This window comes from Peromyscus maniculatus, chromosome 2 (genome assembly GCF_049852395.1).
Source record: "Peromyscus maniculatus bairdii isolate BWxNUB_F1_BW_parent chromosome 2, HU_Pman_BW_mat_3.1, whole genome shotgun sequence".
NCBI classification, from domain to species: Eukaryota; Metazoa; Chordata; class Mammalia; order Rodentia; family Cricetidae; genus Peromyscus; species Peromyscus maniculatus.
Genome location: NC_134853.1, coordinates 144,979,629 through 145,043,433, shown reverse-complemented (window position 1 = coordinate 145,043,433; position 63,805 = coordinate 144,979,629). Strand labels below are relative to the sequence as shown.

Here is a 63,805-nt window from a genome sequence, read left to right as displayed (position 1 = left end):
AGAGCCTGCCTCTGCCTCCCAAGTGCTGAGACTAAAGGCAAGTGCCACCACCACCTGGCTTCTATATGTGGTATTAGGATTACAGATGCCAGGTGTGGTGGTGTACACTGAGGCAGGAGGATTGTGAATTTGAGGACAATGTGGACTATATGACAAGACTTCATATAAAAATAAAATAGTACAGATTGGGTCAAGTAGGTCTTACTTTAGTCTAAGGCCAAACCGTATTCAAATGGTCTCGGGTGAGCAAAACAGTGAGCAACATCAGCAAACAGAACAGAGGTAAAAACTCAGGCTTTGCTCACACAGGCATAAACTACAAGGGTAGGACCTACTGGTTTGTATTTCATTAAGCCCTATAGTAAGCTAGGCATTGTTGGGTACCTGTGCTATCCCAGCACCTGGGAGGTAGAGAATCAGGATTTCCAGGCTAGCCTGGGCTGTATGAGATCCTGTCTCTAAACACCTAAAAGGAATAAACAAAAGCAAAACCTAAGGGGCTAGAATGCGAACTTACATTTCAGAGTCACAGCTCCCAAGAAAACTCAATCCAGTGGTTTTCTGTCATGACAGAAGGTAAGAACTATTTGGGAAGCTTAAAATTTCCATGTCCAGCCTGGCATGGCGGTGGCGCACGCCTTTAGCCCCACGGCTTGGGAGGCAGAGGCAGGTGGATCTCTTGAGTTCAAGGCTAGCCTAGTCTAGAGCGAGTTAATAGGACAGCCAGCGCTACACAGAGAAACCCTGTCTTGAAAAACCCAAACAACAAAAACCAAGACAAAACAAAACAAAAAACCAAACCGCACAGCAACTTAAAATCTGGAGTTCAGTGCAATCAATTACACCACAAAAGAAAACTCCCTCAGGTTATTCCGACACAAACAGCTTAAGCACCACCACTGTTTGGGGCTGGAGAGATGGCTCAGCAGTTGAGAGCACTGGCTGCTCTTCCCACCACCCATATGGAGGCTCAAAACCATCCTTAACTCCAAGTTCTGATCTGATGGTCTTCTGGTCTCTGGCACACATGTGGTGGAGACGACATACATGCAACCAAAACATCCATACACATAAAATATTAAAAAAAAAAAAAAGCAAGCCTGATGTTTAAAGAACTTCTGAAATAGTCAGTGGTCGAGTGAATGCATGAGTCCCTGGGTTTCATACCTAACACACACACACACACAGAGAGAGAGAGAGAGAGAGAGAGAGAGAGAGAGAGAGAGAGAGAGAGAGAGAGAGAGAGAGAGAGAGAGAGAGAGAGAACCAGTGGTTCAGTTACCCCAAAGGAAAAAAGTACACACACTTGGGGGGACGGGGTCTAGCTATCTGGTTAACCTGTGGTATATCTATTTGAGGGAATATAGTGCAACTGTTCACAAGAATAAGGTAGATTTATATGCATTGGCACAAAACAATTTCTTTTTTTTTTTTTTGGCTTTTCGAGACAGGGTTTCTCTGTGTAGCTTTGCGCCTTTCCTGGAACTCACTTGGTAGCCCAGGCTGGCCTCGAACTCACAGAGATCCACCTGGCTCTGCCTCCCGAGTGCTGGGATTAAAGGCGTGCGCCACCACCGCCCGGCAACAAAACAATTTCTAAGATAGTGTATTATCAAATACATAGAACACCTAAAAATTTTTTTGAGATGAGGTCTTGCTACACACACAAACACACACATGCACGCATGCACACACGCACCCCTGGCTGGCCTGGAACTGACAGAGATCCTCCTGCCTCTGCCTCCAGTGTCCACCACTACATCCAGCCTCATTTTCTTTTTTACATTTATTAGTTTATTTTAGTGTGTGGGTATGGCACACATATGGAGCCATATGGAGGTCAGGGACGACTTTCAGGAGCTGGTTCTTTCCTTCACGTGGATTCTAAGGGTGAACCCAGGTTTAATAGCAGGAGTCTTATCTACTGAGCCATCTTGCTGGCCCCTAAAAAAAGGCTGAGGCAGAAGGCTCATGAGTTTAAGGCCAGCCTGGTCTACACAGCGATTTCCAGAACAGCCTGGACTATGCTACATATGCAATGAATCCTTATCTCAGAAAAAACTTAACTGGGTACCGTGTCACATGCCTTTAGACCTAGCACTCAGGAGGCAGAGATGGATCTTTGTGAGTTGAAGCCTAGCTTGGTCTACAGAGTGAGTTCCACATCAGCCTATGCTACACAGTGAGATCTGTTTAAAAAGAAAGAAAACCCATGGATAGCTCATTAGGTGAAGGTACCTGGTGACCAATGATACAAGCCTGACTACCCAAGTTTGACTCCCAGAACCCACACAAAGGTGGAAGAACCAACTCCATCAAAGTTCCTGTCTGACCGAGACACATATAAACACATTATTATTATTTTAAATAAAAAAACTCCACCTCCTTTAAAAAAACAAAGCAAAACCCTCAGGCAAGAAAAGCCTTTATTTTTGTGTGTGATGCTGCAGATCAAACCCAGAGTCTGATACTCGTTGAGCAGATAGGTACTCTACCTCTGAGCTACCCTATGCATACTTGTATCTTTAAAACCAGGGAAGAAAGCTGGACCTGGGTTTAACTGCCAGGACCACATGACAGCTCAGAACCGTCTGTAAACTCCAGTCCAGGGGAGCCAACACCCTTTTCAGACACTAGTCTCAAAGGTGGCGCACAGCCATACATGCAGGCACACACCCATACATGAAAAATAAATAAAATAAAAAGAACGGAAGCAAGCAAGCTAGCTGGGCCTGATGGTTAAAAACACAGAATCCTAGTACTAGTGAGGCTGAGGCAAGAAGTTCATAAGTTCAAGGCCAGCCTGAGTTACAGAGCTGGTTCAAGGCCAGCTTAGGCATATTAGCAAGACCTTGTCACAAAACAAAAACTAAAAAGAGGACTGAGGACAGAGCTCAGCGGCTGAGCACTTGCCTACCAGTACAAGCGCCTGGGTTCCATCCCTGTATCCTCCTCGCCAACACCCAAAGTAAGAAGGGGCATAGTGAAGCAGGCTGTATCCACGAGTTCTTGGAAAGTGGAGAAAGAAGGATAAAGTATTGAAGGTCATCCTTAGCTACACAGAGTTCAAGACCAGCCTGGGCTACATGAGATCCTGTCTCAAACAAAGAAACATGTAAGAAATTAGTAGCTGAAATGTTATCTGAGAAAGTGATCAGAGATAACAGGAGGAATAATTTCTTGCTGTTTTTCCACTGTTGACGTATTTCCCAAGTACATCAATCAACTGAAAAAGATTTAAGGGCTGGGGACATAGTTCAGCTGGTAATCATAAGTCTGAGTACCCGAGTTTGATCCTCAGAATCCATAAAACCAAACATGGGCATGTTGGTGCGAGGCACACTGGGTTCCCAAGAACAACACCCAAGGTTGTCCTCTGTCCCCTACAATGCATACATGTATTTCAAAACAAAACACACAACAGATTTTTTTTTTTTTTTTTGAGACAAAGTCTCTCTACATAGCCTGGTTGTCTTGGAACTCACTATATAGACCAGGTTGGCCTCAAACTCACAAAGATTCTCCTGCCTCTGACTTCCAAGTGCTGGAACTAATGGCATGCACCACCATGTCTAGCCAACAAAAAAGATTTAAGCTCAAAGACAATGAGATGCAGTGCTTTAGAGAGAACAAGACATAACAAGCAGAGATCGAAAGAGCGAGCTAGAAGAAGCTGGAAGGAAGACAGACAGTGGGCTTCGAGCTGGCAGAGACACTCAGGTCATTAGCAGAAGGAGAGGGACAGGAGGGAGCATCCTGACAAGATGATGACCCTCCTTCTGGTTGGTTCCTTTCTATGCGACGTTAGGTAAACAGACCAAAACCAGAAAGCTCAATTTAGTTATCTTCAGCTTTATTTTGATTAACCATTTATCAAGAGTGCACGTCAAAAGTGTAGAAAAAAAAAATTAAGGAGCCTATCAAAAAAGTCCCCTGATGAGTGGGAGGAAGGACGAGATGTTAGGAGCCCTTCTTAGTAAAGGAGATGTTCTCCAGGTTATGGATGCCATTTTTGTCAATGACCCGAACACTGAAGGTAGGCAGATTCAAGATGAAGCGCTTCTGGAGCTGCAGAGATAAAGGAAATCAGTGAGCAAACATTTACCGAATACTAAGTATGTGGCAGGTTCTGTTCTGAGCTAAAAGGTCGAGTGTAAAACCTCTCCTTCTGTGGAACTGGGCAGCTAGTGCCATGTCACTAAAGAATGTCTATATAGTAGCTGGAGGCTGACTGGAGAGTAGTGACCGTGACCTGCAGCTGGGAGCCTGCCTCCGGTCAAGTCAGCCCGTACACGAGGCAATCCAATGTTTACCCCACAGTCTGCTACCAATCCGTCTATAGGAACAGACCTGCCTCTTAAAAGTCTCCAGGTAGTTAGAGACTCTGACCTGAACAGGACATCCTAGGTTCCAACAGTTTATGCTAGTCATTTATTTACCCGAGTGTTAGTGTATGAGGTGGTGGGGATGATGTCCAGAGAACATTCCTGGAACAAGCCATGGCCCTGTCTCTTGCAGTCCAAGTTAAGGCTGTTCGAGGAACAGTCCACACACATGGGAGCAGACAGTGTCACGAGGTGACTAGTGAGCAGCATGGCTTGGAAGTCGTCACAACTGTGGCTGCCCTTGCTGAAACCTCCCCAACAGAGAAGACCCAGGCTCTCCACCTACTCCCTCAGGTGCTGGGAAATGATCTTCTCAGGCTTCTGACCTCCCTCCTTCCCTCCCGCCTCCTCTCCCTTCATGTTGCCCATGAGGACTGGGTAACAACAGCCCATTCCATTTTCACAGTTCTTTCTGGCTGATTGCTCATGTCAAGATCAAACTTCAAGAAAAGGTGACAATAAGCAAACGTTTTCCTTAAAAAATTTTTTTTGAAGACAAGGTCTCATTTTGTAGCCTTGATTAGCCTGATACTTGCTGTGTGTACTAAGCTGGCCTCTAGCTCACAGGAATTCACCCACTCACCCCTGCTTCCCCAGCACTCAGATGAAAGGCATTACCACCATGCCTGGCCCTGGTTTTTTTAAGATCCTAGGGAAATAAATCTCAACAGCATCGAATAGTACGGTGCCTCCTTCCTGGCCAACCCCCCTTAGAATATTGGTGGGTAACACTGTCTATCAGCTGCCTGGCCAAGAACCCCCGAGCTGATTCTCAGTGGCTCCCGCGCAAAGGAGACTGAGCAGAGGAAGAGGGATGGGGCGCTGTGGTCTAAAGGGACAGGTCATACAAGAGGCAGCACAGAGCGACAGTGCTGCCAAGGAAGGCCCCCACCTACTGTGTCCTCTCTCACTGGACAATTCATTCAAGTTCCTTCTTAGGTCACAAGAAAAACAGAGGAAGGAAGAGGCTAAAGAGGCTAGTTTGGGCCGCCTCATCCTAGAGCCTTACACTCTTACTATGAGTAGAGTTTGCGTTCTTGGACTCCCAAAACAAAGATTTCTTTCCACTTCTGATCCAACACTTCCCAGGTGCTCTCTACGGTCACCTGAATGCACTGTTAAGGAAGTAGACTTTAAAGGTGGCAGAGTAGGTGTGCAGAGTCCAGGGCACTGTCCCTTACCGCAGGGGCCTAATTATCACCTGTATTAAAATCACTTGGTTGCCTAGCCAGGTGTGCTAGCACACATCTTTAATACCAGCACTTGGGAGGCTGAGGCAGGTGGATCTCTCTGAGTTTGAGGCCAGCCTGGTCTACAGAGCAAGTTCCAGGATAGCCAGGGCTGTTACACAGAAAAACCCTGTCTCAAAAAGCCATTAAAAAAATCACTTGGTTGCCAGTTAAAACAAGAGACTCAGTCTCTACCTCCCTATAAATGGTTTAGAAGTGGGTGCTGGGGGATAAGGAAAGTTCCCCCAAGATGATACACAGTGAACTTCCAGAACCACTAGTCTGGATTAACCAGAAAGGAAAATAATTAAATCAGTAAAACTGACACTGATGAGGAGGTGACCCAGGAGAGAAAAACAAGCCCATTACCCACATCAACCTCCATCACTGGGAGCAACTTCACATCTGGTCTGTGGGTATTTATTATACCGTCTGGGAAAGAGCAGGAAAAAGCAACCAGGAACAGGAATGGTACTTCAACCCGAGACTAAACATTCCTTCAGGACCCCCTGGGAGCAACTCACCTCATCCAGACATTTCCTAAGAAGCTCCACTGCCCTCTCACGTGAGATAGCTGAAAGAGAACAGAGGCCAAACACTGAATTCAGGCTGCCCTGCGTCCAGCTCTTAACAGCTTGTGATTAAGTTTCAAACTTCCTCAGGTCTGAGTGCCACGCAATTGGAAAAGTAAACTCACTCAGACTTCTACCAACAAAGTTACTCCATATGCAGAGGAGGGCTCCCACAGGCCTGAGCCATCACAAATTGATTTTCAGCCGCAGAGAGGGGGAAGCATGACGGAATTCTGTCTCCCCTGGCCTGGGCCCGCCTCTGGGAGTCCAGCAGCCTGCCCCTCCTTTTCACAGCTCCCTCTCACCAGTCCCTGTAGTCCGGGGCTTAAATCAATTCCATCTGCCTTGCCAGCTGCAAATCAGGGAAAGGGAGAACAAGGCCAGTGCGCCATCCTCCCGCTCCCAGCTGGGTCTCAGCAGAACAATGGGAAGACAGTTAAGAGGATGGACTGAGACTCTTCTGAACAGGGTCCAAAGGGATTGTTGGTAGGCGTGGCAAACCGGGATGACACATTATGCATTAGGCTTCAAGGGTGGCTGGTGGTTATTTTGGTGGGGGAGTCAGCTGTATTACTGACAGATGCAAAATCAAGAGACAGTCACCAGGAGGCCAGGCTAATTCTTTTCAGGATGTGGCCTGGAGCTCTAGCCTGGCTAAGGTTGAATGAGGGGGCAGGAGCAGAAGGAAAAGAATCTGCCAACTGTTAGGAGGCTGCAGTGAAGAACAGGGTGTGTGGAGACAAGTGCTCAGCTGTGCTGCACCTCTGGCCTGTGAGATTCGCTAGGAATTTCAGGCCCCACTGTCCAGAGTGGTTGGAGCTGGGCCTGGGAGTGGGTCAGAGGTAGACTTAGCACAAGGGCACTGCTTAGCCAAGTCTCACCCAGCTGACAGGAGAGGGAAGAAAGGACTTTCTTCTGCAGGAGGGAGTGGTCTCAAGAGCCTTGATGGTTTTAAAAAGAGTCCCTGGCTATCGTGGTAGGGCCCATCCGTCCGTCCGTCCGTCCGTCCGTCCGTCCGTCCACCCTTGTAAGTTCAGCACGTTACATCAACTGTCGGGTTTACTTGCCCACTGTCTGAGACGTCTGTAATCACCCAGGCAGAGAAAACAACGCCACACAAGTTAAGAACGGAGTAATAACGCTCTATTCATGACGACGCTCCTCCAGCACCCCTTTCACACAAGGCAAAACCCAGCTGAAAGATAGGAGTAGCTTATTTTGGTTGGCAGGAAGACTTCTTAAAATTTTTAATATTTTGCCATGGTAACTGGAGTTACAGAGAGTTGTGAGCTGCCATGTGGGTGCTGGGAATTGAACCTGGGTCCTCTGGAAGAACAGCCAGTGCTCTTAACTGCTGAGCCATCTCTCCAGCCCTGGCAGTCAGACTTCTATCAATAAAGTTTTGGAAGACTGCACTGACCCCCAAGAGAGAGATCAGCTTCCAGAGAGGAGCCAGCCTCTCTAGGACGCAGTCAGCCAACTCCCAGCTTTGGCAAGGCTGGGACGCAGCCGGGGCAGGGCTCTGGGGCCTGCTCCCCCCGGGCTGCTCCCCCCGGGCTGCAGTACTTACTTGGTGTGTAGTATCGGTCAAGGATACTGAGAGTCAGGAAGGCACCGTAGCCATGCGCTGCAAAAGGAGCCTTGGCCAAGGCTGCCAGGTAGTCCATGTAGTACAGTGCCGGCCCTTCGTGCTCATCGTAGCCAGCCAGGAGGAGGTTCACATGGTATGGGGTCTGCAAAGGAGAGACAGCAAAGTGCTGAGCAGAGCAGAGCGCCAACAGCGCACACGGGGAGCGTCTGGCTCCTGACAAATAACGATTAGCAGCAACTGGCTAAATATAGTGGAAGTAACCGTTCACATCCGCCCGGAGAACTTCTAGCACGGTCAGAGGTAAAGGAAGGCTTTCTGGTTTCTATTTAAAGCCTGTGGAAAAGAACCTGACATGGGCCGTCAAGATGGCGCACCAGGTGAGAGGACAGACAGCCCAGCCTGGTGATCTGAGTGTGACCCCTAGAACCTGACTCCCACCAGCTGTACACACACACACACACACACACACACACACACACACACACACACACACACACGCACACACACACTCTCATACACGCACGGGGGATGGGGTGGGGAGTGGTGTTTGTGGCCTGATACAAAAGCATTTCAAAGGCTTAAATGTTCTTGGATCATTCTTTACTGTTGAAACCAAGAACACAGAATAATGGTGCACACCTTAAACCCCAGCACTTGGGAGGCAAAGACAGGCAGCCCTCTGCGAGTTCCAGGTCAGTCAAAGTTACATAATGAGACCCTGTTTCACACATCAACAAAACCCAACAAACACAATTATGCATCAGGTCAGAGAGCTGGGTCCAATTATGTCATTTAAAATAAGGAAACTAGGGCTCGAGAGATGGCTCAGTGGGTGGTGGCACACACCTTTAATCCCAGCAGAGGCAGGCGGATCTCTGTGAGTTCAAGGCCAGCCTGGTCTACAGAGCGAGATCCAGGACAGGAACAAGAAAGCCTGTCTCAAAAAAAAAAAGCACTGGCTGTTTTTCAATTCTCAGCACCCACATGGCAGCTCACACCTGTCTGTAATTTCAGTTCCAGAGGATCCGACACCCTCATACAGACATACATGCAGGTAAAAACAACAATGCACATGAATGAAATGAAAACAAATATTAAAAACAAACAAACAAACAAAACCCCAAAAACAAAATAAGCAAACTAGTGAGCCCTGGAGTTTAGGACAGGGGCCAGCCTGGGCAACACAATGAGTCATATCTCAACAACAACAACAAAAACCCCAAATACCTGACACATCCCAGAAATCCTACCCCAAAACTAGTTCAGGCTAGATATTAGTCTAATATCAAACAATAAACTATATGCTCTATAATTACTGAGAGGGGAGAAAGGAAGGATAGAGGTATAACAAATATTTAAGTTAAAAATCACTACACTTTTCTCTTGGTTTTCCAAGACAGGGTTTCTTTGCAGCCCTGCCTGTCCTGGAACTCGCTCTGTAGACCAGGCTGGCCTCAAATTCACAGAGATCCGCCTGCCTGTTCCTCCCTGCCCCCCCACTCCAGGGCTGGTATTAAAGGCATGTGCCACCACCACCAGGCAATCAGTACTTTTCAACTCAAGAAAAAAAAGTAAGAGCAGACCATGATGACAAAAAGCTGCCCCAGAACTGAAGAGCTAAATGAATTGCTAACGTTTTCTTTTTAAACTACATTTATTTATTGTATTTGTGTATGCATGTCCTACATTTCCCTTTTCTTTTTGGAAAACTCCATTTACTTCTCATGTTTGTGCATCTGTGGAGGTCAGAGGACAGCTCTGGGGGTTGGCTTTCTCCCTCCACCATGTGGGTTCTGGGATTGAACTCAGGTCATCAGGCTTGATGGCACGCAGCTTTTCCCACTGAGCCATCCCACCGGCCCAACCCCTTCCTAATAGAACAAGACTCCTTGAAGATGGAAAAATCACTGGGCCTTCCCTCAAGGAAACATCAGCCCTTGCCTCCATTTGTGAAATGAAAGAAGAAACACTATCAGAGCCGAGCCGGGCAGTGGTGCCTCCAGGACAGGCTCCAGAACTACACAGAGAACCCTGTCTGGAAAAACCAAAGAGATGAGATGGATAAAAACCTACTTGTCATCGATGACACAAATAAAAAGTTGGCTGTAACTTGCATTTTGTAAATATTTGTTCTTATTATCTGAAGTCTAACACCACAAATTACTACAGTGACCCCCGACTCCTCTGCACTGCTGTTCATTTCCAAATGGATAATTACTTTTCCTATAATCGGCGGGGGCGTCTGCCATGTTAAATTGAGTCTGCCTATGCCCCAGGCACCAGTGCTGGGAATCCCATTTGTGGGCTTTTTGTTTATTCTTATGTTTCTTGTATCTGCTTCAGTGGGTAGCACGTAAACCTTGCCCGTGGTTTGCGCCTATCCCTTCACGTACGCTTATGTTCAATTAAATGAGACATCTTACCATGGAATATGAAGTTGGAACAGCCAATGGCTTCAAAAGACACTTACAACAAGAATTCTAATAGGTCTTTTAATAAAAAACCCGGAGCCAGATATCGGGGTAAAGGCTGAGAGGTCAGAGAGACAAAGGAACAAGCCACTGCCACGTCTTACCTCCAGGACTTCTCAGCCTGAAAAGCTCCGGCTGAAAGGGCTTCAGCCGGAAAAAAGCCTTAGTTCCTGTCTCCTCACGCCTTATAGACCTTCTCTGCCCAGCCATCACTTCCTGGGATTAAAGGTGTGTGTGCCACCACTCCCTGGCCCTGTTTTCTCTCCTAGACCGAGTTAATCTCATGTAGTCCAGGGTGGCTTTGAACTCATAGAGATCCAGGAGGATCTCTGCCTCCCGAGTGCAAGGATTAAAGGGGTGTGTCACCATTGCCTGGCCTCTATGTTTAATCTAATGGCTTTTGTTCTCTAATCTTCAGGTAAATTGTATTAAGGTACACAATACATCACCATGGACACTGCATATTCTTTGCATACTAACCAATGCAGGCATTTGGTAGCTTGAAGAAACTCATGTTAGAACACATGAATATACCTATTGGAATCCTACTACCCCAGCTGTGCTACTGAGCAGGAAGAGTTCTAACGTCCCTTCAAAATTATAGGAGCTCCAACCTCCAAACAGGTACCTATCCTTGGAGTAAAACAGTAGACAGCTCACAGGAATAAGAATTAGCCAACAGTAGTCAGGACTTCTGGGAAAATAATGGCTGGCCTATCAATTTCCAATATGTGTGCTGTACTCTGGAACTGTGCTTGGTACTACCTTTTCAGTGAGCCCAACCATAGGCAAGAGGCTTAAATGTTAAATGCTTTGAGTGTCTGTTTTCTTTTATTATGCTTACGTATGTGTGTGCGCGCGCACGTGTGCACGTGTATCTGCCTGCATGCACATGCCATGGCACATACGTGGCTTCAGAGGACAACTCTGTAACAGCGATTCTCTCACCATGTGGGTCATGGGATCGGAGGCTTTTACCAGCTGATCCACCTCAGTGGGCCCTGAGCTCAATTTTCTTTCTTATTTTTTTTTTAAGATTTATTTATTTATTATGTATACAGTGTTCTGTCTGCACATATCCCTGCAAGCCAGAAGAGAGCACCAGATCTCATTACAGATAGTTGTGAGCCACCATGTGGTTGCTGGGAATTGAACTCAGGACCTTTGGAAGAACAAGCAGTGCTCTTAACCTCTGAGCCATCTCTCCAGCCCTGTTTTTTGTTTTTTTTTTTGTTTTTTTTTTTTTTGAGACAAGGTTTCTCTGTATTGTTTTGGTGCCTTTCCTGGAACTCACTCTGTAGACCAGGCTGGCCTTGAACTCACAGAGATCCATTTGGCTCTGTTACCCCTGTCTATCTTCTAAGGCAAGAGAAAAACAATATAGGAAAAGCCCTAGATTATGTATACAGTGTTCTGTCTGCATGTCACACCAGAAAAGGGCATCAGATCTCATTATAGATGGTTGTGAGCCATCATGTGGTTGCTGGGAATTGAACTCAGAACCTCTGGAAGAGCAGTCAATGCTCTCAACCTCTGAGCCATCTCTCCAGCCCCCAGGAAAAGCCCTAGATGATCTAAATTTCTAGTGTGTTAGCTACAGTCTAACATTTTAATAAATCACTCTTTAAACAACCACAAAAGCTCTGCTTAAATTAGCTAAAGATAAATATATATATATAGTTAATAGAATTTTTTAAAGTGTGAAAACAGTACTGCAAAATCTGACAAGACATAGAATATTGTGATGCTTTTGTTTGTTTTTTGAGACAGGGGTTTCTCTGTGTAACCTTGGCTGTCCTGGAACTCCCTCTGTAGACCATGGTGGCCTCAAACTCATAGAGATCCACCTGCCTCTGGCCTCCCACGGTGTGCAACACCATTGCTGGCTAAATCTCATGATGTTCTTATAGTTAAAATCAGGAGGATTAGGGAGGAGGAGAAAAAGACTAGCCTAGTGTCTTTAATGAGCATTCTCCCATAAGAGAATTCATGATACAGTTTTTTACCCATCACAAAGTAAGTTTAATCTTTTTTTCTAAGTCCTCCCAAAACACCCACTGCATGGTTAACCAAAACGATTTTGCCTAGTTGCATGGTGTATTAGGAATCCATCCAGACTCTCAAAGAGGGCTCAAGCAGCAGATTCCAGGTATGTTCAATTTAATGAAGCTCTTCCCATAGTATGAGATTAAATCATGTTTCAGAACAATTCATATCACTCAACAGCCATTATTAGAAGATTACACAATACCCCATGTAAACACAAGTCCAGAAGCAACTGTGGTGCTTACTCTATCTACATAATATAATTTATTTATGCTTAAACATCTCCTATACACTCAGTGAAGTTGGTAGTCAGAAACTACAACTTGTGATATAGAAGATAACTCACAAATATTGTGTGACTTCGAATTACCAACTTTTGCATGTGTGAGATGCTTAAGCATAAATAAGTGGTGTTATCTAGACTAATTAAGTCAATACATCTGTGTAACAACTTGCAGTTTCAGAAATTCTGACAATGTTCCATCAAAGACCTTTGACTTACACTAGGTTTTGTTTGTTTTGTCTTTAAGTTTCACATAAATTTTTGAATGCTGTCATTGTTTGCTGGAATTAGATCAATTCATTTTTTGTGCTATTCTAAGCAGTTCTACAAGGAAAGTTAATAGCATAGGTTCCTACAATTCTGTTCTATTCTAACAGCTTACACAACTGTGACCTCTTGTGCTGTGATTGGGGGAAACAGTATATAGAAGATATAATTCACCTATTCACAAATACTTTATATATTATAAATTCTATGAAGGCAGGAGTATGTCTGTCTTCTTCAATGATGTACCGGTATACACCGTATATTCAATAAACATTTGTTAAATGAGTGAACACTAATAATCATACAAGAGAACATCTCGAACATTTTAACATATATGTGGTTAATGTTTAAAATTACAAGAAAATATTAAGAAAACTACTAAACCAAGGCAAGGATGTGATAGGCCTTACTTCTTTCTTTTAAAGAATATTTATCTTAAGTATATACGTGTGTGCCTGAGTGTACCATGTGTGTATAGGAGTCCCAAGAGGTCAGAGGAGGTATTGAATCTACTGGAACTGGAGTTATGGACAGTGCAAGTTGCCATGTGGTGCTGGGAGTTGAACCAGGCCCTCTGGAAAAACAGTAAGTGCTCTTAACTACTGAGCCATCTCTCTAGCCCCACAGGCCCCATTTCTGAGAAGTGGTTCAAGTTTAAATTAAAAGCCTACATCTCCATAAAAAAGTGGATTTGTTGCTTCTCTTTTCAACCTCCCTCCAGCCACAAGCTGCTAAGGAGAAAACAGTTTAGGACGCAAGTTAGACATTAAGTCCCAAATCAAAAGGGAACTAATACCACAGAGAAACAATTCAGGAAGAAACAGGCCTTGGAACAAAGGGCTGGACCTGAGCTTGAATTCTGATTCTATTAGCATATGTGTCACTTTAGAAAAAGTACTTAACCTGTTTTAATTTTAGAATTCTCAACTGAAATATGGGATAATGCCAAGTACAAAAAGGCTGTAGTGAGGGGGTAGAAATAATGCACATTCACGGTAAATAGCTGAAGTACAATATAGGCTTCATAAGTGATTGTTTTTAAAACAATCTATGAAATAAAAAGTATAAGTAATTGGAAGTCCAACTACTCCTGACACAAGGCAAATTCCTTATAGGTATGTGTCTTTATAAAAGGACACAGAGGGATGTTTATTACAAGTAACTAGCACACTGTCTGGAACATGGGAGCAAGTAGTAAATGACAAGTTTCCTAGTATCAGCTGGGTATAATGCTGCATGCCTTTAATCTCAGTACCCAGGAGGCAGCAGCAAGCGGATCTCTGAGTATGAGGCCAGCCTGGCCTACAGAGTTCTAGGACAGCTAGGCTACACAGAGAAACCCTGTCTCAAAAAACCAAAAAAAAAAAAAACCAAAGAAAAAAAAAAAAAAAAGAGGGCGAGGGGAAGTTTCCTAGTGTCTTCTTCCTAGGATTCTTGACCCATGCCCAAAGATTAACAGACTTGCATGGTTGAAAGCAATCGTATTAGACACTTAAAAGTATTATTTGACTTCAAGGTCAGTCTACTCTAGGCCCTCAGAAAAAAATATAGACCCACATTTGGAAACTAAGTCATCACATATTTAGTATTTTCATACTGCCTCTTGTAGATGTAGCTATCCTAAGCATTAAGCATCACTTTCTGGCCTATGTACTTTTTCATCAGTTCCCATATTTCCTATGCACAGTAACACATACTAAACTAAATGCATACTAAATGCAAGAATCCACCTAACTACTGGATAGTACAAACACCGGATAACAGGACCCCAAATCCTGCCCTTTACAAAGTAACCTCTATTCTAGCAAAGACAAGGTTAGGAGGTCTGCAGTAGAGACTTGTGTTAGATGCCTAGACGTCTTCTACAGCAAAGGCTGAGACTGAATACTATGTGTGTATATGTGTGTGTGTGTGTGTGTGTGTGTGTGTGTGTGTGTGTGTGTGTGTGTTTCAACCAACACAAATATTCGACTGTTCATCTAGGAGAAGAACTCAGCACGTAGTAAGGCACTCACTCCCTAACAACAGCCTGATGATCACCACCAGTGGTTTACGAACACCAACATGCTTAGATTTGTGTATGACATACAAAGAAAAAAATTTCAAATAAACCAACCAGGGACTTAAAAATATTGTAAAATTTTGCCTTTCTCTTTTTGGGAGGCAGGTGGAAACATGGTCTTTATACAGCCCTGGCTAGCCTGGAACTCACTATGTGGATTAAACTGGCCTTGAATTTGCTGTAAACATTCTGTGTCATATCTCTAGTATTGGGATCATAGACATGTGTCCTAATGCCAAGTTAAAAAATTGTCTCGGGCTGGAGAGATGGCTCAGAGGTTAAGAGCACTGGCTGTTCTTCCAGAGGTCCTGAGTTCAATTCCCAGCAACCACATGGTGGCTCACAACCATCCGTAATGAGATCTGGTGCCTTCTTCTGGCCTGCAAGCATGCATGTAGGCAGAACACTGTATACATAATAAAGAAATAAATGTTTTTTTTTAAAAAAAAATTGTCTCTTATCAGTGTGTGAGGGGTCAGACAGATATATTTTCCCTCTCTTAAAAAGTACACATTAGCCGAGTGGTGGTGGCGCACGCCTTTAATCCCAGCACTCAGGAGGCAGAGCCAGGCGGATCTCTGTGAGTTCGAGGCCAGCTTGGACTACCAAGTGAGTTCCAGGAAAAGGCGCAAAGCTACACAGAGAAACCCTGTCTCAAAAAACAAAAAACAAAAGTACACATTAAGCTTATTTACTAAGTGAAGAGTTCCAAGCCACTTAAGATTTCCTTGGGTTTAAATAAATACATGTGAAGGACTCAGTGCAATGCCCGATGCACAGTAATATCAAAACCTAGCTACTTTCACCTACTCATTTTTAGGCTCTAACTGTATTAGCAGATTTGACGAGATAATACAAAGATCAAGGAGAAGCTGTCACAGAGAATAAAATTATCTACCTTTTTATGATTACCAAAGGGATAACATTAACCATAAAGTATATCTCTTATGTACTTCTTCCTGAGAACAAGATGCATTAACTTATCTCTGTGCCCCTGAGAGCCACAGAACTAAGCTCAGTTCTATCTGGGAATGGGGAGCATACAACACACACAGAAACTTTGCTTAAATCTAACTTTTGTACAAACAATTCCTCGACTGTTTCCTTACTATGAAAAAGGAACACTGTGGTGTTTAAGAAGTGCGTGAAATTCCATAAATTTTACAGCTAAAGAGAACAGTTGTTACAAATACACTGAAACAACAAAATCAGCGATGATGAGAGTCTGGGCGGTGACAAGCAGCGGTGTGACATCTGGCGGAAGCCAAAGTCACAGCAAGGGGGAGAGAGGTGGGCGTGAGGAAGCATCCTGCCGAGCGTGGACACAGAAAGGGAAAGGAATTGACAGTCTTCTTTTGGAGTCAGGCCAGCCTTTGCCACCTCTAATTGAATGGGACGACATCACTAGGACTGAGGGGCCTTGAAGAAAAGTGCAGTTTCTTTGGGGCCATGTTGCACCTTGGAATCCTATGCAGTGTGGGAAGCATACTTCCACGCCTGGTGGGTCAGTAATGTGGAAGTAGATACTAAATCACCATGGGATAAATGAGGTGAGCATTTTTATCAATGGATTTCTAAACATATTAAACAGACAATATATCTTGAAAAGAATACTGCGGCCACTTTTGGGGGTGGGTGGGAATCAAACCTGTGCATACTAAACACATGCTTTAGCACTGATCTATTCCTCTGCCCCAAGCCTGTTCCTCTTAGTCCAGCAGACTGCCAAGGTTCTATCTTTTATCCTAAGACATCTCATAAAAATGCAGTTTGTATGTTTGGAGAATCTATGAGCTCAATGAGCTTACCCAGCATTCCCTTTACACATGGGCCCATTGTTCAAAGAGAAGACTGTGATCCACATGGATTCTTAGCATCAGACTCAGGACCAGAATTCAGGCTTCCCAACTACAAGTCTGGTGTGCTTTCTCAGAAAACCATTCTGCCTCCACAAAAATGAAAATTAGTGTAAATGTATGATTCAATAAACAGCTGTGAATTTCACACACAAACATCCCTTACTTTTTTATACTAGTACCTATTGTTCTGTATTTCACTTACCATATCCAATTGTGATCAATAATATTTTAGGCCTTAAGAGAGCAGGTTTAATGTTACAGCTGTAATTCTTCTGTAAGGTCTAAAACTACCAAGTATCTGTAGGAGTTATTCAATAAATAATTGTGACACCAATCCCCTAACTGCTCTGTCAATACCCATTTGCATCTTTATTACTAAGTAAACTGGATCAATTCTTCTCCTACACTAATGCTCTGAATTGACTCAGGAACTTGTTTTCAACAACCAACAGAATTTACTACCTTTGGATGGTTTCAGAGTATAATTTTAGAATTCTAATTCTGCTACTTTAATAACAGATTAAAAAATATTTGTGTGTTCATGAGTGCTAGAGTGTATACATGGACACCTGCAGGAATCTAGTTCTCTCTTACTACCATTTGAGTTCCAGAAACCAAACTCGGGTATGGCAGCAAGTGTCTCTACCTGCTGGCCCTAATTACAGATTTTCACATTTAAAATAAAATTCATCTCAAATATTTTAAAATTAGTAATTTCCAATTATTGTGATTAAATACGTTTACTTGATCTAAAATATTATGGTCTCTATTCCTAAGTGATACAGAATCATTTCCATAAGACAAAGGTCTCACTAAGTAACCCATGTTTGCCTTGAACTCATGGCAATTCTCCTGTCTCAGCCCTCCAAGTACTGAGATTACAGGCATGAGCCACCACACCTAGACAAAAATACTCCTTTTTAAGAAAACCACGTATAGCCAGGAGGTAGTGGCACACACCTTTAATCACAGCGCTTGGGAGGCAGAGGCAGGTGACTATCCAAGTTCAAGGCCAGCCTGGATGAGTTCTAGGACAGCCAGGGTTACACAGAGAAACCCTGTCTCAAAAAAACAAAACAACATGGCCTGCTGGTGGTGGTGCACACCTTTAATCCCAGCACTAGGCAGGCAGAACCAGGTGGATCTCTGTGAGTTCGAGGCCAACCTGGTCTACAGAGTGAGATCCAGGACAGGCACCAAAACTACACAGAGAAACCCTGTCTCAAAACACTAAAAAACAAAAAACAAAACCATGCATAGATTCAATCTCTTCTATTTAAGCATAGAAACAGTTTATAAAAATCTTTAATCAAATCCTGTAAAAGTTCCCTAGAATTACAAGACAGGATAATTAAGAAATTGGCATATACTCAACCAGCCTCACCTGATCACTAGCTCAGGCTAAACCAGGTGTGCGGGCACACGCCTATAATCCCAGCACTTGGGAGATAGAAGCTGGTGGGCGGGCAGGGGTGTGTGTGTGTGTGTGTGTGTGTGTGTGTGTGTGTGTGTGTGTGTGTGTGTGTGTGTGTTGAAATTAAAGGCACCTTCAAAAACATTGCATTTATGGCCAGTCTAAGCTTTGTAAGATCCTTTCTTAAAAGAAAGGAGGAATGTGAGCAGTATGCAAGCAGAGGAGATGGTGAAAACTTACCATTTTAGAACAGTTATTAATATGTGTTAATAGTATGATGAACAGTTCCGATGGAAGACAGTGAAGGTTAAACTGTGGCAGAAGGGGATGGTGTAGGTGTGGAATGTGAGGTATATTTAGAAGGTCAACTGGTGAGACTGAGCAACAAGAGGAACAGAAAATGCAACCAAGAGTTAAGACTTTCCTTAAAGGGGAAAGTAGTGCTGGAAAGAGAAGTCAGGGTACAAAGTCAGTAAGACTGAGAAGAGGCAGCCAGTGAGGAGGGTTTACTCACACCAACACCTACACGTTCGCACATGTGGAAGAGAGTGAAGGAAACAGCCACAACGGGACATGGCAGAAGTATATGTAGGTTGCTATGACAGCACAAAGAAGTTGAGGCTGACATTCATGTGAGGGAACGGGGTAAAGGGTGCAGAGAGAATTTCTCTGATAAATGCTAAACTGAGTTTAGCTAGTGGTGAAGAACCAGCCATGGGACACACAGGCATATTCTGGGGAGAATATTAGCAAAGACTCAGACACAAGAAAGAACTTAGGAAAGTTGAGCTCCCGCTATCAGCTGGCTAAAGGACAGTAGAGAGTTGGAATGTGAAGGCAGTGTCCTTCTTCACCCTTAGTCCTGTGGACAGATAGAAAAACAACAACAACAAAAAAGAAAACTCTACAAGTTTAAACTAGTTAGAATATTAACTCTACGTTTCATAAATAAACTTTTCCACTATAGCATCACTCAGGAGGCCTCTGCAGGAGGATTCCAAATTCCCAGCCTTGACTATACTCTAACTTTATTTCAAAAATTAAAACCAACAGGCTGGGGAGGTGGTGCAGTCAAATTCCATCTCTAGCACTCGTAAAAAAGCCAGGCATGCCGGGCGGTGGTGGCGCACGCCTTTAATCCCAGCACTCGGGAGGCAGAGCCAGGCGGATCTCTGTGAGTTCGAGGCCAGCCTGGGCTACCAAGTGAGTCCCAGGAAAGGCGCAAAGCTACACAGAGAAACCCTGTCTCGAAAAACCAAAAAAAAAAAAAAAAAAAAAAAAAAAAAAAAAAAAAAAAAAAAAAAGGCCAGGCATGGCAGCATGCATCTGTAATCTTGCTGCTAGGGAGGCAGAGACAGGAGGATCTTAGGACTTGATGGCCAGTCAGGTTAGCTGAATCTGCTAAGTTCAAGTGAGTAAGATCCTATCTTTAAAAACAAAACAAGACAAACAGCACTGAGGAAGAAATGCAATGTCTTCAGGCCTCTATCCACATGTACACACATGAGCATATACACACATACATGAAAGAAAACACAGGACTGGAGATATGGCTCAGTGGTTAAGAGTGCATACTGTGTTGGGTGTTGTGGCACATGACGTTTAATCCCAGTAATCCCAGATCTCAGGAGGCAGATACAAAACCAGGGCTACATAGGGACCCTTTCTCAAAAAAAAAAAAAAAAAAAAAAAAAAAAAAAAAAAAAAAAAAAAAAAAGCAGAGGACATGAGGTCAATTCCCAGCACCCATAACTACTTAAAACTGCTTGTAACTCCAGGGGATCCGATATCTCTGGCCTCCAAGGGTACTTGTACTCCCCCCGTACCTGCCCCCATATAACTAAAAATTATGAATTTTGACTGGAGAGATGGCTCAGTGGTTAAGAGTAGTTGTTGCTCTTGCAGAGGGTCTGGGTTTGATTCCCAAAATGCACCTGGTGGCTCACAACTGTCCATAACTTCAGTTCCAGGGGATCCAGGGGAGGCCTCTTCTGACCTCTTCAGGAACCAGGCACACGTGGTGTACAGATACACATGCAGGCAAAACACTCATACACATTACATAAAATAGTAAGTCTAAAAACCATTTAAAATAAAATAAATTTGGGGCTGGAGAGATGACACAGTGGTTAAGAACACTTGTTCTTGCAGAAGACCCACGTTCAATTCTCAGCACCCACACAGCGGTTCACAATCATCTGTAATTCCAGTTACATGGGATCTGACACTCACTTCTGACCTCCACTGGGATCAGGTATGCATGTGGCACACAGACATAATATATATAGATCAAGCACTCACACACATAAAACAAATAATAAAAAAATAACATCTTAAAACTCATCAGCCAGGTGGCAGTGGTGTACGCCTACCTTCAGTCCTAGCACTCAGGAGGCAGAGGCAGGTGGATCTCTGAGTTCAAGGATAGCCTGGTCTATGGAGTGAGTTCCAGGACAGCCAGGGCTATACAGAGAAATCCTGTTTTGAAAGACAAAACAAAACACAAAAGCCTCAAACCAAAAAGACATAATCACTAAATATTTGCTAGGGATGTAGCTCAGTGATTCAAAACTTCCCTAGATGTATGAGGCCCTAGATTTACTCTCTAGTAACAATTAATGTCTATAAATGTTCATGCTATACTGAGAACGAAAGAAATTAAATAACCACTGGACGTTCAGAAACCCTAAATGAGCCATGTTCAACCATCCAACCGGATTTGTGCTATTTCTTCTCACTGCCTGAGGTCATTTTCTTTGAAAGTATATTGCTCCACTTAGAGCCTCAAATGCTCAACCCACTTGTCTAACAGTCGTGATGAATCACAGTGCTTACCTGTGTTAGAGTTCCTAAGAGTAAATAGCAAGTACTAAACCAACTGAATTGTAGGAGCCAAAGGGGAGGGGGGAAAAAAGAAGTAGCATGTCATTTCAATGTCTAAGTCCATCCCACAAAAATGCCAAAATGCTATTAATTTTGTTTCTCTTTCTCTTTTCTTCCCTCCTTCCTTTTTGCCTGTATGAGGGTTTTGTCCATATGAGGGTGCTGGATCCCCTGGAACTGGAGTTATAGACAGTTGTGAGCTGCCATGTGGGTGCTGGAAATTGAACCTGGGTTCTCTGGAAGAACAGTGTTCTTAACCACTGAGCCATCTCCCCAGCCCCTTAACTTTATTTCTCTAAAGCCACTGCTAAGCTCAAGTTTGGTTGATTCTGTTAAAAGCTGTAACCTTACTGTAATTAGAAGTTGAGAAATTTAATGAGTTGAAATGCAACATGGCACAGATGCCTTATTATACCAACTAGTTAACACAGTATTTGTTTTCTACATTAATTTTACTTGCTAATCAAAAATACTGCTTTCTTCCAAATAACATCAAAATAAAATTGCTGACCCTGCAATGGCAAAATCAACACCACATTTGCAACCAGGCCACTTAGATCCTTTCTCTTGAGCTGGTAGTTTCTAAGACAAAGATAGGGTTCCATGTGCATTCAAGTAAGTTCCTAAAACTCATGCAGAAGCCATACTTTGCTATCAACACACATAACTCAGGTTACATATTAAATGTCTACACTGAGCATGTCCATGAATAACTAGGAATGCTGAATACATTAACAGATTCATTTCCAAGTTAATAGACACTATGGTCTTCTGGGAGGGAATATTTAGAATATATACAATTGTAGATGTTTTAGATATCAATAGTGTACATACAGAGTAACAATGAATTCTCAAGGAAAAATAGAATATTTAGGGACCCTTCTGTGAGAACACCGTTCCTTATTAACACCTCATATCCAATGTAAGTTATTCCTACAGCCACAGTGGCTATGTGAGCTCTAAAGTTTCCCCATTCCCTCAATTCTTTCCTCAAATACTCCACCAAAGAGCAGATAATGATCTAACAAAATCTGATCTGATTGTGTAAACCTCCTCTATTTAGCCAAAAGGTTTTCAGAAAGACCACTGATTTTTGGTTTTGTTTTCAGGATTTATTTATTTTTATTTTGTGTGTACAGAATATTCGTCTCCATGGCATGTATGCATGTATACCAGATGCATTCCTGGTGCCCAAGGAGGCCAGAAGAGGGAGTTGAATCCACTGGAACTGGAGTTACAGATGGTTGTGAGCTGTGATATAGGTGCTGAAACCTGTGTCCTCATTAACCATTGAGCCATCCTGCTAGACCTGGCCCACTGCTTTTATGATAACATGGACTATCTCTCATGTTCCAATCTCTTAAGATCCCTCTAGCTTGGCAATGGCGGTGCATGCCTTTAACCTCAGCACTCGGGAGGCAGAGGCAGATCTCCGAGTTCTAGGACAGCCTGGTCTAGAGTGAGTTCCAGGACACCCAGGGCTGTTACACAAAGAAACCCTGTCTTGAAAAAGAACAACAACAAAATCTTTAAAACTCTCAGCCTTATTTACCAAACTACAGATTTTATATACAATAGAATATGTCATCTATTTACGTTTTTAAAAAAATCAATAATACCCTAATTTTTATGCTGTACCCTATCACTCAAAACAGATAAAATGAGGAATAAGTGGATCAGAGAACTATCTGTTGCTGCCCTGAACATCTGTGAACACTAACATGCTCTCACACAAATGGTCTGTTTCCAGTTTTCCCTTTTGTTGCATCTCTCGTCTCTCAAAGCACAGGTTAAGTCTGTTCCCAGACACACCCATGCCCTAGCACTTCCACTCTGCAGTACAACTGACTTTCTACTTCTTCGTTTTCCTATCTGAAAGGACACACTGCACTTGCACCTGCTTCCTTAGCCCCCAAGCCAGTGCAGGTTGGAGAGCTGCAGCGTGAATAACTATCAGTAATTAAAGAACACCTTGGCTCTAAGCCACCCCTATTAAAGGCTTCAGAAAGGGATGGGCATGATTCTCTAGAACATTTCAGTTATTCAGGTTACTATACTTGGGTTGGGATTTAGCTCAGTGGTGAGAATCTGCCTGGCAAGCACAAGGCCCTAAGTTTGGCCCTCAGCTCCCTAACAAATGAAAACACCAGGCAATTAGCACACAGAAATCATAACCTTCCCCTCCCTTTTCTTCTTTCCAGTCCTGTGAATTATATTTATTTACACTGCTTTTTCTCATTTTTAACTTAAAAATATCATGCTTCCTTGCTCTTTTAGCCTTTGTCTTTTTATGAATTAGACCTTTTTATGAATAGCATATGTAAAAATACATAAAACATACATGTGTAGCTTAATGAATATAAGATACACATGTAAGCACTTCCCACGTTATAAAGCGGTCAATTCCTCCTCTACTGCAAAGCCTTCTTCACTGTACACATGCATTTTTGTCAGAGTTTAAAAAGGGTTTGGGGGACCAGTTCTTAAATTTATAACATTGTGTGCTCCTGCAAAGATAAAAGGGGTCACCAAGATGCCTGGGCTTATGTGTGTTTCTGTCTGAGCGTTAGGGCTTGTCCACAGCCATGCCTACCCAAACTGGGGCACTAGTTAAAGCAATTGTAAAGGTAGAGTGCATGGGTCTTTCAAAGTGTGTAAGAAACATAGCAGCATCCTGCTGCTCTAGCCTTGAACCAAACCTTGACAGGAAACCACATAATTTTTAAAGATGTAAGTTTCAAAATAATACAAACTTAAACCAATTACGTATATTATTTCACCTCCATTGTGCTTAGGAAAGACAGTTTAGGTGAAAAGCTAGCATTATGGGATTGTACAATTCCAGCCATCCAATAGGCTTATTCCATACAAGAACAGGGGTTCTCTCTGCTCACAGCAGGCATCCAACAGGGTAGCACATATATGCTCTCTGAGTGAGAAAGCAACACCTTCTCACATACAACCCCCTGGAGAGATGGGGAAGGGGAGGGGGAGGACTTTACACCTGCAGAATCCTAACTCTATCAGCACTGGGGCTGGGAAAAACACCACATAATTTTTTTAAGAAGGGGAAAAAAGGTTTTCAGATAAAGCCAGTAGCTTCAAAGAAGGATCTTCTGAAGCCATTTTCTTTTCCTTAGGAGCCAGTAGGTATAATGATTCAACAACCACTCTTTGTCTTCTTAATGGACTTAGTCAAACCCTAATGACTGAATAAGCAAACTACTTAAAAGGACAGCTGTCAGAATTTTTACCCTGGTGAAAAACAGTATAAGCACAGTGTTGTCATATTAATTAAGGTACCTCAACTTCAAGGCACACCTGTCTCTGGGCCTTTGGATAATCAAAATGGCCGCTAAAAATAGAACAGGAGTATCTCCATTGGGGCAGACATGAGCCATCCCCAATCCTAGGAGACTGATGTGACCTGGGATATACATATGTTTTGCAGTACAAATGAATACCTGTTTAGATGTAGCCTGTTTAGTTTTTAGTCTGTCCTATTGATGCTAGGAGGTAAAGTAACAAACACATAGACCTCTTGGCCCACAGTGAAAATCCACCGACTAGCTGACTGAGACATCTGGGGGGGAGGAAAACTGCTCCCTCCCAGCAGAACACTGCTACTTGCACCCAAAGTCCAGGAATTGATTAACATCTTCAATTTTGTTTGTTCCCCCCATTCCCCCATCACTAAGAGGCAGCCAGCTCTGTCTGTCAAGATGCCCGGGCTGTGTGGCAGTAGTGTCAAAGGCTGCCATTTGCTCCAAGGCACTGCCATCTGCAGCAGCACAACATTTTGTCTCCGGAAAACAAACACATCTGCCTTTGCCAGTGTCCTCCCACTGTGCCGCCCATCTGGAGCAGGTGAGCTGGAAGGCAAGCCTGGGCAAGGGCATGGTGGGGGCGAGCAGGGAGGATGAAGCCTCAAGGGAGATGGCACACAGAGGAGGAAGACAGTGCTTCGTCATGTCACATCCTGCTAACCACATTTGCCAATAAGCATGTGAAATTACCCTTGTTAGTGATAGTTTAATCATATGTAACAAATGGATGGTTGTGTTTAGGGGATAAGACCTGCAAAGTCAAGGTTTCACCTGGCCCATCTGTTCACCAGGTCACATGATCCCAAGGATACCAATAAACAGATGATGGCCTCTGTGCCAACCACGTAAGGCATAAAGAGAATAACTCCAGTGCAGAACAGCAGTCTCACAGCAACAGGATTCTTTGGAATAGCAGCACACTGCACCTACCCCCATTACCCAAAGCAAATACATCAAATCCAGGGCAGAGATAAGCAGTGGTCACTTCTGAAGTGACTAATACCCAAAATCTTTCCCAGGTTTCTTTTTCTTTCATTGAAAAACTATATTCAAGTCTTGACATCAGATCTTTATGGTTCATTTCCTGGAACCAGGACTGAACTAGGGCTGTGCTAAGCTTGTGCTCCGCTGCTGAGCTATCCCCACCCACGACAGCAGACCTTCAGATCATGCTATCGACCCAATCAACTGCACACTCTCAGCATCGTCAACCAGCTCACAGCAGAGGAGGCACTAAACCGACGACGACAACAACAACGACGACGACGACGACGACGACAGGTTTAACTACTAGACTTTAAGACTTAATGATGAAGCCATTTTCTCGGATTAAAATTTTACATGCAATTCCTGCATGTGAAAGATAAAAGTAAAGGTAATTAGAGTGAAACTGAGCTGAGTTTTATCACACTCATCTTTCCTGGTAAATGTTTAAGGGCAGCTTATGGAACAAGGGCTGAAAACCAGTACGCCAGGTTAGATATTCTTCATTATTTCTACTGTTCATTTGCTAAGCAATCACGAGGGGGGGAAAGACTAAAGGTTTATGAAACACTTCAGAAAAAGTTCTATAAAACACTAATCAGTCAGTAGCAGTAGTAAAGCCTAGAAGATCACACACTACAGAGGCCAGCATTCTGCTGAAGCTTCAACACAAAACTCCACATCACTCAAGGACACTAGAATGGGCTGGTTCATACCTCAGCCCACACCAGTGACAAGGAGATGGTGTATAGAACAGATTTTTAGGGAAATCAGATAATCATATAAAAAAAAGCCACAGTGGGGCCAGGCATGAAAAATGACTCAAGGGTTTGCTTACCAAGCCTAAAGGCCCTAAATTCAATCCCTGAGTCCCAAATGATGACAGAACCCGACTCCCGAAGTTTCTTCTGGGCTCCACAGGTGTGCCATGGCATGCACACATGCACAAACATACAGATACAAGAGCTTGAGTGACAGAGCACACACTTAGCCTGCCTAAGCCTCATTCAAAACCCCAAACTAGGAAATACAAGTTTATTTCTCACTCAATAAAAATCCAGGAGATACTTTCCTGGACTTTCTTATCTAATAAAATGAATTAAACTATTTTATCAGGCCCTAGGTTCAAGCCAAGGTGGCAGATGTCATGGAGAGAAGGGGTTAATTAATTGGAACTTAAATAGCCCTTTATAGTTTGTGGCAATCATAAGCACTGGGTAAATCTAGACCAAAGCTTAATATGTAACAGATGCTCAATGTTGGTTTATTTCTATATTCTCCATCAATACTAGAAAATTCCTATTGCCCCCCACTTAGTGACTAATCAATTCAGTTAAAATTCAACAAATAAGCTAGGTGGTGGTGGCACATGCCTTTAACCCAGCACCACAGAGGCAGAGGCAGAGGCAGAGGCAGAGGCAGGTGGATCTCTGAGTTCAAGGCCAGCCTGGTCTATAGAGTGAGTTCCATGACAGCCTGCGCTACACAAAGAAACCTTGTCTCAAAAAACCAAAACCAAAAAAACAAAATCAACAAATAATTCCCTATAAAGATAACTTATAGCCATTAAAATGCTTCCTTAACCAAACAGTAATAAAGGCATAAAAACAAAATCATTTATTAAATCACTGCATGTTCTATATAATGTACAAAGAGCTTTGCATGATTACCTCTTAATCTTTTTAATAATCCCATGAAGTACTATTATTTTGTAAATAGGGAAATTGAGCTTTGAATTAATTCAAAGACATACAACTAGCAATAGTCCAAAGACTATTCAACCACAATTCCAAACTGTCTGCATTTTAATAACCTAGTTTATGTAGGACTCATTATACAGTCTATAGTAAATAAATGTCTTCTAATCTGATACCACTGTCAATGCGCACACGCGTGCGCACACACACAGAGAACATCAAAATATCTAAGCTATAGACATAGACATGAAACTCCATATACATAAAATCTGGCTAATCCAAAATATGTATCACATGCCAAACAATGTCACCATGTAAATATACCAACTATAGTGACTTTATATTAGGAATATACAAAACTATTATCATTTCTCTCTCTAGAATAAAATAAAGTACTGGGGTTAGAGGGGATGGCTCAGCAGTTAAGAGCATTTGCTTCTCTTTCAGAGGACCTGCATTCTCTTCCTAGAACCTATATCAAGCAGCTCATGACCACTTGTAATTCTAACTCCAGGGAATCCAACGCCCTCTTCTTGCCTCCCTAGGCACCTACACACACATGCGCTCGCACTCATATATACTTAAACATAAAATTCTAAGGAACTCAAGTACAAATCCCTTTTTTAGAATCTACTCTGATAAGGACTAGAAGAACAAAGGAGCACAAGGCAGAGGTAGTCAATACTTACTAGAGCGCCTTGGCATTGTCTACAGGGATATTTATTTGTTCAAAACATCAAACATTTCTGCTAGTAGAGAAGATTATGTGGATTCACTGCATTTGCATGAAGCAAATTTCCACTCTTATCTCAATTCTAAAAGGAGCTTAATTCATTTAATGTCTGCAGCATTTAATGGTAAAGATTTTATTGTGCCCAAAGCTAGAATTCTTACTCCAGTTCTGCTTGGTAAGTCAGAGGACACTCTACACAAGGAGCTGTAGCATACTCCTTGCATAGCACAGGTACTTCTGGGTGAGAGGAAACCTATTTTGACCCACATTTCTCCCTCAAAGATTATATAACAGATCTCTAACTTTTCACCCAGACCAAAATAATGTACACAAACCTGTCTTCAACTTGCAATCCATTATGTCTGTGATTTCTTCTTAAATATAATGATCACCTGCACAAATATGGTGCACAGACATACATGAAGGCAAAATACACACATTAAAAACAATTGTATATAGATCATTGAGATTACAAAGCCGTTGGTCAAAGCTAGTACTGGGACAGATTCTATTTAGTGAGATGTTTGAGGTATAGTATCAGGCACTGGAAAATAAAAGTGCTTTAAAGATCTACAGTAGGACTGGAGAGATAGCTCAATGGTTAAGAGCCTGCACTGCTCCCGACATCCATGTCAGGAGGCTCACAACCTGCTATATAGAGCTCCAGCTCCAGAGAGATCCAATGTCACTGGCCGCCTTAGGCACACAGTCATGTGCACATATTCATACACAGACACACAAACACATCTTTAAAAATAAATCTTTAAAAAAAAAACTGCAGCAAGCAGGTTTATAAAAAGCTTAATACCCATACTGGCTTTGATTACACGTGACTAAGTTTAAGAAGGTAGATGAAACCCAAATCACCAAAAGCACTAATGTTCTAAACTGCTACTGAAGAATCAAAGGGTTGACCTTAAGGCAAACAGTCAAATGATGGTACAATTACTGCCACTTTGTCTGACCTGTTGTGTGCCCTGAACTAGTCCCTCTGCCACTTTAGGCTTTTCACAGTATCAGCAAGAGAACCAACTACGATCTGTCTCAGTGGAATAGTGAGTAGATTAAATTATTAAGCAAAATGCTTTGGGCAGAAGTCATATGAATGTTAAATATTATGATTTACAAGTATTCATTTTCCTGGCACTCCTGTGGGGTTAGGAAGTTATCTGGATATCCTAGATGAATAAATAGGCACAGGGGGTAAGGTCACGTGGTAAGAGTCTATTTACTTAGTCCCTGTGGAGAAAATACACACCCTTGGCAATCACAGGAACTTTCTTGGCACACCCTACACAGTCTTTAAGCATTCAATCTTTAAGTCATTTTTCGTCTTTTAACATAAGACAGAGAATGCTACAGTATAAGACGAGAAAAAACAAAGACAACTCCCCATGCTTTGGCTGAACAGCCACAGAAAACTATAGGTTACTTCCCTCTACAACCATGTAGGGACCTTCAGCTACAGTTGAACAAAAATAAAAACACTTCAAAAAATTTTTTTGGTACTTTCAAATTCAACAAACTTACAAAATTCAACATATTCTAACTTGGTGGTGGTAGGAGGCAGAGGCAGACGGATCTCTGAGTTCGAGGCCAGCCTGGTCTACAGAGTCAGTTCTAGGATAGCCACGGCTACACAAAAAAACAGTGTCACCAGGGGAAAAAAAATTCAATATATTCCCTCTGCACAAACCAGCAACCACACATTTACCAAGAGAACTGAAAATACATCTAAAATCTCCGATGCAAACTGCCTCAAATTGGAAGCAACAGAAATGTCCTTCAATGAAGGAGAAAGGATAAATAAACTGCTGTACCCTTAAACAAAGTTATATTACTCAGTGCTAAAAAGAAATAAACTGCCAAGCCAGGAAAAGGTATGGAGGAATTTGATTTGATCACTTTTTAAGGTTTTTTGAAATTTAATTTTATGTGCATTGGTGTTCTGTCTGCATTCATGCCTGCATGAGGGTGTTGGATCCCCTGGAACTGTAGTTACAGACAGTTATGAGCTGCCACGTGGATGCTGGGAACTGAACCAGGACCTCTGGAAGAGCAGCCAGTGCTTTTAACCACCAATTCACCTCTCCAGCCATGATGATTTTTTATTATTTTAAATTATGTGTATGTGTGTGCATCTGCATGTAGATACATGCACATGAGTGCAGTTGCCTGTAGAGGCCAGAGACATCGAATCTCCTGGAACAGGAGTTACAGAGGACTGTGAGCTGACTAACATGGATGCTGGGAACTGAACTCAAGTCCTCTGGAAGAGCAGCAAGTGTGCTTAACCAGAGCCACTTCTCCAGCCCTACATGGGGGGATTTTAAATGCACATCCCTAAGAAGCCAATCTGAGAGCCTACCTTGGTTCGGACTCTAAGCTATGACAATCTGAGAAAGGAAACGACGTAAAGAGTAAAAGGTCTAGTGGCTAACGGGGATTAAGCTGATGAAGAATGAATAGGTGGGGGGCAGGGATTTTCAGGGCAGTGAAAATCCTCTGAATGATACTGATGGATTTATGTCCTTTCACATGCATCTAAACTCACAGGATGAATGCCGCTGAGCAAACCCTAATGTAAATTAGGAATCTATGCTCTCAATACAAGTTCATTATTTGTAAAAATATACCACTCTGGTAGATGCTGATAATGCAGGATGTTATATGCATGTATCTGGGCTGAGTTTATATGGGCAAAATTTTTGTATTTTCCTTTTAATTTTGCTGAGAGCCTAAAATTGCTTTGAGAAAAAATAAAGTCTCAGGGAATGGGGCCGTTTCTCACAGTCCTTCATGTTAGTATACCACAACAAACACACCACCTTTCTTTTGGGCGTGAGACAGACAGTTCAGCAGGTAAGGGCAACTGCCGTGGAGCCTGTCCCGCTGGGCTGGATCCCTGCACTCATACAGTGGAAGTCGAGAACTAACTCTGACAACTTGCTCTCTGACCTCCACACCCACACCACATACAAAATAGATGTTAAGAAAACAAAAAACCAAAACGTTCTTTTAATTTCCTTCTTGAAATAAGGCATATTCTCACTACATAGCCTGGGCTGGCCTAGAACTAGCTATGTAGACCAGGCTAGCCTTGAATTCAAAAGTCTTTGTTAGCCTCCCAAACAACAGAATTAGACAGTAAAAAGCAACAACGACCGAAGGAAAACAAACCCCAGGGGACTAAAAATGAATGATTAGCAATGGGAAGGGTTCAGGAAAGTCAAAAGGGGCAAAAATACTGTTCCTGTCTAAAAGAAATCTAAAAGCACAGATCCTTCTGCTGTTATTGAAAGCTGCTAGCTGCACCACTTACCCGACTCCGAAGACAGTCAGCCAGGTTTCGACGTGTGAAATTAGCTGCTGCTGTGGGGGACAATTCATACCCTGGACAAGACATAAAGAGTCATATTTGAGGTGAAGCAGAAGAAAATAACAGCATCCACTCCTAATCACTTCTCTATACTTTTCTTTTTAAAGACCCCAGCCTTAAACTTGAGACCCTCCTACTTCTGCCTCCAAAGTGCCGGGAGTACATGTGTGCACCACCACACCTATCCCACCTATGACTACTGATAAAAGCCATTTTTATTTACTTATGTTTTTAGAAATACGATCTCATGTAAACAGGATCTCTTACGTCAGGCTGGCCTCAAATTCATTATGTAGCTGAGGATGGCTTTGAACTCCCGATCCTTCCATTTCCATCTCCCAAACTGTACTTACCCAGGTAACTTAAGGATGTTTAAGGGTTAACCTAACAAACACAATTTTTCTTTTAGCCACTGACTTTTACCACCTGAAACACATGGATCAAGCAACTCTTCCTAATCTTACTCACTTAGCCTTCTCTCGGGACAACAATGAAATGGCACCACACTTGAGAAGCATTCGTAGCCCCTTCACCCGAAGTATGTATAATCCAATCCCAAGTAGCATATGTTTTAGGCTCTTAAATGGCAGGCTCTGAGTCTTGATTACCCATATTTTCTGCAGTATTAAGCACAGTGCTTAACACTGATAAGACCTTAAAAAACACTTAAGTAATTGGGTGCATAATGCTAAATGTATTGCCTAAAAAATATGTATGGCCGGGCGGTGGTGGCACACGCCTTTAATCCCAGCACTCGGGAGGCAGAGCCAGGCGGATCTCTGTGAGTTCGAAGTCAGCCTGGGCTACCAAGTGAGTTCCAGGAAAGGCGCAAAGCTACACAGAGAAACCCTGTCTCAAAAAACCAAAGGAGGAAAAAAAAAAATGTATGAATGGATGTTACCTAGTCATTTTACATATGTAATCATATAAAAATTAAACTAAAGCTATAGTCTGTCTTTTTGTTTGTTTTTGGTTTTTTTGAGACAGGATTTCTCTGTGTAACAGTTCTGGCTGTCCTGGAACTCACTCTGTAGACCAAGTTGGCCTCAAACTCATGAGCTCCTCTTGCCTCTGCCTCCCAAGTGCTGGGATTAAAGGCGTGCGCCACCACTGCCCAGTTTTTTGTTTGTTTTTTAAGATGGTTTCTGTGTATCCCTGGCTGTCTGCCTGCCTCTGCCTCCTGAGTGCTGGATAGTTGTAAACCATCGTGTGGGTGCTGGGACCAAACTCAGGTCCTCTGTAAGAGCAGTTCAAGTGCTCTTAACTATTGAGCCTTCTCCAGCCGACAAAGAACCCTTTTAAAGTACAGTGTCTTATAACTACACAGACTTTTAAATTTGCAAAGTATATTCTCTCTCTCTCTTTCTCACAGTGTTGGGATTAAGCCTAGGGCTTCCCAAATGCTCAGCAAATGCTCTGCCATGGAGCTCCATCCCCGAGCCCGGTCAAGACCTTTGTTTCTCGAGTCATAGTCTTGTGCAGCCCTCAAACTCCCTGTGTAGCTGAACACAGGGCCTTTAACTTCTGATCCTCCTGCCTCCATCTTCCCAGTGCTAGGACTACAGGCATATACCACCATTCCTGGTCAAAGCATGTACATTAATATAAATATAATCCCATTTTAGAAAAAGAGAAGAGGCCGGGCGGTAGTGGCACACACGTTTAATCCCAGCACTTGGGAGACAGAGCCAGGCGGATCTCTGTGAATTTGAGGCCAGCCTGGGCTACAGAGTGAGTTCCAGGACAGGCACCAGAGCTACACAGAGAAACCCTGTCTCGGACAAAAGCAAAAAAAAAAAAAAAGAAAAAAGTAGAGTCCTGTAGCTGCTCTTTCAGATGACCCAGGTTCAATTCCGAGAACCCACAACCCTCCGGAATTCCAGTTCCAGGGGATCTGATAATGTCTTCTGGTTTCTGTGGGTAACACGTGGTGCACAGCCATGTATGCAGGTCAAACATCCAAATGCAAAACAAAGCACTTTAAAAAAAATTCTAGCCGGGTGGTGGTGGTGATGGTGGTGGTGGTGGTGGTGGTGCAGCACACCTTTGATCCCAGCACCCAGGAAACAGAGTCAGGGAGATCTCTGTGAATTTGAGGCCAGCCTGGTCTACAGAGTGAGATCCAGGACAGGCATTAAAACTACACATTGAAACCCTGTCTTTAAAAAAAAAAAAAAAAAAAAAAAAAAAAATTCTGATTTCTAGCATTCCATAGCAAATATCAGTTTTACAATGGTTCTCTGTCCTGGAATTTTATAGAAAATCTTTGGGAACAGAAGAATTAAGATTTAGGGTCTAGATTTTTGTTGTTTTGAGACAGGTTTCTCTGTGTAGCCCTAGCTGTCTCTGTAGACCAGACTAGCCTAAAATCCAGAGGCCATACACCTGATTCTAATTTGTTTTTGTTTTTTGTTTTTCAAGATAGGGTTTCTCTGTAGTTTTGGTGCCTGTCCTGGATCTCACTCAACTTGGCTGGCCTCGAACTCACAGAGATCCGCCTAGCTCTGCCTCCTAAGTGCTGGGATTAAAGGTGTGTGCCACCAGCGCTCGACTTTTTTTGTTTTTAATAGGAAGATTCAAATGAAAAAACATGATCCCATCAATCTGCTTGTGAATAAGATTGCCAATAAAATATTCTATATAAAGAGACAATTAAGTAAAAATGTGGTTATGAACGTGAACCCTAACCCAATGTGACTGGGAGATCTGGACAGACAAACCAGCGGGAAAGTAATGTAAAGGCACAGAGGGTAAGATGGTCACTTATAAGCCAAGGAAAAAGTCTCAGAAGAATTCAACCCTGTTAACTCCTTGACCTCACACTGTAGCCTCCAGAGGTACTAAAGAGTTCTGCTGTTTAAACTGCCCAGTCTGTGGTACCTTATTATGGCAGCCCTAGAAAATAATGCGTCAGCCAAAGCTACCCTCTAAGTCTTACCCACCATTCCGCATCTTATAAAGCTGCACGTTTTTCTGGATATATTCTGCAAATTGTACAGTGTCTCCAGCCTCTCCAACACATAGGAGTAAGATTTTTTCACTCATCTTAAACATCTTGTCATGATCTGCTCAAAGGAAAAGAAATTCACATTAGAGATTATCATCACAGAAACCAAAAGCTATTTATATATGCAACCATAAACAGGTCTACTAATTACTATGCTGAAGAATTTTACTAACCATTATTATTATAAGACATTAATAGTTTCACTAACCAACATGTTAACTATCTACATATTTGATTAAGGTTAATTTCTATCGAAAATTGTGTAAGAAAGCAGACTATTTAAAATACAATAGTGGGGGAAGGCAGGGCTGGAGAGATGGCTCAGCAGTTAAAGAGTACTGGTTTCTTTTTCAAAAAACCCAAGTTCCATTCCCAGCACTGACATTAGGGTTCACAACCATGTGCAACTTCAGTTCCAAGGAATCCCACATCTTCTTCTGATCTCTGGGGGCATTGCACACATGTGGTGCACAGACATACATGTACTATACACATAAAAATAAATATTTTGTTTTAGTTACAATTTGGAGCTATACATGTATCTCAGTGATATAACATATGCTGAGTGTGTGTGAGGTCCTGAGTCCAATCTCTAGCACTTAATTAATTAATTAATTAAAAAATAAAATTTAAGCTTGGCATGGGGTCAAATACTTTAATCCCAGTGCTCCAGAGGCAAAGGCAAGCTGATCTCTGTGAGCTTGAGGCCAGTCTGTTCTACACAGTACGCTACAGGACAGTCAGAGCTACACAGTGAGACCCTATCTCAAAAAAACAGAAACAAACAAGCAATAAAAAGCAATTTAAGAACATTTAAACTACAAGGAATAGAAAAATGGGGGGGGGCAAGCTGAAGGAATGCAGACTACGGTGATTATCTTGAGGCAGAGATTAAGTACAGAGTTCTGTTACTACAGATACAATGTTACATACACATACAAAAAATGCAGAAAGAATGGATTCTACAGTTCAAATTAAAGAACCATTTCAACAAAGAAATAAAAAAAAAATCAGCTGAGACTCCAAATCTCAAAGTCAACACTACATTTCCAAAGCAAAAAAGAAAACTGGTTGCCAAAGCAGAAACTTTAAGGAATGTGCTAACAGTGAGCTATCTAAATACCTAATGAAAACCATCCTACTCCCACCTTATCTAGCTGAACCAGACTCATTCAGATTAAATAGATAAATAAATACTCAGGTTGTAATTGTTGCCTAGGGAAGAAAACTCAGTATTTAGTCGGCAGCTTCAGAGAAAAGCTTAACTCTTCCTATCTTACCCCTCCTTTCACTTTCCATTTTTCCAATAGTGCTGAATAATCTCCCCTGGGAGACATGTTTCCCTGTATGAAAGCTTTTGAAATGTCAAAATCTCTTAATAGGATTTAAGGAACAAATGCAACTATCAAACACTTTACAAGTGGGGAGTTGTAGACACTAATAATGTGGATTTTTAGATTGGAGCGGGGTGGGGGATGGGGGTGGGGGGGTGTTTCCTACATAAAATATGCCTATACATATTGTTGAATTGCATTAAAACTCCAAAATAAACAAATTTTCACTTGTTACACAGTCAAAGACTGTTTACAAAGTTGTTATAAATGGAAGATTCATTTGCATACACATACACGTGTGTGTGTGTGTGTGTGTGTGTGTGTGTGTGTGTGTGTGTGTGTGCACAAAGGACAAGAAGAGTGTACATTCTAAGTTCTTGACAGTGGTAAGAATATGAACAATTTCTATTTCTATTTCCTTCTTTTGCTTATTAGTATTTTGTAAATCTCTATAAACATGTTTCATTTTTGTAAGAAAACATTATTTAATAAGTTTACATTAATTTTTAGAAGGAAAAAAGGGCAGATAAGCAACACGGTCCAGCAGGTAAAACACACACACACACACACACACACACACACACACACACAAATATTGGGAGGAAAGTAGTTCTTGTTGGGGAATGAGTTTACAAACTTACATCACATTTCAGCAAAAAGGCTAAGATTCTAGGCAGTCAACTGTTAATTATGAAATAAATGTAATACAGACAAACTTCTACAGGGAGGATGTACATGTTCAGCAAAAGACAATGCTTCAGAACAGAACTGATGGACATCTATGGCCCTGGGTTGTACAAGATACTGCCTGTACAGCCCTAGGATGCTCTTACACTTGACAACAAATCACAAGATCCACAAACACAAACAACCAAATGAGTATCAGCATGTAATGCCAGCCATATGATCCATCAGAGGGGAACCTACCAGACACAGTGGGCAAATAATTTGCCTGTCTAAACTCCAGTTACCAAAAATGTGTAAATGATGACACTATCATTACCAATGCCTAACTCACAGGTAAGGAAAACTGTTACACTTAGCGTTAGATAATGTAGTGTAAATCACGTATGTTTTAGGAATTCAGAATAGCAAGTTTCTGGAAATCTCCAAGTAACTAAAAAGTCACTCTGTGTAGGCCAAGAGGAAAAAGGCATGAACTGCAACATATATCCAATCAAACTGAGAGCTGAACCAGGCAGCTGTAAAAAGCAGGCATCTGGAAAATGTCTTCTTCCCAGTATCGATGGATTTTCCCAAGCAGCATGATGAAAAAACAATGTCAGGCAGTACTCTGAGTCAGTACTTTGATGCATGACTGTAACTCTAGTCCTGGGAGGCTAGGTTACATGAGAAGTACCAGGCCAGTCAGGGCTACATAGCAAGACCCCGCTTCAAAGAGCCAAAAAGCCCTCCCCTAAAAGCATTGACAAAATAAGCCTCTCCTCAAATTACTGTTCAGCATTCTTGCCTATTCCACACAAATTCCATCAGGCAATTCTAAACCTCCTACCCTAAGTTTTTCACACCAGATGAAGCTATCAGTTGTGTGCAATTATTTTCAACTCTTCTTCAAGAACTTATTCAAATTCATCCTTTTTCCATACCTGAAATCTTTTTCTTTTCTGTGGCTAGACTTATTCCTAAATAGGACTTATTCCTAAAATTGTTGATTTAAAAACTAGACTAACACTGGGTGGTGGTGGCATGCACTTTTATTCCCAGCACTCAGGAGGCAGAGGCAGGTAGATCTCTGTGAGTTCCAGGCCAGCCAGGACTGCTACACAGAGAAACCCTGTCTTGAAAAACCTTAAAACAAAACAACAAAAAACAAAAACAATTCAAACAAACAAAAAGCCCCTAACTTAACACTACTAGTAATCTTCTACCACACAAAAACCATCTTGTATCTATTTCCTAGGTTTTCCTTTGATGTTTGGTGTGTGTGTGTGTGTGTGTGTGTGTGTGTGAGAGAGAGAGAGAGAGAGAGAGAGAGAGAGAGAGAGAGAGAAGGGGGGAGGGGACAGAGTCTCATTATGTAATCCTATAATGGCCTTGAATTCATTTTGTAGGCTTATCTCCAACTAGAGATCATCCTGCCTCTGCCTCCTATGGGATGGGATTACAGGGATACACTACACCTGGCTCTCCTAGTCTTGGCTTTTTCTGCATTTTAGCTAAGAGGCTGCACCCCTGTAACAACTAGAAGTACAGTATGGATAAGGGTTTGGAACACATTCCCCTCCTCAAAGCGATTCACTATTACTGTGATGGAACAGAAGACGCCCTGATGTGGTGACTGCTCCACCACACTCTTCATGCTAAAACCACCTGCCTGCCAGAGCCTTACTATTAAAGCAACGGGCAAATTTACCCTCACAAACTGATTCCTTTGGAGACTGGCTTACACACAGAACTTCGACAAACTAATCCTAAAATTTCAAAGTCTCTTGAGAAAAAATTCATACCACAGATGTATGATTTCAAGTTCTTCAGAAAGAACAGAGCTCAAGCAAAGTTCATAGAATCCTTTCTATTTTCCCAGATGGGAGCTACAGGCTCGCAACCAGATAGGTGCCTTTTCCTTTGTAAAAGCAGTCACAGGCACTTGTGCTATTTTACATCTGATCATACACTTCAGCAAACCCCAGCATTAATCATTTTTATTCCAGAAGTCCAGGATTAATCGCTATTTGCCTTCAAAGCTTTCCCTAAACTCTACAACCAGGATCTCTACCTCACCATCGTTACCTAAAAACAGTCTCCTCTTCCTATTAGCCCAAAGTCTGACTGCTCTCGTCATGACACATCAATCACTTTCTAGCTTTTGCTATAATTATTTATACACATATCTGGATCTCTTACTGAATCATTAACTGTGTGTGTGTGTGTGTGTGTGTGTGTGTGTGTGTGTGTGTGTGTTATACACCCAAAAGTGTATGGGTACACCTGCCTGTGCTCAGGACAGAGGAGGACATCATGTCATCTTCCACCTTATTCTCATGAAGCAAAAACTCAGGCTTTGGGCTTGGCTGACAGCCAGGGAACTCAGGATTTGTGTTTGCTGCTCCCAACAGGGGTTATAGGCACACAGCCATGCCTGGTCTTTTATTTTTTTTTTTTTTAAGTAAGTACTTGGAATTTAAATTCTGGTCTCCATGCTCACATAGCAAGCACTCTTGCCTATTCAGCCACCATACCAACTCTGTTACCTTCTTCTTTTTTTTTTTTTCTTTTTAAGATTTATTTATTTATTTAGAAGAGGGCATCAGATCTCATTACAGATGGTTGTGAGCCATCATATGGGTGCTGGGAATTGAACTCAGGACCCCCGAAAGAGCAGCCAGTGTTCTTAACCTCTGAGCCATCTCTCCAGCCCCCCCCTCAACTTCTTTTAAAACAGGAATTACATAGAATTCTTTTTCCCTCGCTTTTCAGCACTTAGCACTGTAAGGTACCCAGAAGTGTCGAAAACCATCAAATGAATTTTCAATTCACTGGACAAAAAACAAAATACCTTTCAAACATGCCTATGGTCAATCATGAAAACACACTCTTAGATTCTGTGGGTCAATCGCCACTATAAAAGAAGCAGTAGAGTATGGTAGTTATGGGTCAAGATCCTATTTCTCAGGATGTCTACTAACTTGTTTTTGCAATGCTGAGAATGGAACCTGGGGCCTTGTGCATAGTAGAAATGTACTTTGCCACTGTACTTTGTCCCAGATTACACAGGTTTCTGGGTTATTACCTGGGTTCTGCCACTTATAAAATTTAAGAACTTTTTCTTTGATAATTTAAAAAATTATGTATTTATTTAGGGACTATTTCTTTCTTGGTGTGTGTGTGAGAGAGAGAGAGAGACAGAACGGGTGTGGAGGTCAGTTTCTCCCTCTACCATCTGGTTCTGGGATCAAACTCAGGTTGGCAGGCCTGGCCAAAAGTACCTTTACTTACTAAGCTATTTCGACATCTCCTTAGAAAAGGGTTTTGTTTCTTTAATATTCTGTGTCCAACTAACTCTACAAAGAGGGAATATAACAGTTCATCCTTCAAAAAAAATAAAAGGATATAAATCGCTGGACACACCTGATACGTTTTGTTAAGTATCTGTCCAATGCTAAACATCTGCACATAACTTGTTCACTCAATCCTCTCAACAAGGTTTGAGTTGAGTATTACTAATCTGAGAGGTAAGAAAAGCTGAGCCCTGAAAAAATAACGTACAAAAAATCAAAGCAAGTAGAGGGAGACGCCATCTCTACTTGCACTAACTATTTAAATACAAGGAAAACCTAGCAGCAGGTGAAAGCTGAAAAGGAGGATCTGAACTGGGCAAGCGAAGCAGACTGGAAAACCCAGTCTCACCCTCCCCAGGATCCCACCTTAGGGCGCCCACAAACTAGACTCTACTAGTGACGACGGGAACTTATCAGAAATTCGAGCTCTGAGGACCCTGGCCCCGAACCCACACTTCAGCTCTAATAAACTGCATTCCCCAACTGGGCAACTCCCACCGAGCAAACCGAGCAAGCCGCAATTGGCCAAGGCCGGAGCACAGCCCCGACCTAAGAAGCGAAAGCCAGAGTCCGAAGTTTATCTGCCAGCTTCCTCGGTTCTAAATTTTGCAGTGCTGGAAGGGCAGAGCAGGCTGAGCTCCATCTTCCAAGCTGCCCCGGGGTTCACCCTACACTTCACCAACTTCCGCCCACTGCCCCGACACCCAGGCCCGCCGGGCCTCCCCTCCCTTCTCACCGTCCTTCATCTGGACAATGTTGCTGGCTGCCACCCTATCGGAGGCGACGAGGACATAGTCGGGGCCCTGGATGCCGATGAGGTACTCCATGGTGGCCGGAAGCGTGGGGCAGCAGGGTCTACGGACAGAAGGACTTCCCGGGTTCACGGCCTCACCAGTGAGACAGCACACCGGGACGAAACTGGGCGTGACGCAAACCGCGCGACTGCCCGGCAAGGGGCGCGGGCCAATGACGTCAACTCTCGCGAGAGAGTAGAGAGCCGGCGGGAAGTGGTTCAGGTCTCCTTTAAAGAGGTAGCTCTGGGTTATGCAATGTTCGGTTTCCTTATCTACCAATCCGAGTTTCAAAATTTGTACGAAGATGAGACCGCGCCCTGTGTGCGAAATGCCAGCCCACGTGGGTGCTTACGGAGGGGAAGGTCTTCAGGTTTCTGTTTCATTTCGTTGCTCGGTTAAACTAGCTGAAATCTTGCCCTGCAAGCCAGACTGGAGAAAAATCACCCTGAGCCCTGGAGTTAGGGACCAGCCGGGGCAACATAGGGAAACAAACCTCAAAAACAAAGCAAACCAAACCTACTTGGCGGTGGTTCACTCTTGAAGTCCTAGTCCTGGGTGAGCTGAGGCAGGAGGAGGCGTGACAGTCAAACCTGAGGACCAAAGTTCAACCCCTCGAAACCACACTAGAAAGACAGAACTGACTCCCCAAAGATTTCTTCTGACCTTCACACTTGCATGTTCCATGCCGCCCCCGCCCCCCCCACAAATCAAATTTTAAATATTGACTTTGTTTTGTTTTGTTTTGTTTTTTGAGGCAGGGTAGCCTTGGCTGGCATGGAAAGCTGGGTAGATCAGGCTGATCTCAAATTCATAGAGATCTGCATGCCTTGGCCTCCCCGGTGCTGGAATTAAAGGCCTGGGCCACCATGCCCCCACTTAAAATGGTTTTCAGAGAGAAAGAGTAAGATAGAAGATAGGAAGGGCTGAGAGACAGTGATTAAGAGCACTGGGTACTCTTCGGAAGACCTGGGTTCAATTTCCAGTACCCGTATGGCAACCGCAAGGTAATTTGTAACTCTGACACCTCTCTGGCCTCTGCAGGCACTGCACACGCTTGGTGCACACACATACGTGCAGACAAAAACACTCATACACATAAAAAAAAATAAGTCTTTTAACGAAAGAAAGGGTAATAGAAGAGTGACTACGATTAAACTACATATAAAAATGTCATAATGAAACTTATGACTTGAACTTTAATAAATATAAATATACCCTAATAAAAAATTTTAAACATTTAGGAATTGGGGTGTCACTCAGTGGTAGAATGGTTATTTAGCATATTTAAGACTCCAGGTTTCATCCCCACAAAAATAAAAAATAAGACTAAGTTAAATGTACATTATCATTTAAATGTATCCAAAGAAATGTCCGCACAATAACCCAAATATTTGTGCACAGAGATGTTGTGTGGCACCCCTGTGGCAGCGACAAAAAGAGGATCAACTTCCATGTTTAAGTAGAGATGGTTTAGAGATGGTGCTGCTTGCATACGGCATCATATTATCCATCTATTTGAAAGAATGAAATGGGGCTGAGGAGATGGCGCAGTTCAGAAGCATTCACAAGGACCTCAGTTCAGAACCCCAGAACCCACAGGCCTGGCATGGTGCCATGTGTCTGTTAGCCTAGTGACAGGGAAATGAGAGGTGGGGCAGGAGCCCCGCGAGCTCATGGGCTGCTGGCCTGGCCTGTATGGTAAAGTTCAAGGCCATGAGAGACCCTATCTCAAAACAAAAACTGGAACATGCCTGAGAACTCACACACACACACAAACACACAAAAAAGAATGAAATAAATTCTCCTATAACTCCAGATATATTTCACTTAACTGAAAATGAAATTGCTTTCCTACTTGTAGTAGGAAGCCATTTTATAAAACAGTGAGTGTTTCTCTATGAATGAAAAACATTTAGGAATATTTCAAAGTTAGCTATGTGCAGTCATTTAGTATATGTGATTTAAAGGGAAGATTTTTTTTTCCTTGAATTTGCTAGAATCCCTCTACCTCTCAATCCTGAATTCTGGGATTACAGGCACACTCCAATATGCCTAGATCACTTTTTATTGTACATGTATATGTTTTGTTTGAATGTTTTACCATTCTCAAGTGTCACTTGTATCTCTGTGTGTATGTGTGTGTGTGTGTGCACATGTGAGGGATTAAAACCAGGCTTTCCTTACTATATTAAGCATACCCTTTACCACTGAGTTACACCACAGCTAATTACTTATAATTAATTACATGAGACAGAGTCTTGTGTAGCTCAGGATGGCTTCGAACTCACTATATAGCTGAGGGTGATTTTGAACCCTCCTGGTCCTCCTGCCTTTACCTCCCAAGTGCTGGGATTACAGGCGTGTGCCACTACACCAGGATTTACTTAAAAAGAAAACACTGCTTCTTTAAGCCTTGCAGCAATTCTGAAAAAAAGGGGGGAATTACCTCATGACTAGGTTCTGATATATACAACGAGTCCTCATATAACTTAATGAGAAATGGAAAGTAAGTTGCAATTCTGTCTCCAAAAACAACTATGGGATTCCCTTGTCTCTGCAGAAATTCTAGTAATTACTTCATTCTGTGTGCTTCTTCCAAGTCTCTGCCCAGAAGTGGACATAGAGCCTGAGGAGTTCGGAGCAGTCTATCTATCATGGGGTGGATGCCAGGGGCAAATGAGGTCATTAAGCCAGCCATCTCTCTGAACGCAACTGCATCCATCATTCTCAAAGAATTCTTTTCTTAAGCATCACTAGAGAAAGCCCCCACTGAAACACCCTCCTCTCTCTGTGACACATGCACATAACTGTGTTTTTTAATTGCTAAAATTACATAGTTATGCTGTACACAACCTGCTTACATATAATGCACAAGAAACTAGCTAAATATCTCTCCTTTCATCAAGGGTAACCATCCACAACATCCCGGTATCTTTCATATCTTCCTTTGTACACATTAATATTCATTCATTCACTCAAGAAGATGCAGAATTTGAATAGGAAGATCTGATACACACATTACACATATATACACATATATCTTTATATATAATAAATATACTTAATATTATATATATAAACAATCTCTTCAGTGATGTTTCTCTCCTTTCCAAGACTTGAAATACCTTCTAGATTTCACTCCCTAGAGATGCCTTACTTTCTTGTTAGTTCAGCAAAAGATGAGCCTGGAGCTGGAGAGATGGCTCAGTCGTTAAGAGCACTGGCCGTTCTTCCAGAGGACCTGGGTTCAATTCCCAGCACCCACATGGCGGCTCACAACTGTCTGTAACTCCAGTTTCAGTGGTGCTGACACCCTCACACCGCCACCCATGTAAGCAAAACACCAATGCACATAAAATAAAAATAAATAAATTACGGGGAAAAAGAAAGAAAAAAAAGGTTTTTTTGTTGTTGTTGTTGTTTTTTGTTTTTTGTTTTTGTTTTTGTTTTTGTTTTTTCAAAACAGGGTTTCTCTGTGTAGCTTTGCACCTTTCCTGGAACTTGCTCTGTAGCCCAGGCTGGCCTCGAACTCACAGAGATCCACCTGCCTCTGCCTCCCGAGTGCTGACATTAAAGACGTGCGCCACCACCTCCCGCCTAAAAAATGGGTTTTTAAGACTTAAATTATGGTGACAGGAGAGCTGTCTCAGTCAATAAAGGGCTTGTGTTGAAATCATGAAGATCTGAATTCAATCCCCAGACTCCATGTGAAAAAGCTGGGTGTAGTGGTGTGCTTGTTGTCCCAACACTGGGGAGACAGAGATGGTGAATCCCTGGGGCTCACTGTCCAGCCAGCCTACTTTCCTTGATGAGCTCCTGGGAAAGGAGTGCACAGTGCATGAGGAACAGCACCTAAGCAACAACGTCTGAGGCTATCCACTGACCTCTATGTGCATATGTACTCACGTGCATCTGTACATGTACCAACAGAAAGGGGGGACAGGCAAAGAGAGGACAAGGTTGCTCAGCAAGTATCGACACTTGCCACCATGCCTGATGACCTGAGTTGGATCTCCAGACCCCACATGGAAAGAAGAGAGGACTTACTTCCTCGGATCGTCCTGACTCCCACAAGGGCATAGCGGCACGTGTGCACATCTCCCCTACATACTCTATAATAATTAAATATAATTTTGTAAGAAAAGAAAAGCCTAAACTGTGGTGTCTCACTACGACACAGAAAGAAACTCTCCTTCAATCAAAGTGTAGAATGGTTTTAGAAGTTTAGAAAAAGTCAGGTTTTGGTGCAGACATGGCCATGTTCAAGCACCACACAGAAACAGTGCCCAAAATGGCATCAAGAACCCCAGTCAGCTGGGTGTGCTGGTGCCGGTCTGGGGACAGGCAGTGCCACAGCAGAGCAGAGGATATCCTAGGGGTCATTTCCATTTGTCCTGGGGCCTGTCTCTACAGCTCTGCCACACTTCCTTCCTCCTGGGCAGGGAGGGGGTTTTGAAGATGTTGGGGACTAAGAAGAAAAGGGAGTGAAAGTTTCCCCAGGTTTTGTGCTGTACATTATTTGCTTTATTTATTCATTTATTTTGGGTTTTTGAGACAGGGTTTCTCTGTGTAGTTTTGGTGCCTGTCCTGGATCTCGCTCTGTAGACCAGGCTGGCCTCGAACTCACAGAAAGCCCCCTGGCTCTGCTTCCCAAGTGCTGGGATTAAAGGCACGCGCCTCCACTTCCTGGTCTATTTGCTTTATTTAATGCTTGGATTAATTGAGTTAGCAAGCTCTGTGATTCATTTAATTAGCAGGCTCCATGAGAACATTTAATAGGAAGAAGTCTGGGTGGCTGGGCAGCCAAGCCTACAGCCAAGGTCTGCTGCATGTTCTTGGCACTTAGGGAGTGTGACAGACTGGTGTCTAGAAAGGTGTGGGTTGTGATCTACCAGGGACATTATGCTGCTCATCAGAGGTGGTGCAGCGGTTGTCACAAGGTCTCTAGGTCGTGAGAAAGAAGGCTGGGTAGCTAATAGGATTTGGTAGCTCTGGTCCTTGGTGTCCATGGTAGGGATGTCAGGCAAAGTATGTTGCCATTTGTAACAGATCAGATGCCAACTCTTGTTTGCCCAGTTCTTCTTGGTGTCACCTCCTTGGCTGGCCCCCTCCAGTGCAGTGGATCCACAGTTATAGATCTTAAACTTCTAGGTACTGTTTTCAGGATCACGGCAGGGAACTGTTCCCCACACCTTGCTGGTCTGCTCCACAGGTAGAACATTGTCGAGCTGATACACATGTTGGCTTTCATGGTGCCACACGCACACAACGCACCAGGGAAAGCAACCAACAATGTTTTCAGTTAAGGGAAATACATCAGCGATTGGCTCTTTGGAAAGATCGTAAGAGTCAGTAGCTGTGACTACGTAGTTGTTGGTCTTGAAGGACATCGTGCAAACAGGCTCAAAGGGCAGGTAAAATCATAATTAGAATCTGGACTTCCTGTGTTCCACTGAATTATGGCGGTAGTCATTGGTGATCTAACAGGTTTCTTGTTGATTTTTTTAAATAAAAAATTGCACTTACTTTGAAGCATCAAGAATGTCAACAAAACAGCTGCGTTTATTTTTTGTTTTGCAATTACAGAGTGGTATTCAGTTAATGAAACAATTATCTTCATATAAGCTGCATCAGAAACAACTGAAGATGAGAAAAAAAAAGCACCTACTACCCCATATATAACTTATTTGTGCTGGGCACCAATATGAACCTGTTTTAAATTTCCATGCCAACTTACAATCCCCAGACTGATGGAATAACGCATGATCTTCCATGTCATTCAAGGACAGTCTGAAGCAGTTTACATCCAAATGGAGTCATCACCAGTACCTATGGACGGTGCTGCTTCTGGCAATGCCTCATTAATTCTCCTACAAAAGCTGGGCTAGCACCACCTGCCCCTCCCCTCTCTTTTGGTTTCTCTGAATCGTCCTGGCTGTCCTGGAACTTGCTTTGTATGTAGACCAGGCTGGCCTTGGACTCACAGAGATCTACCTGCCTCTGTCTCCAGAGTGCTGGGATTAGAGGCATGTGCCACCACCACCGCCCCCTGGCTGTGAATCATAATGCAAATATCTGATATGGGACCCCTGTGAAAGGGTCATTTGACTTCAAAGAGGTCATGATCCATAGGTTGAGAACCACTGTGATAGATGCTAAAGAAAATTACTTAGAAGAGCTGCGTGCTAGCAAGCTTTGTCTAAGACACCCTGGTAAGAGCCCTTTAACTTATGAATTTATTTTGAAGACCATATTATAGGTGTACAAAATCTTGCTTCGTATTATAACTTAGATGAGCACTACAGTGAAATGGAATAATTTACATTTGAACTAGGAGAAAATTCAGCCTATCTAAGGTAGATTGAAAAAAGCTGTTGGAAGCTGGGCAGTGGTGGTACATGCCTTTAATCCCAGCACTCAGAAGGCAGAGGCAGGTGGATCTCTGTGAGTTTAAGGCCAGCCTGGTCTACATAGCAAGTACCAGGTCAGCCAAGACTACAGAAATCCTGTTTCCACTGCCCCTCCAATAAATAAATAAATAAATAAATAAATAAATAAATAAATAAATAAATAAATAAATCTGTTGGAAATATTAGGATTAAGAAATACTTACCCCGCATGCCTTCTAAAGCCTTCTCACGTTCCTAATTATGCTTATTTCTCTCGTTGCTGCCTGATATTTGGGGCCTTCTCCATATCTACATACCTGCTGCCTTGACAGATGAGTTCATGTGTGTCTCAAAGACAAAAGCTGAGTAAAGTTATGTTGATTGACACTTAAGTTCAGCCTTTCCAAGGCTTCAAGGCAAATAAATAATAATGGTAAATATCTGGCTAATTCGTGTTAATCATTCCCATTGGCCTTGGCTGATTGAAAACCAAAGAGAAGCAAGAATTTGAGATTCCCCACATATTTATGAGAAGGCTATTGTCGAAGGTCATGGTATCAATCTGTAGTTTATTCCATGTCCTCCTATTCAATGAGTGTGAGTTCTATATCCTTTGCTAACAACGACAAAAACCATCTTTAAAAACTTTTTGTTTGGCTGGAGAGATGGCTCAGTGGTTAAGAGCACCGGCTGCTCTTCCAGAGGTCCCGAGTTCAATTCCCAGAAACCCCATGGTGGCTCACATGCCTTCTTCTCACATAAAGTTGTACATTCAGATAGAGTACTCATTTATATAATTTAAATAAATAAATCTTTTTAAAAAAATCTGTGAAGAAAAAGCTTTTTGTTGGTTGGACATCAGGTACGTGTGAACACACTTTTGCCAGTCAGCAGTTTAATGACAACTCTTTTTTTTTTTTTTTTTTTTTTTTTTTTGGTTTTTCGAGACAGGGTTTCTCTGTGTAGCTTTGCTCTGCCTCCCGAGTGCTGGGATTAAAGGCGTGCCCCACCACTGCCCAGCTTGTGACAACTCTTTGTCGGCTAATCAGATCACATTCCATTGAACGCACTACTAAATGCCAACCAACAGTCACACTTTAAGTGACTCTACTTCTAAAGATTCTGTAGCCTGCTTACGCCTCTGAGCATGTAGGAAAAAAACCTACTGATTCCTGCATCCATGTTACTACCAAACTCTCAGATCAATGGTATGCCTTTCTTGGTGGAAAGCGTCACTGTCCAGCATATACTTAAGCAATCAATTAAGCTTCATAGTTTTCTGTTTAGGTATTGAGTGGTGGTCTCATCCATTGACACATCAAAGATTTCCAGCTTTGAATGTTGGCAGAGCAGGAAGGGGCTCTGTAACACTATCGAGGTTTCCTTCCAGAGAACTGTCATCTTCGACTAGACAGCTTCCTGTCCACTTTGGTCAATAGCTGATTGACAGAAGAATGCAAAAGTTGGGGCTGGAGAGATGGCTCAGAGCTTAAGAGTCCTGGCTGTTCTTCCAGAGGACCCAGGTTCAGTTTCCAGCACCCGCATGGTGGATCACAACTCTCTGTACTCTAATCCCAGGGGATCGTTTGCCCTTTGCTGGCCTCCTCAGCCACTGCATGCATGCGGTGTGCAGACACATAGGCAGGCAAAACACTCATACACATAAAATAAGTAAACTAAAAAAATGCAGCGGACCATTCTGCTTCGGTGGGGAACTAATTCTTTGGTCCCATTTGTATCCAAGATCTCTCCTATGAAATAATATAAGATCACACTCTTTACAGCTTTTCATTTCTTGACCCATCCTGCTTGTATCTTTTCTTCTAGAAATTACTTCCTCAATACATCCCTTCAATAAGAACCCTGTCTCAGACTCTACTTCTAGGAAACCCAACCCAAGCCAGTGCACACTGTTCAAAATATTTTTATAATATTAGACAGATAACTAAGCCCCTCATTTTTTTTTTTCTGAAATTGAATTTTTCATTAACAGGAGGACTCGACTGATGCTGTATAACATGGAACATGCGATGCTTCTTACACATGAGAGCTGGGTAGCAGAACCCACAAGTGTGTGTGTGTGTGTGGGGTTATTTTGTTTTGTTTTTGTTTTTGTCATATGGTGCTGCACGCTTTCTAGGCATTTTGAGAAGGTTATTTCCACTTCCAGATGCAAGACAGTTCTTGTAGGGCAGTTGACATCTTGGCAGGAAGCAGTCATTTGGCCGTCCCCAAGCCTTGTTGCCTCCTCTTTCATCTGCTTGTGCCCTTGGCATCCTCTGGTTGACCCTCTGTGGAGTTAGTGCCACTCTTTGTGCATCAGCTTTACGGGCTGGTCTTGATGTTCAACCCCTGGTGTTCAACAGCTCTGTTTGACTTTGCCGCTGACTGTCGCCCGTGTCTCTTTCTTTTTCCTGTTTAGTTTTTTTTTTCCAGTGCTGGAGATCAAACTTAGTGCCTTGCATATGCTAAACAAGTGTTCTCCACTGAGCTACACCCACAATCCCTTGCTCTCACCTCCTTCACAGCCTCTCACATATGCTTCCTGGTCCTCTAGCGAAGCACTCTCAGGGTTCTTGGTTTTGTTAGACTCACTGAGCATAAATATTTCATACTCAAGGCAGTTGTCCTGTTTTACTTTATCTCAGTGGTACCATTGAGGCTGTCAGGTAAGTCAATATTCCAAGTTCACTTACTTATCACCCACAGTCCATATTAGATACCTAAAATCATAAATGCAATTTTTTAACCTTTTAAATTTCGTTTCTTTCTTTTCTTCGCCCCCCCTCCTCCTCCTTCTTTCTTATTCTTTTGAGACAAGGTCTTATTATGTAGCTCTGGTTTACCTGGAACTCACTCTGTAGACCAGGCTGGCCTTAAACTCACAAAGATCCACATACGTCTGTTTCTGAGTGCACTTAAAATTATTTATAAAATTTGATGTGTTGAGTGTCTTGTCTGCATGTACACAAGCATACCACATGTATACAATATCCATGGAAGCTAGGAGGGGGCATCAGATCCCCTGAAACTGGAGTTACCAACAGTCCTAATTTACCATTTGGGAGCTGAGAACTGAACCCTGATCCTTTGCAAAAGCAGTAAGTGCTCTTGACTGCTGAGCCAGCCCCTCCAATGCCTCTTTAGAAGCAATTCTGTACAGGAATTATCACTAGCTTCCCTCTTTCGTACAGTGCACCTCTTTTTTCACACCTCTGGCCTTTGTGGTACCTTATTTTGTTTTAGTCTAGACAATTACTTTTCCTTTCCACCTTTTGTTTTGTTTTGTTTTCAAGACAGGGTTTCTCTGGCTGTCCTGGAACTCACTCTGTAGACCAGACTGGACTCGAACTTACAGAGGCCCACCTGCCTCTGCCTCCCAAGTGCTGGGATTAAAGGCGTGTGCCACGACCACCTGGCATCCTTCTTTATTCAGTGCCATCTGCACCAGGATAGGATTCCTCCCAAATGCATTCCTTTGGGTGATTTACATAACAGTCTTGGTTTGTCAACATGTTCCAAAAAGCTCAATGCCTCCAAGTGGAATAGACAGTGCAACGTGATGGTTCAAAGCTTATGTAATATTTGAAAATAAAACATGAGTTTGAATCCTAACCCAACTGTATAGTAGCTAGGAGAACTTGAGCAAAATGCTTCATTCTTTTGAGTCTCAGTTTCATTTTCTCTAAAATTGAAGTGTGATCCTGACACTGCTTACGCTCATAGAGAGGTCGTGAAGATGAAGTTATACAAAATGACATACTTAGCTCATTGCTTGGTATATTGTAGGTATTCAATACATATCTTATTCTTATCATCAGTATTCACTGTCTGCAAAGGTCTTTGTTGAACTTCCAAAGCTGTCCCACACTTATGGAAGGGCCAACCCAGTAAGAGCTATCCATCAATGCCATCTATCAGTATGGAAGGTCCTAAGGAATGTGTCAGAATGATGTCCATTTCGGAATAGGTTGACCCAGAGGTAGGTCAAGCCAGAAGGATGGAAGGGTACCAAACTGATGTATGGAAGAGGAAAGGCAGCCCATCCTCTACTGGAAGGGCAGGGCAAGGGAGAAGACCAGAGATGGGTGAAGGTGTGTTTCGGGTAGTTGACGATTAAAGCACAAAGGAGTGAAGTACACAGATAGGGTCTTCCTGGCCCATCGTACCTCTAGGTAATAAAAGCCAAGAGCCAGAACAGATTTCAAACTCCCTCTTCATCATGGTTTTCAATTAGAAGGCTTTGTAATCAAGCTGGTCCTAGGGTCACACTGAAAACCACATGCACAGAGACTGAATACACTTTGAAACTGAGGAGTTGGAGCATGCATACTTGTAATCCCAGAACTCTGTAGGCTGAGGCCGAAGGATCATGCAGGAGTCCCAGGTCAGCCTGGACTACACAGTGAGACACTGTCTCAAAGACAAAACAAAAAACAAAAACTCTGTAATTTAGTCTTATACTCCAGGCATTAGCATCTCCACCTGGAGAAGAGGACCCCCTCATTGGAAAATTGGCTCTTTGCCCACCTCCTTGCCCCCCATCACCCTTGAGACACTTGATTGGCTTAGAATATAAACACTGGGGGTAACTAGTGTCTTTTTCAGTTGGTTCTGGCATCCCAGGGGCTTCCAGACAAATGATACCTTCTTATTTCTTGCATTCTCCTCAGGGACCAGGGCAGTCACATCTGCTGATGGTCAAAAACACAGCACTCTCCTTGCAGGCCCCATAGGAACAAGCACAGCTCCCATAGAGCTGAGTTGGTCCATGATCAGAATCCTGTGTCTTACACAGTCTGCAACCGACTGCACCAAACACACCACTGGCAAACAATTGTTATTGATCATCTGTAGTTGTTTCAAACTCTTGCCCAGAGTCAGGGGGATGGATCTAATGACTTACACAGAATTCCATTCACCTAGGAAATCTGTAATAAGTCAATGTTGTGACGCTGGGATCTCCAGGAAAAATCACAGAGGACTTAGGAGGATTCTGCATAAACATCACAAGTGTCCTCTGTGCCATCTGAATTCTGATTCCCCCAGGGAGATGAGAGAGTACCATGAAACCTGATGTTTTTACGATTTGAGACTACAAAGGATCTCAGGACTCTGTTAATCCCTGCCTTATCTGTCTCCTTCCATTCTCATTCCCAAATTCAACTTCAACCTGGAACCCAGCCCTGTCCCACGCCATCCACCACCCACTCAGCCTCTGAGCCAATGGAAACTGGTGAGCCTTCTTGCTCAGGGCTCTGTAATCTATTGGCTCTTGCCCTATAGCACCCCACTTCTCTATCACCCCTCGATACATGAAGGGCTTTGAATCATGGCAACAAGAGAAAGAGGCCAATGTGTCCTGGACCTAGTGGCCAAGAACCAATGTTTGGATTGCTGAGATTGGGCAGAAAGCCCAGCCTGGATCTGGCCCTCCTCATTGCTCATCTTTGAAGAGCATTTGCTTCCCTGATGTTTCTGCTATGAGGAATCGTGGCAAGCCATCTTGCTGCTGGCACCTGCCACACTGTAGCATAACACCAACACTAATGGCAAAAATAATCACAGTGACAATGACGGCTTCGTTTACATGCAGAAGGCACTTGTCATTTCCTTGGGAGCCTCCCAGCCTCGGGCTTCATGCTGATGGTGTACTTGGCCCTTGGCCCACAGTACACACTGTCAGAGTCACACATTGGTTTCCTCTGAATGGCTGACATTATCATTACTGTCATAGCAATTATGGATACCTCTTGGTTTACTCTTGCAAAGTGCATTTACTGAGGACAAACTGAATGCTAGCTTCCATGCAAGGTTATAAAGTAGTTCCACATTAAAAAAAAAAAAAAACTTTCAAAAAATAGTTTAAGGGGTTGGGGGTATAATTCGGTGGCAATGCATTTCCCTGGCATGCACAAAGCCCTGGCTTCTACTTACATCACCAAAAGGAGGGGGAGGAAGAGGAAGAGGAGGAAGAAGAGGATGAGCGTGAGCATGAGAAGGAGGTGGAAGGATCGACCATAGATTATGCAAACAGTTGTGAATGGATAGCTTCACAATGACTAGAAAAAAAAACAGTAGGACACAGTGAGTGCTCAATAAATAAGTCTGGATGAAACGGAATGAACATGGAAAAAAAATGGATGAATATACAAAGGGCTATAGGACCTGGGACGGAACAGGATAACTTGTTAAAGGAATCAAGGAAGGTTTTGGAGGAGATGACTGAAAGTTCCTTTTCTTTTTTTTCCCCTCCCTCCCTCTTTCTCTCCTTCCCTCACTTCCTTACTTCCTCCATTTTTGAAGAAAAGAGCTCTTGTAGTCCAGACCCTTAACTCCCTAAGTATTGAGGATGTCCTTGAACTCCAATTCTTCCAGCCTCCACTTCCCACATGCTGGGATTATGGTCATGTGCCACCATGCCAGATTCTAAACTCTAAAGGCTGAAAAGCAGTACCTGATACCGCCTGTCCCTGACACTTGGGTTGGAACATCACCAGAGCATTTCTAAAGGGTTTGATATATAGCCAAGAATTACAGAAATGTCCAATAAATATGACTGGCTTGGAGCACCTCAGACTACCAGGGTGGAAAGCTGAGGGCATGAGGAAGGGCCTCCAAACACTGTTTTGAAGTTTCAGCAGTATGGTTTCCTCAAGAGTAGTGGGAGACAGTGAGAGAAAAGGATTGGGAAGGATATTTTGCATTATCAGGGTAAGTGATGTTTTGGGTTTTTTGTTTGTTTTTTGTTTTGTTTTGTTTTGAGACAGGATTTCTCTGTAGCTTTGCGCCTTTCCTGGATCTTGCTCTGTAGACCAGGCTGGCCTCGAACTCACAAAGATCCACCTGGCTCTGCCTCCTGAGTGCTGGGATTAAAGGCATGTGCTACCACCGCCCGGCGGTAAGTGATGTTTTTTAAGATAACTTTTTATTTGCAGATCATTTCAGATTTACAGAAAGTTGCATAGTACAGAGCATTCTAGTACACCCTTCACACAGTTTTACCAAATGGTAACATCTTAAGGGGGCCATTGTGTTCAAAGCAAGACATAGTCAGACATGTCTTAGAAAGCTTGTAGCAGTTGTGGGGGAGGAGAAGTGGGAGGAGGAGGAGGGAGGGAGAACACACATTCACCAGGAAAAGGGACTGTCAGCATCATCCCAGTGGGCAAGATGAAGGATGCAGTCCAGACATGGGGTAGATAGGATGGCAGAAGTGTGTGGAAACTCCTGAACCAGGACAACTAGTTATGGATGCCCTAGAAGAGGAAGGACCAAGAGTAGGGCCGGGCACGCCTCTGTTGGAGACTGTGGCTGATCATCTCTTCGTGTGAATAACCAGGTATTTCTTTTTTCTTTTCTTTCTTTTTTCTTCTTCTTCTTCTTTTTTTTTTTTTTTTTTTTGGTATTTTTTGAGACAGGGTTTCTCTGTGTAGTTTTGGTGCCTGTCCTAGATCTCACTCTATAGACTAGGCTGGCCTCGAACTCACAGAGATCTGCCTTGCTCTACCTCCCGAGTTCTGGGATTAAACTGGCTATAACCGGGTACTTCTGTGAACAGGAATTTCTCTGAGTAACTCACGAGACTGGCAAGCCTGGGATGGGATGGGCAGTGGCTAGGGTTCCTTTCCAGTACCTCAGTGTTCTGTGCATCATCCAGCAGAGAGAGGCTTCCTTCGGTTGCTCTTGGTGACTGGCTAGACATGGGCAGCTGCCTGGCCCTCATCTGGGGAGTTGGGCCCGGGTGAAGCAGATTCGTTCTAAGCCTTGAGGCATCATGCCATCTGTACTGAGAAGCATGATGTGGTGGTATGGACGACAGCATCAGACAGACTGTTTAGAATCTCAGCTCTGCCATTAAGACTGTGTAACCTTGAAAAGATGTCTTAATTTCTCTATGCCTCGGTTTCCTAATCTGTAAAAAGAAGAGAGCTAGCTCATAGTTGTACTGGCCTTGTAAGGGGGGAGTGACGTCTCTGGAATGAGGTCTTCTTTCCTGACACCAGAGCTCCTTCCTGAAGTTAGATTAAACTGAGGAGCCTCGTCAAAATAGCTGGCTACGTATGATGGCACGTGTGCTTGCTTGTTCATTTGAGACAAGGTAACCCAGGTCATCCCCAAACTCCCTGGGTAGCCTAGGATAGCCTCGAGCTCACAATCCTCCTGCCTCAGCCTCCTGAGTGCTGGAGCTACAGGCAGCACCACTGCTGGAAAGCTGTTTTGAGCGTAGGAGGCTGACACAGACACATTTTCCCAGAGCTCGAGAAATGTCCCTTCCCAGGCACTCCAGTTGCACTGGCTCTTCGGTTTCTGCTGCCTCTATGCTGAATTCCTAGAACTCTGCCCCTACCAGGCAGTCTGACCACGCCAAGGGATCAAGAGCTATTTTTTTTTTTTTTTTGTGTGTGTGTGTGTGTGTGTGTGTGTGTGTGTGTGTGTGTGTGACCTGACATAACCCAAGGGAAGAGAAATTCTCTCCAAATTTATGTCAGCATAACTGCCCACCCAGCATGTAAGACTTTAAAGATAGGGCTGAGGGGAGAGCATGGGGAGGGAAGAATCTACTCCCCTAGAAGCAGAGGGCTGTACTTTAGACTTATATTGGCTACAGTTTATAGTGTTTTTCCAGCCTTGCAATCACTACATACAGTAGAAACCCTGCAGAGCTGACATCTTCATCCCCATTACTCAGCTGATAAAATTGAGGTTCCAAGAGGTGAAAATTGAGGTTAGAAGAAGTGACATGAACGAAAGCGTGACATGATTGGTCCAATGTCACGCAATTAGCTGCTGATCAAGGGTTGGAACTTCAGCCTGTTGCACTTCCAGCCCGGAGTTCCTCTGTATTGGAGCAAAGCTTCTGTATCTAGGGGAGAATACAGAGGAGAGCGAAAACTCACAGGTGGCCAGAGGTGCAGAGTAAACCAGTTTCTCAGTCCCTGGAGGAGAGATGGCCTGATGAGGCCAGTTGGGGACTGCAGAGAATGAGGAATCGATCCACCATTCCATGTGAGAATGGATTGCAGCCCCAGCCTGAGTGTGTCAATGGATCTGATTAGCACTTACGTGAGTCTCCAGCTATCGATTGGCAGGTGAGAATCGTTCTGGGACCAGCAGGGAGTCAGTCCCCTCTGTCCCTATTCCCTTCAGTTTATTCCCTTTGCAGAGGCATCTTCCTCCCCCACTCACTACATCCCTGCAACCTGGAGGTTTCCAGATTCCTCCAACTCCAGATCTAATGGGAGTCAGGGCTCCTCTAGATGCTGCTGACCAAGGAGGGGCACATGGCTGGCACGCATCTCATCCAGCCATGCCAGGTTCAGCCCTTAAAAGAGCCCATGAGAATGGATGGGTGCATTCACCTTGGAGGCTAAACCACATAAAGGAAACAGCAAGGGCTCTGCAAACATGTATCATGTGACCTTGGGCAAATCATCTGCCCTGCCAGCCTTGGTCCCTCAATGTGCAAAGAATAAAAACCAGCTTCCGTCCCAGACTGTCTGTGTGGAAGTATGTGTAAAAGTCCTTTCCGGTCCCTAGCACACATGGCCTAAAATGTTGCGTGGAAATTGACTCTTCAGCTCTCCCAAGGATGTGTGCTCACTCTGGGTAACCCTCTCTTCTGCCTCTGTTCTCTCCATTTGAATGCCATGCGTAAGTGACACACAGTAATCTGTCCCACATTTGGTGGGACCTGGAGCAGTTCTGCCTTTAAGGAACTTCAATCCATACTACTGGGTTTTCTTTGGGGGCATTGAATTGTCAAGTAAGGAGACAAGACAGGCTCAACTTTATCATACCCTAAGAGTCCTTTGGATCCAGAGGTTGCATCCAAAAAGCTGGTATGTGCTATCTGGAGAGGGTGTTATAGGCATTTTTCTGCCTGCCAGGCTGGGACCAGCAGGGAGCAGTGGCCAGAGACTATGGCCTCTTTCATTACCCCCGATTGTAGCAAGTCCATGTGACTGGAGGGCTTTCTTTCTGTTTTATTCCCTGTCCTTCCAAGGCTGGAGCTCTGCCCAGCTCACAGTAGCCCTGCTCCTTTGCCTTGATAGTGCCAGACTTCTCCCCTGGGGCCTGTTGGACTTGTCTGCTGAAGGCTGGCCCTCAGACCATCTGTTACAAGAGCTTGTCCTTAGCCTTCCCTGAGTTGGGCTCTGTAGGACCATGAAAGTCCCTGATACCACAGCAAGAGGGAGAGCATGAGCCGCAATGGCAGGGGAAGAGTTGTACTCAGAACCATGGACAGATGCTAAGGTTCCAGGATGTGTGGGGTCCTAGCTCTGTGTGCAAACACAAGCCGGATCACAAAATCAGCAGCACCATGGACAGACACTGCCAGCTGCCTTTGCCTGAAGAGCAGTCTTAGAGGAGGAGGATTTGTCAAAATTCTTCTGATTATAAGAAATGAAAATCTGGGGGCTGGAGAGATGGCTCAGCAGTTAAGAGCACCTGCTGCTCTCAGACAGAGAATGGGAGTTCAGTTCCCAGCGACCGCATCAGGCCTGTTCACAACAGCCTCAGCTTTAGGGCATCCGACATCCTCTTGGAATTGACCGCCTGAGAATCTGCATGTACCTGTGCATGCAAAAATGTGTACATGTGGAAGGCAGAGGAAGGGGGATCTCTGTGAGTACAAGGCCAGTGTGATCTACATAGTGAGTTTTAGGTCTTCCAGGACTACATAGTAAGACCTTGTCTTAAAATACATACATACATACATACATACATACATACATACACACACACACACACATGTACATACACACATACATGCACACACAATACATCTTAAAACGATTTAGGCAGAGGGGGTGGTATTCACCTTTAATCCCAACACTCAGAGGCTGAGGCAGGGAGAGCTCTGTGAGTTCAAGGCCAGCCTGGTCTACATATCGAGTTCTAGGTCAGCCAGGGATACATAGTAAGACCTTGTCTCAAAAAATAAAGAACACTTTTTTTTTCTAGAAATGAAAATGGGCTGGTGACTTGGCTCAGCATGCCGGAGCCTTGGCAGTGTGAGCCTGGTGACCTGAGTTTGCTCCTAGGAACCCATATAAGAAAGCCTGACGTGGTGGCGCATATCTCCAATTCCAGCAGTCCCATGAGAAATGGGAAATAGAGATGGAGGACTCACCTGGAGTACACAGCTCAGCACAACCAAGAGAGACGGCCTCGAGGAGATGGGAAGAACTGACTGCCAAAAGATGTCCTCTGACCTCCACATGTGCACACATGCCATGCCTGTACATGCACATACACGATAATAAATAAAGTTTAAAGAAACAAAAAAGGAAGTGGAAATCTATTTCAAAATAACCAAAGTTGTTCTTTGCATGAGCCAGTGGTGGCCCTGAATGCCACAATTTGTTGCATTAAGTGGTGTGAAATTAAAGGCACATTCTCCTTTATTTTATTTTTTATTTATTTATTTTTTATTTTGAGATGGAGTCTCTCTCTCTCTCTCTCTCTCTCTCTCTCTCTATATATATATATATATATATATATATATATATATATATATATATATGTATGTATGTATTGTGGTCCTGGCTACCCTGGAACTCCCCATGTAAGCCAGGCTGACCTTGAACTCATAAAGATCTGCCTGCCTTTGCCTTGGATTAAACACATGTCCCTCCACACCCTGCTCTCCTTTACTTTAGGAAAACAGAAAGAGGGCTAATATAAGTTATCTGTTTCTTCTTAAGTGAGCTTGAATCATTCAAGAAAATTCCTTTTATTCAAGCTCTCCAATACATGACACAGTTTCTTCACAGAATGCCCTTTCAATCCCCCCCCCCCCCGCCCTTGAAACAGAGTCTCATGAAGCCCAGGCTGGACTTGAACTTGAACTTCTGCTTCCAACTCCCTGGTGCAGTGATTACAGGCATGTTCCACCATGCCTTGTTTCTGAAGTGCTGGCTTCCAAACCAAGGGATTCATGTATGCTAGGCAGGTACTCCATCAGCTTCACGACACCCCCCAGCTCACTTACCCGTTCCCTGTTTATCAGTCTTGTATCGATAGCTGCTCTCTGGTTGCTGATAATAATTTTGGTGACTTGTATCAGCCTGATCAGAAGTAAATTTAATTAAACTGCACATGTTTTCCCTACTTCTGCCTCCACCTCCCAGCTTAGAACATGATAGTTTCACTGTGGCAACTTCCCAACAGGCTTCTAGGCTCTGTGTTCCCACTACGGTACATTCTGCACATTGCTGCCAAGGAAGCTTCTGAAAAGGACTGTTAGTGGCTCCCCTTCTCTTCTGAATCATTTCCAGCCCCCTCCACTTTCCCTTAATGCCTACCCCACCATCTAACAAGCAGTCATGGCTCCCAGAGTCACTGCCAACTCCTCCCCTGAACAAAATTATCTCATTTTCAGCTCTGCTGATCCACTTTTCATTTACATTAAACCCAAAGGATTCCTTTTAACTCTGTACTTCTAAAATGCCAACTTTATGAAATACAAATATCTGATTTGGAGACTATCCATGGTCAAGACTGGAAAGAATGGTATCCCGTCGAGTTTCATATCAACTTGACACAAGCTGGAAAGAGGGATTCACAATTGAGAAAATGCCTCCATAGATTTACCTATAGGCAAGCTTTTAGTGCATTCGGTTGATTAGTGATTGGTGTGGGTGGCCCAGCTCATTGGGGGTGGTGCCACCCCTGGGCAGGTAGTTCTGGATGATATAAGAAAGCTGGCTGAGGCCAGGCAGTGATGGCATACTCTTTAATCCTAGCACTTGGGAATCAGAGGCAGGTGGATCTCTGTGAATTTGAGGCCAGCCTGGTCAACTGAGTGAGTTCAAGGGTAGCTAGGGCTACACAGAGAAACCCTGTCTCCAAAGACATACAAACCAAGCAAACAAGCAAGTAGCCTGAAAAGGCCACGGGGATCTAGCCAGTAAACAGCATTCATCCAATGGCTTCTGCTTCAGTTCCTGTCTCAAGGTTCCTGGTTAATAACACTTGCTGCCCAAACAGAGGATCTAGGCTTTATTTATTTGTTTGTTCGTTCATTCATTCATTCATTCATTCATTCATTCATTCATTCCTCTGTCCCTCCCTTGCTCCCCCCTCCACTTCTTTCTTATTTGTTTGTTTTTTGGGACAGAGTTTCTCTGTGTAGCTTCCGAGCCTGTCCTGGAACTTGCTCTGTAGTCCTGGCTGGCCTTGAACTCCCAGAGATCCACCTGGCTCTGCCTCCCGAGTGCTGGGATTAAAGGCATGTGCCATTGCTGCCTGGCTTAAAGCGTTTTTTTAAAAGAAGAATACTGTAGGGGCTGTCAAGATGGCTCAGGGTTAAAGACACTTGCTTCCAAGCCTGACAAATTGAGTTCGATCGCTGGGACCCATATGGCAGAAGGAGAGGCATGACTTCTGCAAGTCGTATTCTGACTTCCACATATGTGTGGTGGCATGTACACACACACACACACACACACACACACACACACACACACATACACACACACACACACACTACAAAACGATAATGGCATACACCCTCTAACTACTTCCTGAGAAGGGACTCATGAAGAGAGATCCCTCCAGAAAAGTCTTTCTTATTCTGCTTCTGTAATTGGTTTATAATTTAGGCAGAACGGGAATTCCTACAAAATTGGAAGGCGTCGCTGCAGTACAGCTGTTGAGAAATCCGTTCCTTTTTCTGGTTCTTCATTTTTCAATGTGTGTATCTCACCCTTTCGGTCAGGAGGCTTTTACCATTTTATTCCTATCTTTTCCCATCTAAAAGGTCTTGCTAGTGAGACTTAGTGGGACCCTTTCATGCTATGCGTCACACCCTTAGCTTTGTTTTGTGCACTGGTAACATGTCTGTCTCCTATGAGGTAGACATACCTCCTATTTCTTCTAGTATTTCTGTGATGACCGCTTCATTGTCTCTAATCCCCTTCTCAGTATCTAAAGAGCTTTTCTCTGTCTACCCAGTAGCTCCAGTGAAAAGCTCTGAGGTCTTACCCAAGAGGGTACACACCTGACTGAGAACATTCTAGACTGTCTCCTAAGCCCCAGGGTTTCAATGCACCCTTTCCATTATGTCCAGTGCCAAACCTTCCTGCTTCACCTTTTGAGAAAATGTTGTCTTGTGTGCATGTGCATATGTATGTGTGCGTGTGTGTGTGTGTGTGTGTGTGTGTGTATGTGTGAGTATGTGTGTGTGTGTGTGTGTGTGTGTGTGTGTGTGTGTATGTGTGTGTATTGGAGAGAGCCATGGTGTGTGCATAGTCAGAAAACAGCGTGCAGGGGCCGTCCCTCCCCTCCCATCACGTGAGTCCTGAGGATCAAACTCAGGCGTCAGGCTTAGCAGCAGGCACCCACACCTGCTGAGCTCTATTGCCCATCTCTCATTTTTGGAAATGCTGATCCCTGAACCTCAGGGACTCATACATGCTGGGCAAAATCTCTGCTACTTGAGTACATCCCCTACTTCGATTTTCAAAGCAGACAAATCTCTAATCTCCAGAGTATGGAGGATATAGTCAACCATTGGTGTACAATAGGGGAGAGACCCGGTTCTCAGGGAGGCTTTCAATCCATTCTCACAGTGCTTCTTAGGTTGTTGTTGTCTGCTATATTTTAGATTTATTTATTTTGTATATGTAGAATGTTTTTTCAAATGTGTGTCTGTGCACCACGTGTGTACATGTGTTCTCAGAAGTCAGAAGGCATCGGATCCCCTGGGACTGGAGCCGCCAAGTGCATGCTGGGAATGAACCCAGGTCCTCTGCAAGAACAACTACTCTCATTGATAGGACATCTCTCCAGCTTCTGTTTGTCTGTCCTCTGTGTAGCCCAGGCTAGCTTGAAACTCACCCAGTAGACTCAGTAGACTCACAGAGATCCACCTGCCTCTGGCTTTTGAGTGCTGGGATTAAAGGCGTGCGCCACCACGCCTGGCCATTCCAGTGATCTTAATCCAAACTTCTCTCTCACCTTCTGTGGTCTTCACAGTGCCTGGTCTTTCTCTAGTCCTGGGTCTCCAGCTGACTGCCTTCTCTTCCACATCCTTGGTATGCAGCTATCTCAGTGTTCTCAACTCCTGCGACCACTTGCCATCTTCCAAAATTAAGCCTTCTTATTGTTATTATTATTATTATTATGATGATGATGATGATGATGATTTTAGAAGGTTTGTAGAGAGAGCAGACATACATGTGTTTATCCCACCTGTCATAGTTAACCATATTTTTTAAAAACATACTCTAATTACTCCACTAAACTGCCTCTCCAATGAGCTAGCACGTCAAGGATCCTTCAGTCTAATGAGTATGAAATGAGATTACACATGTGAATGTATTTTGTAAACAGGAGTCCATGTAAATTCCTCTGCCAGAACACCTCCCTTCCTCCTCTCTGTTCACTGCTTTCTTCCGTCTCCAGGGGAGAGCTCAAGCTTACCTCTTCCTGGGGGCATTCTCTGACGATCCAGCTCACAGGGATGCCCTGAGCTCAGAGCTACTGAATGAGTCTCTGCTCCTTCCTTGGCTTTAAGCAGTGATGCTTTCTTCTATTGTAGTCACAAGGCTGAAATTCAGAATCAATTGCGGGGCTTTGGACACATGCGCGTGTGCTCGTGTGAGTGCGCGCGCGCACACACACACACACACACACACACACACACACTCTTTTCTCTTCTTATAGGAGACATGGGCTTATCTAAACAAAGATGAAGTTTAGAATCACAGATGAGTTCTTGTTTGTTTTTTTTTTTGTGTGTGTGTGTTTGTTCGTTTACTTGGTTGGTTGGGGGTGTGCAGTTTGAGGCAGGGTCTTACTATGTAGCCTTGGCTGGCCTAGAACTCGTTACATAGACCAGGCAGGCCTTGAGTTCACTGAGATCCACCTGCTTCTGCCTCACAGGTGCTAGAAATAAAGCCATATATCACCACACCAAGCCAGGGGTGAGGTTTTTATTTGTTTGTTTGTTTGTTTCCTTTTGTTTTTTTTGTTCTTTTTCAAGACAGGGTCTCACTCTGTAGACCCGGCTGGCCTTGATTTCAGAGATCTGCCTGCGTCTGCCTCAAGTGCTGGGAATAGAGGTGTGTGCCACAACACCCATATTGGAGGTGAGTTTAAAACACAGTGTAGCTTCTGTTGCCCTGAAGTCTAAGCTGTGCCTGTGGTTGTGGCTGTTGTTGTGGCTGTAACTGTGGCTGTGGCTGTGGCTGTGGCTGTGGCTGTGGCTGTAACTGTGGCTGTGGCTGTGGCTGTAACGCTGTGGCTGTGGCTGTGGCTGTGGCTGTGGCTGTGGTTGTAACTGTGGCTATGCCTGTGGCTGTGGTTGTAACTTTGGCTGTGCCTGTGGCTGTGGCTGTAACTGTGGTTGTGCCTGTGCCTGTGCCTGTGCCTGTGACCGTGGCTGTGGCTGTGGCTGTGACTGTGGCTGTGCCTGTGACTGTGGTTGTGGTTGTGGCTGTGGCTGTGGCCCTCAGACAGAGCCACCTTCTCCCTCTTGCATCTTCCCTCCCAGGCCTCTCCACTGGATAGTGTGCCTGTGGCTGTGGCTGTGGCTGTGGCTGTGACTGTGGCTGTGACTATGGCTGTGGCTGTGACTGTGACTGTGACTGTGGCTGTGGCTGTAACTGTGGCTGTGGCTGTGGCTGTGGCTGTGCCTGTGGCTGTGGCTGTGGCTGTGGCTGTGGCTGTGCCTGTGGCTGTGACTGTGACTGTGACTGTGACTGTAGCTGTGGCTGTGGCTGTGACTGTGACTGTGGCTGTGGCTGTGGCTGTGGCTGTGGCTGTGGCTGTGACTGTGACTGTGGCTGTGGCTGCGGTTGTAACTGTGGCTGTGGCTGTGGCTGTAACTGTGGCTGTGGCTGTGGCTGTGGCTGTGGCTGTTGTTGTGGCTGTGGCTGTGCCTGTGGTTGTGGCTGTTGTTGTGGCTGTGGCTGTGCCTGTGGTTGTGGCTGTAACTGTGGCTGTGGCTGTGGCTGTTGTTGTGGCTGTGGCTGTTGTGGCTGTGGCTGTACTAGCACCTGGGCTAATGCTCAGAGGCTTCACCCTGTACTATGATTATTTATGTAAAATTTTATTTCTGCATATATGAT

General features: G+C 43.6%; 1 protein-coding gene and 1 non-coding gene across 2 annotated transcripts; one reads left to right on the top strand and one right to left on the bottom strand.

Moving 5' to 3' along the window:
• Positions 1-3,832: 3,832 nt before the first annotated feature.
• Positions 3,833-40,482, bottom strand: Psmb2 (proteasome 20S subunit beta 2). Its single transcript, XM_006996497.4, has 6 exons — positions 40,278-40,482; positions 34,124-34,246; positions 31,125-31,195; positions 7,757-7,919; positions 6,139-6,188; positions 3,833-4,068 (listed from the first exon to the last, which is right to left on the bottom strand). The coding sequence occupies exons 1-6, from the start codon at positions 40,366-40,368 to the stop codon at positions 3,961-3,963; spliced, it is 606 nt and encodes a 201-aa protein (XP_006996559.1). The 5' UTR covers positions 40,369-40,482; the 3' UTR covers positions 3,833-3,960.
• Positions 40,483-44,629: 4,147 nt separating this feature from the next.
• Positions 44,630-44,761, top strand: LOC121827759 (small nucleolar RNA SNORA55). The gene has a single exon (XR_006070060.2). It is a non-coding gene; the product is annotated as a small nucleolar RNA SNORA55 (small nucleolar RNA).
• Positions 44,762-63,805: the final 19,044 nt, after the last annotated feature.

What these genes read in the sequence shown, in the direction of transcription:
- Psmb2 (XM_006996497.4), bottom strand. Translation starts at nt 40,368, where the DNA reads ATGGAGTACCTCATCGGCATCCAGGGCCCCGACTATGTCCTCGTCGCC. An exon ending in CTGACTGTCTTCGGAGTCGG is followed by an intron (nt 7,920 to 31,124) that starts GTAAGTGGTGCA and finishes TCTCCTTTGCAG; the next exon opens with ACCCCATACCATGTGAACCT. An exon ending in TGACCGATACTACACACCAA is followed by an intron (nt 6,189 to 7,756) that starts GTAAGTACTGCA and finishes GTTCTCTTTCAG; the next exon opens with CTATCTCACGTGAGAGGGCA.